This window comes from Elephas maximus, chromosome 23 (genome assembly GCF_024166365.1).
Source record: "Elephas maximus indicus isolate mEleMax1 chromosome 23, mEleMax1 primary haplotype, whole genome shotgun sequence".
NCBI classification, from domain to species: domain Eukaryota; kingdom Metazoa; phylum Chordata; class Mammalia; order Proboscidea; family Elephantidae; genus Elephas; species Elephas maximus.
In genome coordinates this window covers 59,272,475-59,344,348 of record NC_064841.1, presented here as the reverse complement: position 1 = coordinate 59,344,348, position 71,874 = coordinate 59,272,475, and the positions used below count along the sequence as shown (strand labels likewise).

Genomic DNA, 71,874 nt, shown 5'->3' with positions numbered 1-71,874 from the left:
TCTGATGCTGTCATTGCAGCCCAAGAGAGAGCATCATAGCGCTCTCCTAGTGTGGGTGGGAGGTGTTGGGAGAAGAGGAGGGAGGTAGGAGAGCACGCGCGCACAGGCACGCAGGTGCACACACGCATACACGCACTGGGCACCTTCTGGGTTCCTGACACCATGGCATGCCAATGGCCTTAGTAGCCGTCAACTGTGTTTCACCCTTCAGCATGATTTTCACCTCTGCAGAGCAGAACATTTTCTCTTCCAAAACGCATAGCCTTCACTGCACCTGGGCATTACTCAGCAGGGACATGTCCTTAACACTAATTACAATCCATTTTTCCTTTCAGCTATGTTTGTGGTACATTTTGTGTAATACTTTTTCTTTACCTATTTCTGCTACTGTTTTTCCAGTCATTACTAGCACCATTGAAATTCTTCCTTTGTAAAACTAAATAGTCAAATCAAAGAGGAAATTATACTTCGGAAATAGAAGGAAGTCATTCAATGTTCCTCTCTGTAAGAAAGGCAACCATATAATAAATTCCCACCTACTTTAGGAAAATAAAACTGCTGCTATTTTTTTCCCCAAGGAAATGAAGAGTTGTAAAAACTTTATAGGAGCCCTGGTGGCTCAGTGGAAACTCTGGTGGCGTAGTGGTTAAGAGCTATGGCTGCTAACCAAAAGGTCGGCAGTTCAAATCCATCAGGCGCTCCTTGGAAACCCTATGGGGCAGTTCTACTCTGTCGTATAAGGTCGCTATGAGTCTAAATCAACTCGATGGCAAAGGGTTTGGTTTTTGGTTTGGTGGCTCAATGGCTAAGCACTTAGCTGCAAACTGAAAGTGAAGCTGGCAGTCATAAAAGGGTTGTTAAGGGTTATTAACCATCCCATAATAGTTGTTTTTCAGAAAATTCTATTCTTGCTCCATTTTTGTTACAACTTTCACAACACTTCACCATGATTGTTCGAATCCCCAGGTTTCTTCTCTTCTGGCAGAAGGCCAGGGTGCAGGTGCACTGACTCTGAATCTACTAGCTATTTGACCTTCCCAGGGTGGCAATGGCGACCCAGCGCCATTTTTTCTAGGGCTGCATGCAATATTTTTAAAGCCATGCCCAAAAACTCATTCACTAAAATTATACAGACAGCACACGCATCACAAGACTAAAGATCCTCACCTCACTATTCATGTACATGTATGTCACTCCCTATAAAAGAAACAAATCTGCCCTGGTTCAGGGAGCTGGTGGCCTTAGGTCATGAGACCCTGCCTACCTCTCACTTTACAAACTGTGAATAAACTTTTCTGTTCCTCCAACCCTGTATATGACTGACTGCGATTTGTTAGTCTGCTTGACAAAAATCTACTAGTTGATGGTTTCCAAAGGTCAGCAGTTTGAACCAACCTAATGGCTCCTCAGGAGAAAGACATGGTGACCTGCTCCCACAAAGGTTACAGCCTAGAAAACCCTATGAGGAAGTCCTACTCTGTCACATGGGGTAGCTATGAGTCAGAATAAACTTGATGGCACCCAGCAACAACAATAAAAGCTTTACATTAGAGGCTCTTTTGAAGAGCTCATTACCCAATAAGGTGGTGTCTTAGTTTCTAATATTGTTATAACAGAAATACTACAAGTAGATGGCTTTAACAAACAGAAATTTATTCTCTCATAGTCCAGGAGGCTAGAAGTCTGAATTCAGGGTGCCAGCTCCAGCAGAAGCCTTTCTCTCTCCGTCGGCTCTGGGGGAAGGTCCTTGTCATCAATCTTTCCCTGGCCTAGGAGCTTCTCCACAGAGGAACCCCAGGTCTAAAGGACGTGCTCTGCTCCTGGCTCTGCTTTCTGGGTAGTATGAGGTCCCATCCCTCCCACCCCCCACCCTTTCACCCTCCACCCCTTCACCTGTTACTGCAAATCGCAGGTTCGAGCTGCTTGCCACAAAGCCAATACTGAGACAGGAGGAGATAAGCAGTTAAAAAAAAGAGGGCTTTATTGAATACTGGTATTCAAGAGACAGAGGGGGTTAAATTTCTCTCAAATTCTGTCTACTCTAAAGGGTTGATGGGAGAGTTTTATATGGGGAAGATCAGGGTTACCTAATGTTTTGAGCACATAGTCCACAGATGGTCTTATACGTCATAAAACAACTACAAAAAAACTACGTCATAAAACAACTACAAAAAAACTCTTTATTAAACCACAGATATGCATATCAGACATCCGGACTCTAATCAGTATATTTGTAACAGGCTGAAAAACTCACATAAGAATCTCTCTGCTAGTGGAGCTGTTTTGCCAAGTCCACCGTGGCTGAGACAGGGAGCAAGAAAGAACGTTGCAGATTAAAAATGCCAGAGAGCCTTCTTGTCGATTTGCAGGCTGAAGGCAATTTCTCAAGAGAACAAAAAAAGAAGAAAGACTAAGGCCACAGGAGCTGAGAGAACTCCACACCCCTTTGGAAGAGACCGGTGCAGCTGGTGTAATAAAAAAACATTTAGAGATTACTTAGAAAATCATTATGGCGTTAGTCATGTCAAGCTCTCAATCACATATTTTGAATAGGGGGAAACATACTGTAAGGTATTAGGGTGTTTGTTATGTTTTAAGAGTGGAACAGGTTGCTCAGTTATGTTTTGAACAGAGCCTGCACCATTTTCCAAGGACTAGAGATTAATCACAGCTATACTAAAACAAACGAGAAAATATATTCTCTCTAATGTTAAAACACCAAAGAAAATGTATGTTTGCTACTTCACAGCCCCCACTCTTCACCTCCCACTCCCCCACCCTTCCTCTCCCCCGCCCCCCCACTCGTTTCTCTCTTTGTATCTCAAAAGACTGACCTAAAACACACTTAATCTTGTAGATTGAGTCCTGCCTCATTAACATAACTGCCTCTAATCCTGGCTCATTAACATCATAGAAGTAGGATTTACAACACGGAGGAACATAACAACAGATAACAAAATGGTGACCAATCACACTATACTGGGAATCACAACCTAGCCAAGTTGACACATATTTTGGGGGGCCACAATTCAATCCATGACAGGTGGCAACTCAGAACTGGAAACAAGAAATCACTAGTGTCAAGTCATGGTCTCCCAAATTTTAGACCCAAGACAATCAATTCTTTGTGGTCTGAGTGAGAGAACTTGACCTTTCCCACTTCTTCCCCATCTGTTAAATGTGAGTCACTCACTGCTCCTCTTTAGTTTGTCATGAGAAGTTGGGAACTCTTAAAGACAAGGAAATTCTTTGTTGTTGTCGTTAGGTGCTGATGAGTAAATTCCGACTCACAGCACCCCCATGTGACAGAGTAGAACTGCCCCACAGGGTTTCCTAGGCTGTTAGTCTTTACAAAAGCAGATCCCCAGGTCTTTCTTCCGAGAAACCGCTGGGTGGGTTAGAACCTTTCAGTTAGCAGATGAGCACTTAAGCTTTGTACCACCAGGGTTACTAAGCATCTTTTTTATGGCCCTATTCTTAGGGCCGGAAACCCTGGTGGAGTAGTGGCTAAGTGCTATGGCTGCTAACCAAAAGGTTGGCAGTTCGAATCCGCCAGGTGCTCCTTGGCAACTACGGGGCAGTTCTACTCTGTCCTATAGGGTTGCTATGAGTTGGAATCGACTCGACGGCAGTGGGTTTGGGTTTTTTTGGTTTTATTCTTAGGGCCATAATAAGTGTTCAGACATCTTGGGGAAGATTTAGCAAATCAGCCTCATAAATAAAAACCTTACCAACCATCCCTCAGAAGTTTTAGGAATTGAAGCCATTATGATGACTTTTCACATTCTTTTTTTATTCACTATAGTTTTGTTATTCTAGGCGTTTTTAAAATCATAAATAGCAATAAATATCCAATAAAAATTCCTGAATACTGTACTACTATAAAGGAAAGCCACACAAAGCAGGGTTTTTTGTTTGTTTTTGTTTTGTTGTCATTGAAAGCAATGACTAAAGAAGAGTTTCAAAGAAATTTTTCAGAATTCCAGCATCTTTGGGGTAAGTGTATTAATTCTTGGAAACTACTTGAAAGGGCAAAACTCACTGATATTAGAATCCTGACATGTTTGATCTAAAAAAAAAAAAGCCAGTAATTTAAGAGTTGTGTTGTTGTTAGCTGTTATTGAGTTGGCCTCTGACTCATGGCATCCCCTCTGCACTGGAATAAAAGGCTGCCTGGTCCTGAGCCATCCTGTGATTGGATAGGAATCGGATCCTTTGTGATCCATGGTTTTCATTGGCTGATTTTCAGAACTAGATCTCCAGGGTTTTCTTCTTAGTCTTTCTTAGACTGGGGGCTCTGCTGAAACCTGTCAAACATCATAACAACACGCACACCCCCAATAACAGACAGGTGCATTGGCCAGGAATCAAACCCAGGTCTCCTGCAGAGAAGGCAAGAAGTCTACTACTGAGCCACCACTGCCTCTAATTTAAAAGTAACACCTTGAATATCAAACTGTATTGCCAACATTAAATTATTTGAGGAGCCCCTGCCATAGACACTGATCTAGGGCTGAAGAGGCAGTCTGCCCATCAGCCTTACTATCACTGCATGTGGCCTGTTGTCTTGGTGCTGAACCAGACAGTGACACCCGACTCAAACCAGACAGAACTTCATACATGATATTTCATTCTGCCCTTTACTGAATCATAGTGTGCACCGCAAGCTGCCCTTCGACAAAACACAAGTTGTAATCCAATGGGAAAATTACCGATTGGGTAACAGTCCTCAAAGTACTGATTACAGCAGGTGTTGACTATTTCTTGGGTGAATTTAGTTTGCTCACAATGTTTTTCGAACATTGTGAACATTTTGGAACCATTTTCCCAACAGAACAAAAAAAGAAACCCAGTTCTATAATAATACCAAAAACACTACTTCAAAGTTTACAATAACATCTTTGGTTTGAATTCAAAGCAATTCAAAGTCAAAATGTAGCCTCAGCCAGTGTGTTTTCCCATTAAACTGTTTGACATTGTCAAATTAATCTACATTCTAGAAAAAAGGTACCAGTGCTCAAGTCAAGCCAGGGAGGAACGCAGCTCATTTGAAATAACTGACAGACACACATATAGGCTTGAGCGCACCTAGTTTAGATGTAGTAATAGAGTGGCCACGTTAGCACGTTTAGCCCTTTGTGATGGCTTCTTTTTTAATTAACATTGTTTTCTGACTACAAAAGTAATTAGTTCTTTAGAGCAAGGACAAAGAAATGCATACAAACCCAAGGGAGAAAATAACACCATGACCCTAGCACCCAGAGATAAACGCCGTTTACACTCCTGTATTCATCCTTTATCTTTCCTTCTCTGCACATTAATACATGCTTTCTGATAGAAACAGGATCATGGTATTTAGTATACAGTTTCCTATAAAACCTGCCTTTTCTACTTGAGAACTCTTAGGGAACAGTTTCCCACATCATTAAATAATCTGCTATGACATCATTTTAATGGTGTCATCCAAGGTTTTTTTTTTCCCCAAGGTACAACATTTCTTCGTGTATCTAGCAGCGTTCCTAGCGTATATTACTAGCCCTGGTGGCGCAATGGTTAAGCACTCAGCTGATAACCAAGAGGTTAGTGGTTAGCGGTTCAAACCCACCTAGCTCTCCTTGGTAGAAATACCTGACGATCTGCTCCTGTAAAGATTACAGCCTAGAAAACTCTATGGGGCTGTTCTACTCTGTCGCATAGGGTCACTATGAATTGGAATCAACTCAACAGCACCCAACAACAACAGTTGTCATCAAGTTGATTCGGATTCATGGTGACCCCATGTATGCCAGAGTAGAACTGTGCTCCATAAAGTTTTCAATGGCTGATTATTCAGGCTTTTCTTCTGAGTCACCTCTCAGTGGACTCAAACCACCAACCTCCCAATTAGCAGCTAAGCGTGATAACTGTTTGCATGACCCAAGGGCTCCTCATCTGTAATAAACCAAAAAACCCAAACTCATTGCCGTCAAGTCCATTCTGACTCATAACGACCTGATCTATCAGACAGAGTAGAACTGCCCCCATAGGGTTCCAAAGCTGTCATCTTTACGGAAGCAGGCTGCCACATCTTTCTCCCGCAGAGTGGCTGGTGGGGTCAAACCACTGAGAATTTGGTTAGCAGCCGAGCACCTAACCACTGCACCACCAGGGCTCCTTATGTGAACGTATACATATCTCAAAATGTTAAGTTTAAAAACTGTGCTACCTCAGGTACGTTGGCAGAAAGTCTTCAAATGGTTCAGATGAGAGAGGGAGAGTGAGCCTGTCTGTGAGGACCCCAAAAGGGAGATGTTTCCAAGGGACAAATGCTGTGATGTGAGGAGTGGTGAGACCATTCTTGATTTCTTTGACAGCAATGTTTGTTAAAGTGATCATGGGTTTAAATTTTGTTTTAATGTTTAAAACTCCATTGTATCACATAGATGAGCCCAAACGTTCAGCAATTTAAAGCAAAGACCAGAAGGTAAAGGGAGCAGGGAAAGTAAATTAAAGAAAATGGAACAACCAGAGTGGAGATGATAATAATGGTCACCCACTGTGAAGAACGTAGCCAATGTCACTGAACAACTTGTGCAGAAATTGTTGAATGGGAGCCTAAACTGCTACGTAAACCTTCACCGAAAATACAATAAAATATTATTAAAAACTCCACTGTGATGCAGACCAACGTTCACGGTAGCACTATTTACAGTAGCCAAAAGGTGGAAACAACCCCAGTGTCCATCAACAGATGAATGGATAAACAAAATGTGGTATAGATACACACACAGTGGAAATATTCAACCATATCAGCCAAAAAGAGAAATGAGGCCCTGATACATATGCTACAGCAGGGATGAACCTTGAAGTCATTATGCTGAGTGAAGTAAGTCATTCACAAAAGGACAGATATTGTATGATCCCACTTACGTGAAATATATAGACTAAGCAAGTGTAGACAGACCAAAGTCTATGCGTGGTCACCAAAGGTGGGAGGGAGGGGAAAGGGGGCAGATATTGCTTAGTAAGTTTCTGCTAAGGGTGATGGAAAAATGTGGAAATGGATAGTGGCGATGGTCGCACAACATGGAGAATGTAATTAATGTCGCTGAATTGTACGGGAACAAAGGTTGAAATGGCAGTTTTTTGTCATATATATACTCACCACAGTAAAAACAAAAAGCAAAACAACAACAAAAAGTCACTCACCTCGAGAAGGAATCCACGTGAGTGAGTGAGTGATCCTTATGAATATTAGGGCGGGGGCAGAGCTAATAACTCCATTATTCATTGGTTTTCACGTGTGTCAATCCTCTCATTCTGCAAATGGACTTTGAGCTAGAGCTGTCCCTCAGACCAGGAACAGGAACTGAATGGTCCTTGTCAGGGAGGGAAGGAACAAACTAAAACCAAGAACTACGTTTGAAGGGAAAAATAACACTTGCTATATTTAACCCTTTCGTGGACCAATTATCTTCTGCTTTGAATTGTTTCGTTGATACCATGCGTTTTCTTTAAAGGAAGCATGCTGAATCATTGAGTATGTCTGCATTTTTGGTAGGTAGTATGGATCTTTTTTTTTTTTTTTTTGCCCCCTCCCACAAGCCAGTAGGAGTTTGGGGAGGTACATATAAAGCTACCAAATCGATTCTGACTCTTAGCGACCTACCAAGGACAGAGTAGAACTGCCCCTTAGGGTTTCCACAAGCATCTGGTAGGTTTGAACTGCTGACCTTTTGGTTAACAGCTTGAGCTCTTAACCTCTAGGCCGCCAGGGTTTCCACATACAAAGCACCACTAATTATATCCCTGAGCCCTGGTGGCTCAGTGATTAAGAGCTCGGCTGCTAACCAAAAGGTCAGCAGGCAGTTCTACTTTGTCCTATAGGGTTGCTATAAGTATGAGTCAGAATCGACTGGAAGGAACGGTTTTTTTTTTTTTTTTTTTAATTACATCCCAGAGTCCCACTGGGGTCTGCTGGTGCATCTGTGTAACAAAAACTTTCAGAATTTATATTTTTCCTACCAAAAATTCAGGCACTTCATACAATACCCTGTAAAAACAGTAATTTGCGATACAGGCTCTTTTCTTCAGTTTCAGTCATAACGGCCCCTGCCTTGCACTGTCAGTGGTGCCGCGGTTTCCCAATGAACCTTCAGAGGCAGAAAAAGTACTTGGTCCCTAGAGGCACCCAGGAGCATGAAAGGATTATGATAGTACATTATGAATCATGTACTATTATAATTATGTACTATTATGAATTATGCAAAAATCACAAGAAGTAGAGTTTGGGTATTTTTGAGTTTTAAAAAACACAGTGCTGTGGAGTCAATTCCGATTCATAGCAACCCTAGAGGACGGAGTAGAACTGCCCCATAGAGTTTCCAAGGAGTGCCTGGTGGATTCAAACTGCCGAGCCTTTGGTTAGCAGCTGTAGCACTTAACCACAAAGCCACCAGGGTTTCCATTTTTGAATTATGGGGCTTAAACACAATTGCATCAGGCAGTTACAGTGGTATATAAGTTGACAGTTTTGCTTTTCAAAAACATTAGCTTAAGAGTGGCCATCTAAAATACACCTACTGGTCCCTTCACACTCGGAGTAAAGGAGAATGAAGGAAACCAAACACACAAGGAAAATATCAGTCCAAAGGACTACCAGACCTCATGAACTACAGCCTCCACCAGCCTGAGCCTAGAAGAACTAGATAGATGGTGTCTGGCTACCACTACCTACTGTTCTGACAGGGATCATAATAGAGGGTTCTGGACAGAGCAGGAGAAAAATCGTAAAACAAAATTCAAATTCACAAAAAAAAGACCAGACTTACTGATCTGACAGACTGGAGGAACCCCCAAGACTATGGCCCCCAGACACCCTGCTAACTCAGCACCAAAGCCACTCCCAAAGTCCCATCTTTCAGCCAAAGATTAGATAGGCCCATAAAACAAACAATAACACACATGAGGAACGTGCTTCTTAGTTCAATCAAGTATACGAAACCAAATGGGCAACACCCACCCAAAAGTAAAGTCAAGAAGGCAAGATGGGACAGGTAAGCTGGATGAATGGACATGGGAAAACCAGGATATAAAAGAAAGGGGGAGAGTGCTGACACATTGCTGGGATTGCACCAATGTCACAAAGAAATTCATGTATGAATTTTTGAATGAGAAACTAATTTGTGCTGTAAACTTTTACCTAAAACACAATAAAATAAGAAAAGAAGAAGTTAAAAAAAAATAATAATTAGCTGGAGAGGATGCCCCCAGAAGGATATACAAGAAGCTGGTTAAAAGGAATTGACTAAGAGGGAGGGGGTCCAGGTGTCTAGAGAGGCAGAGGTAGGAGAGAGACTCACCTTTTGCTATGTATCATTTGCATATATTTATTATTCAAAAAGAAAATGTTTTTGAAATAAATAGGAGGAGAAGTTATTTGTGCCAGCAAAAAACAACTGTTTCGGAAAGAATTTCAGATTCTCATGGAACCCAGTCTTTCTACAGCATTGAGGCTAGACGAACTCCAGAAACTATTGCCCTGAGGAAATCGTTAAACCTTGAACCAAAACTATCCCCTGAATTCATCTTTGAAACAAATAATAGTTTGGCTAAATTAGAAATGAATGTCTGCATTAAGCAGTATATTATTTAAAAGAATTATCTATATAATTCCTTATATAGATAATTGTGATCAAATTAACAACAGCAACTCGAAAGTATAGATGAGAAGCTTAGGCGGGGCAGTGAGTTTGTGTTAATGATGGTGAATTAGTCTGGAAAACGTTGTTGGGAATGGTGGCACAACTTGAAGAATGTAACCAATGTCACTGAATTGTACATATAGAAATTGTTGAAATGGTGTATGTTTTGCCATGTATATTTTCAGCAAATAAATGAATTTTACAACAACAACAACTGTTGCTAAAGAATGGCTGAAATATAGGGCTGACACGTGATGCCATTGACCACACCCTATGACGTGGTGCTCTGCCTTCCTGGCTTCCATTCCAGTGCACTCTTCAGCTCTCCCTTCACCTCTCAGAGGCCCTTTCTCTGGCCCTGTCATGGGCCTCTGTTCTTTGCCCACCCACTAATTCTCAGGGACCTCCATCCACCTGATTCCATCCTTGGCAGTCCTTCCATTTGTCCTCTGCACACCTCTTTCTGGACAAACTCGTTCACTCCCAAAGGCTGATATCAAATCTCTATCTCCAGCCATTGGTTCTGCTCTAGCTTCAAATGGGCATATCCAAGTGCCTCGGGTCCCTCAGCCCCAAAGGCCTCTCAGACAATATGCCCACCTTTGCATACATCTAAAAACCAAGAGAAGGTCTTTAGGGGCTGCATGGGAAAAAGCTTCTGTTATGGATTGAATTGTGTTCCCCAAAATATATATTGAAATCCTGTCGCCTATACCTGTGGATGGGATGCTGTTTTCTTTGCTATGTTAATGAGGTCACGCCAGAGTAGGTGGGTCCTAAACCTAATCACTTCCGAGTTATAAAAAGAGCAGAATAGACCCAGAGACACACAGAGAGGGATGACAAATGCCCAGGAACACCAAGGAACTCCCAGGGCTACGGGCAAAGAAAGACCCATCCCTAGAGCCAATGTCCTGATTTGGTCTACTAGCCAAATTGAAACTATGAGACAATAAATTTCTGACTTTTAATAGCCACCCACTTGTGGTATTTTTTGTTACAGCAGCACTAGGTAACAGAGACAACGTTCTTCATGTGGGGCTGAGCTGGGACAAGGCTCACGTGACTTGGGAGGCACTCGAACATAGGTTAGAGTCATATGGCGGAGGGGGCTCATATCTGTTGTGCTTATATAGCACCTGGGGCTCTGGTGGTACAGTGGTTAGACATTTGGCTGCTAACCAAAAGGTCAGAAGTTCAAGTCCACCAGGTGTTCCTTAGAAATTCCATGGGGCAGTTCTACTCTGTCCTGTAGGGTCGCTATGAGTCGAAATCGAGTCAAGGACAACGGGTTTGGGTTTGTTTTTTTTTTAATAGCACCTGACACATGTTATTATTATTAGGTGCCATCCAGTCGATTTGGATTCATATCAGCCTCATGTGATGGAGTAGGACTGCCTCGTAGGGTTCCCTAGGCTGTAACCTCTATGGGAGCGGATCCCCAGGTCTTTCTCCCACTGAGCTGCTGGGTAGGCTTGAACCATCAACCTTTTAGTTAGCAGTGGAGTGCTTAACCCTCAAATCATCAGGGCTTCTTGAAACGTATTAGATGCTATAAATATTTGTTGAGAGAAAGAAAGGGAAAGAAGAAGGGAGAGACAGACAGAAAAGGAAAAAAGGAAGAAATGACTTTTACTCAAATCCCAGCTATTTACTAACTGTAGGACCTTGGGCAAATCACTCAGCCTCAACTTGCCTAAGCCTCAACGTTCTCGTCTGTAAAATGAGGCACAGTCTTAGGGCTGCTCTGAGGATGAAAGAAGATAATACGCGGAAAATGCTTAGACAAGGGCCTGACCGTTAGTGAATGCCCCATAAATGCTATTGCTGTCACTATAGGTAGTCCCCAGCTTATGGCATATTGAGTTATGACGAACCACGCTTGCCACCGTCTGGTTTTTTGAGGGGGGGAGGGAGGGTACAACTTATCATGAGTAATACCTACTACATACAATGGTGCAGTGTGTGAAAGGACCATACAGACAACTCTCACTAATTTTCTGACTAGAAATGCCATCCCCATTCCCAGGGATAATTCAGATGATCCAGAACCTTCCACAAGTGCAGTTATTACCACAACTGAACAAATGCCAACATGGTCCATTTTTTTATGGATGTGTGTATTTTTTTAATGTATGTATGAAAATATATCTGTAAGTTTACATGTAATATTTCAAACCCAAAGACAAATAAAGATAGGATTTATAAAGATACTGATAATAAAAGGCAATGGTAGTGAAAACTAAAAAAAAAAAAAAAAAAAATGAAGTATTCAACGCACGTCAGAACTGAGTCGGAGGAACGGAGACCTGTCATAAGTCAGGACTACCTGTGCTGATAAAGGGCACACAGCTGGTGAGGACACTGCGGGAGAGCCTGCCCGTGTACTCCACAAGCTCCTCTCTGCCATGCTCTGTGGAGGACCCTTTGTGTAGCCGAGGCTCCCCCAGCACACCCCCGGTTACCACCCTCCTCTTCAGACACCTGTCCCTGCCACTCGAGAGCCACTAGTGAGTAAGTCCTGTGCTGAAAACAGCCGCCAGACTGTTTCTGTGATGAAACCTCTCCAACAGACCAACAATCTTTGACATAAAAAGAAGGAGCAGGCAGAGCCATCAAGATGTACTCAGCCTGTTCCGAACCTCAAGAAAATCTGTCTGAATCACAGTGCTGGTCAGCAGGGCCTTGAGGCAGCTTGGGAAGAGAGTGTTCTCAGGCACTGCAGTGGACTGCTCAGGAACTCAGCCACCTGCTCTGGTCTGGGCTGACCAGGAGCCCGCGTGTGGGAGTCCTCAGGGGAGGGCCTGGGGCTTGGCCATCAGGTGCCCCAGTTCTACTTCTGGACTCAGAGTGCTCACTCCTTCTCAGAGGCCCAGCTGTGCTCCCTCCTCTCTCCAAGTGGAGAAGGGTGGCAGGTAGAGAACTTCTCAGCTGACAATTGGCCCTGACCAGACAAGGGCCAGTGAGAAGCAGCGTGGGCTAGCCTTTAATAGCACAGAACCTGAAGCCAGACTGCCCCATTTTGAATTCTGAATCGCCTCTTACCAGCTGCACGGCCTTGGGCAAGTCGTTGACCTTCTTGGAACCTCCATCTCCTCTTCTGTAAAATGGGAGTGAGAGTAACAGTACTTGCCTCATAAAGGTGTGAGCTGTGAATATACGTAAAGCACTGGCTTAGAACCATACCTGGCACCTAGTTCTTACTATGTAAATGTTTGCTCCTGGCGTCATATTATGTTACCAAAAAAAAAAAAAACCCCGTTGCCATGGAGACAGAGTAGCACTACCCCGTAGAGTTTCCAAGGAGCGCCTGGTGGATTTGAACTGCTGACCTTTTGGTTAGCAACCGTAGCACTTAACCACTACGCCACAGTGTTTCCATTATGTCACCAGATAAGCCAATTAGGATGGAGTAGCACTGCTTCATAGGGTTTCCAAGGCTGTAATCTTTATGGAAGCAGACTGCCACATCTCTCCCCTGAGGAGCAGCTGGTGGGTTCAAACCACTGACCTTACTGTTAGCTGCCAGGTGCTTTCACCACAGTGCCACCAGGGCTCCTGGGAAAAAGCACACTGCATCCTTCTCATGTGGCAAGGGGACCAAGCCTTCTGAGCCTCAGTTTCCTCAGAAAAATGAAAACAATAACCTCACTCCGCCTAATCCACAGGGTTCTTTTGATGATTGAATCAAAAATCTTGGAACGCTCTAGAATGCTACACAAATGCCAAAGACATTCACCAACATGAAACACCTTTTGCTTCTAGAAAAGGATAGTGCCAGCAGCAAGGCTGATGACTGCAGAGCCCCGCACAGTCTCTCGCCTAAATTGTGCACCCCTGGGGTTTGGCGACGTGTGTGTGTGTGTGTGTGAGAGAGAGAGAGAGTGTGTGAGTGTGTGCGTGCGTCAGTGTGCATGTTGAAGCCATCAGACAAGCCCACGGAGGCAATGGAATGGCAGAGAACATTTAATCTGTAGAGAATGTCAAAGCTGAGTGGGTGGAGCTGGGGAATCATACGTTGTTATTTTCAGTTGAACAAAGGTAGAAGCAAATACGAAAATGTGTAATGAAGACACGTGGCCACTCTTCGGTGTTGAATGGCATAATCCCCAGCTCCTCTCTGTTTCAGAGCAGGGTTTTAGGGGTGAATGTTTGGTTGGGTTCCTTGGAAAGAATTCAGCCACTGCATCCCACTCCACAACTTTTCATTCATTCTTTCACCAAATATTTATTCAACATTTACTATACCCCAGGTCCTATTTTAGTCGCTTAGAACACATCAGTGACTGAATAAAGATTCTACTGGAGGTGACAGACAATAAATAAGTGTGCTCAGTAACCGAACTATGTGGTATGTGGTTGTTGTTAGCTGCTGTCAAGTCAGCCCCCGACTCAGGGTGACCCCGTGCACAGTGGAACGAAATCCTGCCTGGTCCGGTGCCATCGCTATGATTGGTTGCAGATCATCTCCTGCGATGCAGAGGGTTTTCACTGGCTGATTTTCAGAACTGATTGTCAGGCCTTTTTTCCTAGTCTGTCTTAGTCTGGAAGCTCTGCAGAAACGTGTTCAGCATTAGAGCAACATGAAAGCCTCCACTGACAGACAGGTGGTGGCTGTGCTTGAGGTACACTGGCCAGGAATCGAACCTGGGTCTCCCACATGGAAGGTGAGAATTCTACCATTGAACACCAGTGTCCTCTAGATAGTATGTTAAAAAACTGTTGCCATTGAGTCGATTCGAACTCATAGTGACCGTATAGGACAGATTAGAACTGCCCCATAGGGTTTCCAAGGAGCGGCTGGTGGATTCGCACTGCCTACCTCTTGGTAAGCCGCCGTAGCTCTTAATCACTATGCCACCAGGGCTCCATATAGTATATTAGAAGGTAAAAATACTATGGGAAAAATAAATAAATAAAAAGGAAAGCAGAGGCAAGAGGTATAGGAGTGCCAGTTGAGGGAGGCTGTAATAGTAAATAGGGGTTGGAGTAGACCTCATGGTGAAGGTGAAAGTCAAGAGTTAAACCAAGTAGATTTCAGGGAAGAGCGTTCAGCAGAGGGAACAGCGAAAGCAAAGGCCCTGTGGTAGCATTTATTAGTCCCAGAATATTAGCTCATGGAGGGGAGTGTGTCTGGCCCATGCCAGGAACAGCAAGGGGAACTGTGTGGCTGGAGCAGAGAGAGTGAAGAGAAGAGTGGTAGCAGATGAAGTCAGAGCTGTGGCAATGCCAGTTCTGCTCCACAGACGACACCCGGCCTTGGACTTGGAACTTGAGCAGGGCTCAGGCTCTGCACATACAGGCTGCTGAAAGAACAAGTGACGCACACAGTCTCCTCCAGGCCTGGAGCCAAGTGCTATGGGAAAGGATGCTGGCTCTGGGCTCTGAGGTCTTGCCCTTCTAGCTTCAGCTCTGACTTAGACTCACCGGTTATGGAAAAATCAACTTTTCTTTCTCAAACCATAAGCTGAGAGCTGTAACACCTGTGCCATGGGAGGCAAGAAGAGCAGTGGTGGACACTGTGGTTGACTCTCCCACAGCAAGTCCATCCCAGATGATTGGTCTAAGCCAACAGCACACGGAGTCCCTGATATCAGGGGTCAGTGTTAGTGTTCTAATCGTTGGCCCAATCAGACTGAGAGTACTTGTATTCCACAGTGGGGAAAAGGTTTTCACTTTTTCTTGATAGACATGAAGCCCACATAGCCTTGGACAACCATCTTGTGACCAAGAAGAGAACAGCCTTAGAAGGAAGTTGACTCCAGGACAGTAGAAGAAATGGAAGGAAATGGAAGACTTGCTAGTATGTGATATCATAAGTGTTTTTATTATCAAAAGCAGTTGGATTCATGTTTTAAAGACAAATATGCGCTATTTCATGCAAGAAAAGAATCATATATTTAAGAGGTGGAAATAGTTTCGGAGCTCATCTAATCCAACATCTTCATTTTGCCAAAGAGGAAACTAAGGGTCATCCCAGGTCAGTGATTTGTCCATAGAAACTTGGCTACTGAGTGGCTGCACTTCTCTTTCTCGCACTGCGGAACCGCGGCATCAATGACTGGAAGCTGGACTTCTCTGCCCAGCTAGACTGAGCCAGGCCCAACACCCAGCTGGGCACTCTGCCAGCTGCTCAGACTCAGTAAGGAGATGGATTGTCCCACACACCCTAAACCTCCCCAAGACAGTATAGAAAAGTAGTGGTGGACAATCACCTCACCATTATCAGTTGTCAGTTGGCCCCGAAGAATGTACTAGGCACCTGCTGTGAGCCTCCCCTCTAGGAGTGGTAAGGGTATTACAAGGACACGGTCCCTGATCTCCACAGGTGTGCAACTAAGCTTTGGATAGCCCTTTGCAGTTCACAGAGTGCTTTCTCACACGTTACGTCTTACAGATGATGGTCCTGGGACATGGGAAGATGAAATGACTGGTTTCCAGTCTCAAACTATAAATTGAGAATTGTGATGCCTGTGCCATGCAAGGCAGGAAACGCAGTGATGGACACTGTGGTTGACTCCCCACGATGCTTACCTAGTGCATCCTGATAAGCCATGTATTCAACTCTCTACAGTAAAGCATCATTTCTGGAAGGGACTTCCACACCCACTGTTAAGTGCCCAGTGTAATGAGCTCTAGAAACTTGGCAGAATCGAGGACATAACTCAGTGAAGCTTCTCTGGGCCCTCAAAAACAGTATGGCAGCTGGGAAGGGGGCTGGAGGATGGAGGCAGGAGGTGGGCATCGCTGCCAGTGACGCTTACCATGTAAGGTGGGGCTCACTGGGTCTGGGAGCTGGATTTAACCCTTTGCCATGGCCTTGCTGTTCTTAGGCTCTCCCCACTCTTCAGGGAGAACATATACAAACAACCTCCACAGGCAATGCTTCCATTTGAAGGACTATTTACTAACATCAGACTTCTGGTTCCTGAACACACTCGGCGTCAGCAAGACCACTTCCTTGGCTGATTGAAGCAGCAGAGTCAGGGTCAGGTGGTTCTGTGCAGCACGGCTCTGTCCCCAGCTTTCCAGTGGAGGCAGGATAAAGAGATGTAAATTTGAGCCTAACTCTGACAGCCATCACCTGTAGGGCCCTGCTGTGCCCAGCACCCTCACCTCCCTCAGGCTGGTTGTTCTCCAAGACGTCTTGTGCGCTAATATTCTGGGACTCTAATAAATGCAACAAGGGCAATATTGTTTTTGTTGTTGGGTGCCGTTGAGTTGATTCCAACTTATATATAGGGTCGTTACGAGTAGGAATCGACTTGACAGCACTGGGTTTGGGTAACAACCCCATAAGACAGAGTAGAACTACCCCATAGGGTTTTCTAGGGTGTAATCTTGATGGGAGCAGACTGCCAGGTTTTTCTCCCGAGGAACCGCTGCGTGGGTTTGAACCTCGAACCTTTAGGTTAGCAGCCAAGCGCTTAACCATTTGCACCATCAGGTCTCCCTACAAGGGCAATAGATGTAATGAATGTTCCATTCTTTCCTTCATTCATTCACTCTTCCAACAAATATTGACCAAGTACCTACAATGCACCAGGCACTCCAAGCAGAGGGGTGGGTAGAGCAGAGGAGGCTGCTTAGAGGAGGTGGCATTTGTTTGCCCTTGCAGACAGGTTAAGATTTTGATGGGCAAAAGGAGTTCCATGTGGAGGGAACGGCCTGAATAAAGGCAAGGAAACAGGAAAGCGTAACCATGTTGGGGGATGGTGAGTAGATAAGTTCTTGCTGACGTGAGCTAGGTCATGTCAAAGAAGAGTGGGCTGCCAGTCTAGATGCACAGTTAAGAATTCCATTGTGCTTCAAGATGATTCCACCTGGCCATCTGCCCTTCACTTCCGACAGGCATGAAGTCAACCTGAAGAAATCTAGGAGAAGGGGGGAAGAAGATGACTCGTTCTTCCTTCCGGGGAAAGGATGGAGAGAGGAAGAAAGCAGTGAGGATTAAAAGGTGCTTTGCCTATAAACGGCACAAGTATTCTTCTAGGCAGAATGTAGCTCTGATTTGGACCATTCTAGTGGGCGTTTGATTTGCTTGTCAGTGTGGGGAAGATGACTTGTCTGCCTATTTCTGAACATCTAAATCTGTCGCTGGTTGAATAATGGTATTTGTACACCACTCACAGGGTGAGGTTCCTGCTCATGCAAATACTTCTCAAAGCACGGTTGTGGTAGCAGCCAAGGGAAGCTCATGCTGCGGCTTGTAATGGCGGCTGAGGCAGGAGTCAGTGCCCCTTACTAAAGCCCTAAATGCCCCCAATACAGAATCAGAAGGAAACACCTTTGGCTTCTGAAAGTATGCTGGGGTGGGGTGGTGAGGGGAGGGTCCCTCATGGAGGGACTGATTGGATTTGAGGCAGCCAGTCCTAACTGTCCCAATGCAGTTGGACCACTGAAGTAACCAGGAGACAATCTTGTCACCCAAGCACCTCCTTCTTGCTCGTTGATGGGATTCGGGGTTTTCTGTGCATCCAAGAAACAGTAAGGAAGCTTGTAAAATGTAGTTTCCCTGCTAGGGTTGGAGAAAAAGAAACAGGTGTGGTGGGTTTTGTGCTGACGGAAGGAGGGAGACTAGCTCATTAGAAATATCTAGTAAAGCTGTTCAGGTTGGTTGTGGAGAGAATTGGAAATGCTATTTGAACTATATTATTTCAAGGAAAAATCCCTTTGCCAATACATGTTGGGCTTTCAGGGAAGAAATCTGTAAATATCAGAGCTAAATAAAGGAGACTGAAAAGATACGGTAATTAAATATAATACATAGGAGCCATGGTGGCATAGTGGTTAAAAGCTCAGCTGCTAACCAAAAGGTCAGCAGTTCGAATCCAGCAACTGCTCCTTGGAAACCCTAAGGGGTAGTTCTACCCTGTCCTATAGGCCTGTGAGTGGGAATCGACTTGACGGCAACAGGTTTGGTTTTGTTTTCTTTATATATACATACACAGTTACGGATTGAATTATCGCCACTCCACACCCTGCCCAAGTATATTTGGAATCCTAACCCTGTCCCTGTGGATGTAACTGTTTGGGAATAGTGTTTTATTTGTTATGTTGATGAGGCCATGTCAGTGTAGGGTGTATCCTAAACCTAATCACTTCCGAGTTACAAGAAGCAGCCTAGACACAGAGACAAGAAAGCACAAGTGGGAGAAGACAGATGCCACGTGGAGACTGCCAAGGAACTGAGGAACGCACGGGCTACAGAAGCTGAAAGAGGCAAGGGTCTTCCCCTAGAGCAAGTGCCCTGAATTTGAACTTACAGCCTCCTGAACTGTGAGAAAATAAATTCCTGTTCTTCAAAGCCATCCCCTTGTGATATTTCTGTCACCGCAACCCAAGGAAACCAGGACATATATACAAAGAGGGAGTGATGAAATGATCAAGTAAATAGGGCAAAATGGTAGCAATAGGTAAATCTGGTAATAAGTATTGTGGTTGTTAGTTGTTGTAGTGTCGATTCTGACTCATGGAGGCTCCATGGGTGTCAGAGTAAAAGTGCTTCATAGGATTTTCCTGGCTCTAATCTTAATGGAAGTAGATTACCAAGCCTATCTTCCGAGATACCACTGGGTGGGTGCGAACCACCAACCTTTAGCTTAGCAGCCAAGTGTAAACTGTTTGCGACACCTAGGGTAGTGAGTATACAGAGATTGTTTTTACTATTCCTGCAACTTTTCGGTAGCTTTAAATTTTTTCATAAATAAAAGTTAAAGAATACAAATAATAAAAATGTTAGAGCCACAAGGGGCCCTAAAGTCACCTAGTTCAATCCTCTGTTTCTTACAAATAAAGAAATTAAAGCACAGAGAGGCTAGGTGACTTTGCCAAGGTTGCACAGCTACTTAGTTGCAAAAAAGGAACAGGGCTATGTTCTCCTGTTATCTAGGCCAGAGCATTTCCTATCTTACAACACTCCACTGCACCAGAATTCATCTTTTTGGAAACCTTGCTGAAAATTCAATTTTTGGCTGCAGCGTTAGAGTGAATTGATGGTTTTTTTTTTTTTAACCTGGACAAGTTGGACACCCTGGTAGCCCAAACTTCTCCCTTGTATCGGAAAGAAAATAGCCCCTTTCCTTTAATCAGAAACTCTTCCTCCTCAATACATTTTATTTTGTTGTTTTGTTAGTTGCCCTCAAGCTGGCTCTGACTCATGGCAACTCCATTGTCTTAGGCTGGGGTCTCTAGAGCAGCAAAACCGGTAAAGCATATAAATATATGGAGATTTATATCAAGGAAGTGGCTCACTCAATTGCAGAGGCTGGAATATCCCAAGTCTGTGGGTCTGGGTAGAGGCTTTCTCCTGATTCATGTAGCCACAGTGGCTGGTGAACCCAAGATCAGCAGGTCAGGGAGTAGGGTTCCTGCTTTCAGGCAGCAAAGATCGACGAATCCCAAGACCGGCAGGTAAGACCGCAGGTAAGCTGCTAACTCAAATTCCAAGAACCAGAGGCCAGACGAACAGGAGCCAGCTGCAGGACCTAGAAGTAGCAAAAGTCCACAAGCCTTGCCAGAATATCCACTTATATTCAATGCAGACCACATGCCCAGGGAAACTCAGTTTCGAGTGACTGGCTACTTAGAACAGATCCCATCATAGAGATGATCACATAATATCAAATCTCAGCATGGAAGTGATCACATCATATGACTATCAAACCACTGAGATTCATGGCCCAGCCAAGTTGACATACAACCTTAACCATTATACCCGTGTACAACAGAACAAAATGTTGCCTGGTCCTGCACCATCTTCATGATGGTTGGTATGCTGGTGTCCATTGTTGTAGCCACTGTGCATTTTGAGTGCCTTCCAACCTAGGGTGCTCATCTTCCAGCACTGTATGGGACAGTGTTCTGGTGTGATCCATAGGGTTTTCACTGGCTAATTTTTAGAAGTTGATGGCCAAGCCTTTCTTCCTAGTCTGCCTTAGTCCGGAAGCTCTGCTGAAACCTGTCTACCATATGCGTCCCTGCTAATGTTTGAAATACTGGTGGCATAGTTTCCAGCATCATAGCAACAAGCAAGTACCAAGTATGACACATTGACAGGTGGGTGGTAGGCATTTTCTTTACTCCTCTATTTTCCCCTAGTACCAAGGTTAATCCCACTCCTCCTCACACTCACTTTAGAGCTTCTCACAGTGACAGCCTGCATGAGAATCTCCTGAGCAGCTTCCTAGAGACAGACTTGGGGGCCCACTACCCAGAAATCAGTGTTATTAAAATCTTCCCAGGAACACAGACAAATCAATACGAGGACATATGACAAAGCTGTTTGGGAACAAAGCTCCACTTCCTCCTTCAGCTTGCCTGGAAGGGAAAGCTGCCCTCCTCTTCATCACCATCGCCCAAGCTGCGAAGCCCTGGACAGTCTGTCTGTGGGTGGACTCATGGCACAGACTACTAGTTGTCTCCCAGTACTGGTTCACTCTTGCTTAAACAACTACTCATCCGAGTTTTCGCTGGGCCCAGAGCCACCCAGCTGAAGACTACATTTCTCAGTCTCCCTTAATAGCCAGGTGTGGCCAAAGGGTAAACTGAGGATGATGGAATGTGAGCAAAATTCTGTGGTCACCTTTAGGGTCCTGGCCCTAAAGGATAGGGGCCTGCCCTCTCCTTGCCCCTCCTCTCACCTTTTTCCGCTATGCAGAATGTGGATATGGCTGGGAGCCAGCTTGTTGTTGTTGTTAGCATTAGTTGCCGCCGATTCTGGTTCATGGCAACCCCATATGTGCGGAGTAGAACTACTCCATAGGATTTTCAAGGCTGTGAACTTTTGGAAGCAGATCACCAGGCCTACCTTCCAAGGCACCTCTGGATGGATTTGACCCACTAACCTTTCAGCTAGTAGATTAGTACTTAACCATGTGTGCCACACAAGGACTCCTTTTAGACCATGGGAATGAGGACAATGCCTGGGAAGACGGAGTGAGCAGAGAGAAGGAGCCTGGGACCCGGAGAACTCTGAGCAGAGCCACAGTGCCCTGCTGGACGGTGTATATGGGAGAAACAAACTAGTCTCTTTTAAGCCATTTTAGATTCCATATCAGCAAAGCCTACATCCCAACACAGAATTCCAGAACTCAGTGCTGTATCACCTTGTCTTCTACTCTGGGGACACACACCCCACACCCCACATGTCACACAAACACCACACATCGCAGTGCAGTGGAGAGAGCATTGGCTCTGGAGTCAGACAGATTCAGGCTTAAATGTGGTTCTGCCATTTACTACCAGTCTTTACTAACAGACTTTGGGTGTTTACTTAATGAGACAAAAATGACGTGGCGACATAGATGCAAAAATCCTCAACAAAATTCTAGCCAATAGAATTCAACAACATATCAAAAAAACAATTCACCACGACCAAGTGGGATTTATACCAGGTATGCAAGGCTGGTTTAATATTAGAAAAACCATTAATGTAATCCACCACATAAATAAAACAAAAGACAAAAACCACATGATCTTATCAATTGATGCAGAAAAGGCATTTGACGAAGTCCAACACCCATTTATGATAAAAACTCTCACCAAAATAGGAATTGAAGGAAAATTCCTCAACATAATAAAGGGCATCTATGCAAAGCCATCAGCCAACGTCACTCTAAATGGAGAGAGCCTGAAAGTATTTCCCTTGAGAATGGGAACCAGACAAGGATGCCCTTTATCACCGCTCTTATTCAGCATTGTGCTAGAAGTCCTAGCCAGAGCAATTAGGCTAGACAAAGAAATAAAGGACATCCGGATTGGCAAAGAGGAAGTAAAATTATCTCTATTTGCAGATGACATGATCTTATACACAGAAAACCCTAAGGAATCCTCCAGAAAACTACTGAAACTAATAGAAGAGTTTGGCAGAGTCTCAGGTTATAAGATAAACATGCAAAAATCACTTGGATTCCTCTACATCAACAAAAAGAACATCGAAGAGGAAATAACCAAATCAATACCATTCACAGTAGCCCCCAAGAAGATAAAATACTTAGGAATAAATCTTACCAAAGATGTAAAAGACCTATACAAAGAAAACTACAAAGCTCTACTACAAGAAATTCAAAAGGACATACTTAAGTGGAAAAACATACCTTGCTCATGGATAGGAAGACTTAACATAGTAAAAATGTCTATTCTACCAAAAGCCATCTATACATACAATGCACTTCCGATCCAAATTCCAATGCCATTTTCTAAAGTGATAGAGAAACAAATCACCAACTTCATATGGAAGGGAAAGAAGCCTCGGATAAGCAAAGCATTACTGAAAAAGAAGAAAGTCGGAAGCCTCACTCTACCTGATTTCAGAACCTATTATACAGCCACAGTAGTCAAAGCAGCCTGGTACTGGTACAACAGACACATAGACCAGTGGAACAGAATTGAGAACCCAGATATAAATCCATCCACATATGAGCAGCTGATATTTGACAAAGGCCCAGTGTCAGTTAATTGGGGAAAAGATAGTCTTTTTAACAAATGATGCTGGCATAACTGGATATCCATTTGCAAAAAAATGAAACAGGACCCATACCTCACACCAAGCACAAAAACTAACTCCAAGTGGATCAAAGACCTAAACATAAAGACTAAAACGATAAAGATCATGGAAGAAAAAATAGGGACAACCTTAGGAGCCCTAATACAAGGCATAAACAGAATACAAAACATTACCAGAAATGACAAAGAGAAACCAGATAACTGGGAGCTCCTAAAAATCAAACACCTATGCTCATCTAAAGACTTCACCAAAAGAGGAAAAAGACCACCTACAGACTGGGAAAGAATTTTCAGCTATGACATCTCCGACCAGCGCCTGATCTCTAAAATCTATATGATTCTGTCAAAACTCAACCACAAAAAGACAAACAACCCAATCAAGAAGTGGGCAAAGGATATGAACACACACTTCACTAAAGAAGATATTCAGGCAGCTAACAGATACATGAGAAAATGCTCTCGATCATTAGCCATTAGAGAAATGCAAATTAAAACTATGATGAGATTCCATCTCACTCCAGCAAGGCTGGCATTAATCCAAAAAACACAAAATAATAAATGTTGGAGAGGCTGCGGAGAGATTGGAACTCTCATAAACTGCTGGTGGGAATGTAAAATGGTAGAACCACTTTGGAAATCTATCTGGCGTTATGTTAAACAGTTAGAAATAGAACTAACATACAACCCAGAAATCCCACTCCTCGGAATATACCCTAGAGAAATAAGAGCCTTCACACAAACAGATATATGCACACCCATGTTTATTGCAGCTCTGTTTACAACAGCAAAAAGCTGGAAGCAACCAAGGTGTCCATCAACGGATGAATGGTTAAATAAATTGTGGTATATTCACACAATGGAATACTACGCATTGATAAAGAACGGTGACGAATCTGTGAAACATTTCATAACATGGCGGAACGTGGAAGGCATTATGCTGAGCGAAATTAGAGGCAAAAGGACAAATATTGTATAAGACCACTATTATAAGATCTTGTGAAATAGTATAAACTGAGAAGAACACATACTTTTGTGGTTATGAAGGGGGGGGAGGGATGGTGGATGAGGGTTTTTTACTGATTAATTAGTAGATAAGAACTGCTTTAGGTGAAGGGAAGGACAATACTCAATACATGGAAGGTCAGCTCAACTGGACTGGACTGGACCAAAAGCAAAGAAGTTTCCGGGATAAACTGAATACTTCAAAGGTCAGCGGAGCAAGGGCGGGGGTTTCGGGACTATGGCTTAAGGGGACTTCTAAGTGAATTGGCAAAATAATTCTATTATGAAAACATTCTGCATCCCACTTTGAAATGTGGCGTCTGGGGTCTTAAATGCTAACAAGCGGCCATCTAAGATGCATCAATTGGTCTCAACTCACCTGGAGCAAAGGAGAATGAAGAACTCCAAGGTCACACGATAACTAAGAGCCCAAGAGACAGAAAGGGCCACATGAACTAGAGACTTACATCATCCTGAGACCAGAAGAACTAGATGGTGCCCGGCTACAACCGATGACTGCCCTGGCAGGGAGCACAACAGAGAACCCCTGAGGGAGCAGGAGATCAGTGGGATGCAGACCCCAAATTCTCACAAAAAGACCATACTTAATGGTCTGACTGAGACTAGAAGAATCCCGGCGGTCATGGTCCCCAAACCTTCTGTTGGCCCAGGACAGGAACCATTCCCGAAGACAACTCAGCAGACATGAAAGGGACTGGACAGTGGGTAGGAGATAGATGCTGATGAAGAGTGAGCTAATGATATCAGGTGGACACTTGAGACTGTGTTGGCATCTCCTGTCTGGAGGGGGGATGGGAGGATAGAGAGAGAGTTGGAAGCTGGCAAAATTGTCACGAAAGGATAGACTGGAAGGGCTAACTCATTAGAGGGAGAGCAAGTGGGAGAACAGAGCAAGGTGTATATAAACTTATATGTGACAGTCTGACTTGATTTGTAAACATCCACTTGAAGCTCAATAAAAGTTAATTAAAAAAAAAAAAAAAGACTTGGCGGAGGCATCAGACCTCGTCTAACTTCACAAGGGGGAGAGAGAATATTATCATTGTCAACAGCCCAAGGCTGATTCCCACGAGGCAGAGGTCAGACATAAGTCCTCTCTCCAACCTTTTTACCAATTCTGACACCAGCTGTCTGTCTCACGGCACTGTCTACTTCTCTGCTAGGTTAGATAATTCTTTGCAATGGCCACATGGAACTCACAATTCTGGGGTTTATTAGGGAAGTATCAGATTACAATTTAGGATCAGGAACAACTGAGAAATACAGTTCTTCCACCAGAAGAGCCTTTTTCTGCTGTGCCAGCAGGCAGGCCTCTCTCTAGCCCTCGGTCTCTCAGCTCCTTGGCCCGTTGGCCCCTCAGCCCCCTCAGCCCGTCCTCTACCTGCTCCAACAAGTGTTACAAATCTCTTTAGCTCTACCAACAAGTGCCCCATGGGCACCCCACTCTGCCAGTAAGCCTTGGCCAGAAGGCACTCAGCCGTTTCACTCCGTGGGTCATCACACCCACTGTAGCCACCTTGCCCCACGGTCCAGGAAGCCCACCATGCCATTTCTAGATGGTCTGGTTCTGCTGCTGCTGGTTCTCACCATCTTGCACTGTCTTTGGTGTTATAGCTCTTTGTGTCCTGGGTCTAGGAAGTTCTCAGGGTAGGGATCCTGGGTCCAAAGGAAGCGTTCCACTCCTAGCTCTTCTTCTTGGTAGTAGTGGGTCCCTCAACCCATTCACCTCTCTCCTTTTATCTCTTATAAGATAAAAAGCATGACTCAAGTAAAGGCATAACTTGAATAAAGGTGATATGGGTGGTAACAGGGGTAAGAGTGGTGACTTGAGTCACACCCCCTAGTAAGGCAGTGACTCAAGATACATCCCACCCTAATCTTGCCTCATTAACATAACGGACAACTCACTCCCAAATGGGACCAGAATCACAGGCTTAGAAGCTAGGATTTACAACACATCACAAAATGGAGAACAATTGTTTCAGATCACAAAATGGAGGATAACTACATCATTACATAACTGCCAAATTATATCATTATATAACTGCCAAGGTACTGAATATCATGGCCCAGCCAAGTTGACACATAACCTTAATCATCACAGGTTCCATGCACCTTTTTTGCAGAGTTCCATCCAATCACTGTGTGGAGTCACAAAGACTATGACTAGAAGGGCAATGTTATGTGATTCACTGCACCATACTTAATGTCTTAGAACCTCAGTTTCCCCAGCACAGACTTATATTAATTGTTGTCTTTAAAAAAAAAAAAAAAATTTTTTTTTTTTTTTTTTTTTAGCTGCTGTCAAATTGGGCCTGACTCATGGTGACCCCATGTATAACAGAGCGAACACTGCCCGGTCCTGCGTCATCCCCATGATCAGTGCAGATTAGACCTTTCTGACCCATAAGGTTGTCATTGACTGATTTTCAGAAGTAGATCGCCAGGCCTTTCTTCCTAGTCTGTCTTAGTCTAGAAGCTCCACTGAATCTACTCAGTATCATAGCAACACACAAGTTGCCACTGACGGGTGAGTGGTGGCTAAGCAAGAGGTGCATTGGCTGGGATTCGAGCCAGGTCTACCATGTAGAAGGTGAGAGTTCTACCACTGAACCACCAATGTCTCATATATTAATTCTTATTGTTGTCGTTGCGTGCCATTAAGTCAATTCTGACTGACAGCAACCGCATGTGACAGAGTAGAACTACCTCATAGCGTTTTCTAGGCTGTAATTTTTATGGGAGCAGATCTCAAAGTCTTTTCTCCACAGAAGCTGCTGGTAGATTCGAACCACCAAACTTTCGGTTAGCAGTCAAGTGCTAACCCCAGCACCACCAGGGCTCCTTTATATTAATTCTTAGGGGTTAGTATTTAAGGAGTCTCCAGGACACACCTTGGGCCTGGCCTTTGCTATTTATCAATACATGTATGCAGTGGACCTCTGCCATTTTTCCTGGCTACTGAGTCTCCAAACCCCCTTCCAAAGTCTGGGTCAGGGTGGAAAGCGCAATAGAAGCTGAAAATGCCAGATATTTATATTTACTGTCTCAGCCTCCACTGTGGTTCTCCAGCTCTCAGCAGCTCTGTGAGTTACTTGGTAGTCTTTTTTAAAAATTCATTTTTAAACTAATTCAGCCAGAGTCTATTTAGTGCTTGCAAGTGACAGCCTTGACAGATATATGTGCAGTATTCAAGGCCAAATGGTTGATTAGGAGGAAGGCAGCAGCTGCCAGATAACCCAGGAGGGTGCTTACAGTAGGACAATCTGCACAGCAACACAGTACAGTGACTTTCAAATCAGAAAGACCCAGACTTCAAGCTCAGCCGGGCCACTTACTAGCCGAGAGACCATGGAATGTAATTACCTCACTAATCCTCGTTTTCCTCATCTGTCAAATGATGGCAAAGATGAGGATAAGCTACTTAATGGAATTTTTGGAAGGATTACATGAGATAATGCACTTAAAATTCTTACTGGAATACAAGGAACAACAGTGAGTACTCAGTAATCCAGGCAGCTAATTGTTGTTGTTGTTAGTCGTGTTATTATGCCACAAATGATGTGGCCAGCACACAGCCCCCACCACGGCGCCTCAAGCATTGTGGCAGCGCCCGCCTAATTCTTCCCAAATCTCTTTGCTGACATTTCTATTTAAATCCTGAGCTTGTTACTGCTCACCTGCCCTTCCCAGCACACCACACATACACACAAACCACACCACACGCACACATCACAGAGACCACAAACCACACACCACACACACACCACACCACAGCCACGTCACACAAGCACGCACACACATACACAGCACACGCACACACACATACACAGCACACGCACACACACACACACACACACACACACACACAGAGGCAGGCAATTCCTGGAGCCCTCCTGGACCAGATGGAGTTGGGCAGGGAGGCACTTGTGGCTCACACGTGTTGTGCCTTCGTGTGTCTGGCATCTTTTTCCCCTCGGTAGTAAACCATTCACTTGGCAGCCCCACGGATGCCGATGTTTACTCATTTCTCCTCCTCCCCCGGGAGGCACTAAGCTGCAGCCTCCAGGAGAGAATGCCAGTGAATCACTGGGGGCGACCGTGGAGGCTGCTTCTCAGGGTCCTGGCAGAGAGGAGGGCCTTCAGAGGAAAGAACAGGACCAGCAGGAGGGTGTCCCTGGACCTCAGTGACTTAGATAATGTCCTCCACCCCCACTTCCCTGATGACTCTCAGTGGTGACTCAGGGCCAGACCCCATGGTGGGAAGGACTGGCTCTGCCAGGTGGTGCTGAAGAGACCTGAGTGAAGCTGGGTAGATCCACGCACCCCAGCTCACATCTCACAGGCACTCAGCCAGTTGCCGTGGAGCCGATTCTGATTCATGGCTACCCCGCATGTGTCAGAGCAGGGGGTTAGGATTCCAGCTCTATAGCGTTTTCAAGAGCTGCTTTTTCAGAAGTAGATCTCCAGACCTTCCTTTCTAGGCACCTGACCTCTGGGTGGATTCCAATGACCAATCTTTAGGTTAGTAGCCGAGTTCAAACGATTTGTACCACCCAGGGACCTTATGTGTAACACAGATTCTCAATAAATGTGACTTTAAATCATGCAAATCACTATTGTCTTTGTAAAGATAGGAGGAAAATCGAAAGCAATGACACCTATTCTGTTCAAGCGCTCTTTCTCTGGAGAATGTTCACTTTCCAACCAAATGGCTATGTCTGACGGTTAATTCTGTCTCAGTTACCTAGTGCTGCTGTAGCAAGAAATACCACAGCTGGGTGGCTTTAAAGAAGAGAAACTTATTTTCTCACAGTTCAGGGGGCTAGAAGTCCAAATTCAGGGCACCAGCTCTAGGGAAGTCTCTCTGTTGGTTCTGAGGGAAGATGCTTGTCTCTCCCAGCTTCTGCAGCCCCGACGTTCCTCAGTTCCTTGTGGCATCTGTCTTCCCCATATGCTGCTTCTTACAGCTCAGAACGATTATATTAGGTTTAGGACACGCCCTACACAGACATGGCGTCATTAACATAGCAAAGAAACTCCGATTCCCAAACAAAACTACACCCACAGGTATAGGGATTCGGATTCCAGCACATATCTTGGGATGGGGACACAATTCAATCCATAACACTGAGGGAGCCCAGACTATAGATACGTACCTCTGCCCTCAGGGACGATACAGAAATAACTTTATGAACTTCTTAATTTTTTAGTGGTTCACTTCATCAAATATCGTGAAAGATCCTGCTGTGTACCAGGCACTTGAACAGGTACTGAGGCCCCGAAGATGACTTAGGTGTGGTCCCAACCCTAATGGACCTGGTCTTGCGCTGGGGCAGAGGTGCGGGAGGGCATTCAAAAAGGTGGACCCATGGCCACTTCCTGGAGGAGAGGCAAGTGTCTACTGTGTTAGGTTGAAAACCTTCTGCTGGTGCAGTCAAGGTCCCCTGAGTGGCACAAACCACCAGATGCTCGACTATTAGCTGAAAGGTTGGCGGTTCGAACCCACTCAGAGGCTCCTCAGAAGACAGGCCTGGCAATCTGCTTCTGAAAGTTCACAGCCTTGAAAACCCTATGGTTTCTACTCTGTCACACGGGGTCACCATAAGTTGGAATCAACTTGATAGCAACTAACAGCAAAGTGAAGCCAAGTCATCACTTGTGTGACTTAATTCTCCTAGAGCCCTAGCTAATTTCCAGATGTTTGGAAAATATTAGGGTTTTTTTTTTTTAATTTTTTTATCGCATCTGAGTGCCAAAGTAGTTTAAGACTGATTTTAACAAAGTCTTTCAAAGCATTCTACCTTTTGGGGGCAGATCAAATAGTAAGAATAACTTATTGATCACATGGCATATCTTTGCATTTGAAACTTGAATTGGTAGCTTTGTATAACGAGAAGCTGAAATGACAACCTATGCGAGGGACAAATAAAGCTATCTTGACCCAAAGCTCAGGACTAAAGGTCTATTTGCTCTGTTGTTCACACTGCCTTCCACAGCCACTTGTTTTAATTCGGTTCTCCAAGCAGACGGTAATAAACTTTAGGACTTCTGTGGTGCCCTTCTCCCCAACACAAGCCAAACAAATGTGTTTTCCTCTATTATATTGATTTATTTTTCCATTATTCGCGTTTGCGATTCATGAGATGCATGTGAGGTACAGAAGGTTTGCAGGGCATACTGCCCACTTGGATGGCCTCCACTTCTCCAGAGCCACAATAATAGCCATGTTAATTCAATCATCCTGCAAAGCTCCGTGAGGAGAGTTAGCAAGTATGCCCTGACCAGAAGGAAGAGTGGGGCCATGTAAGCCTGCACTTGTAGGACAGACCTCTGATGTAGGCGCGGATGGGGGCGGTTAACAAAGAGGGACGAGGGGAAGCTGGTGTTCCACCTCCCACTTGAGGATGGCAGGAAGTTCTCATACCTTGACAACACCCCAGAGGTAAGGCAAAACTACCAGATGAAAACGTATAGACGCTGTCATCTCCATACCCGCCCAAGTTTTCAATTCTCTGTCCCTGGGGCTCTGGGGCCTCTGTGATGGGGGAAAGGAGGTTGGCTTAGAGCTCGGCTTCCCCCTGGCAGGGCCTCCTCAGCAACCCCATAACACATTGCCGTCAAGTCGATTCCAGCTCACAGCGATGCTCTAGGACAGAGTAGAACTGTCCTATAGGGTTTCCAAGACTGTATTCTTTAAGGAAGCAGACTGCCAAATCTTTCTTCCACAGGGTGGCTGGTGGGTTCAAACCACTGACCTTTAAGTTAGCAGCTGAGCTCTCAACCACTGTGCAACCAGGGCTCCTCCTCAGCACTCAGCCAGGCCCCAATCCACCACCTTTCTGCCCTGCCTCTGATCACTTCATGTTTTACCTCTTCCATCTCCAGGGCTGCTACCCTAGAAGCCTTCCAGATTTCCCCTAAGCACCACGACCCCCGAGAGACCCCACTGCCAATCAGCAGGAGAGCCTGGGAGATCGAGGCAGGAGGTGACCACGTCCCTCTAAGACCACAGAGCTCACGCTGGGCTAGCTCTACGGCCAGGAAGAAAGGGAGCTGCGAAGCTCTGGAAGTCTGTTGTCTGTGATGTTGTGGGCTGAAAAAAGACAGTTAGGAGCGCTTTCTGCTGAGGTCACCTGCCAGGCCCTGCCTGGGCCCCTTTGGAGCTGCCCTGGGACTCCTCTCTCAACCCCCTGTCCACAGAGTGCTCTACTCTGGAGAGCCCCAGGCATGGCCTGTCCTCTTCACTCACCTGGGGCTGGACGGCTGGCTGCCTAGGGACATCTCATATGGCTCTTTAGCTTTAATATCACTATTTAAATTTTTCCCAGGGGATGCTTATCCTCCTCAGCTCTTTGAGGAGAGGGGAGCCCCCTGGCACCCAGTGGCACTCTGGGCACACTGTAGGCATGGCAATGATGATGAATCAGTTATTCTCATGGCCACACTTACAATGTTAAAAAGTATGGCTTGTACCCAAATAGAAGCAGGGCTAGATGATGACAGAAAGAACTTTTGTCCTGAGGGTACACAAAATAGCAAGGAGAATTCAGGCATTTTTAAAAAGATGATGGATTTGAAAATCATGTTTGTCCTTAGTTATTCGGGTACTCCTTTAGACATGAATTCCCTAATTTTCTTAGTCCTGCCTGCAATTTTGCGTTGGCAGACACTCCTCAAATACGGAAAAGAGTGATGTTAGTATAACAGGGCTTGACGGAGGAGTCCTTGCTTGGGAAGGGAATGGTCCACAATTGCCAAAAAAAAAAAAAATTGCCATCGAGTTGAATCTTACTTATGGTGACCCCATGTGTTACAGTAGAACTACCCCATAGGGTTTTCTTGGCCGTAATTTTACGGAAGCAGTTCACCAGATTTTCTTCCATGGTGCTGCTGGTTGGATTCGAAATACCAACCTTTAGGTTAGCAGCCGATTGCAGACCACTTGTGCAATCACCAGAAGCTGCATGTACGTCCATTCTTCTCTGTCCTTCCTAATAAAGAACCTTTAACTACTGTGAACACCTCCTGTCCTTATTCAGCAGACGTGACAAACTGTTTCACTGTAATCTCCCGTTATTGTTGCTTGGCACCAAAAAAAATTATGCATCCTTTCATTTATCCATTACGTATTTACTGAAAACCTACCACTGTATGCGCAAGCACTGGGTTGGAAGTGTGGAACACAAAGGCGTAAAATAACGCAGTCACTGCCCTCGAGGAGGGTGCCTTCCAGAGGGGAAGCTACGTTATATGGTTGGGTTTTAACACAAAGGCTATGGGCACAGAAGATAACTCAGAGAAGGCGTCACAGGGGCTAATGGTAGCATGTGACTTGTGGCTTGGAAGATGATTTAGGGATCCCCTTAGGTGGTGAACATTCAAGAACACTTAAAAACACCCATGACAGAGGGAATAGTTAGTGCCAAGGCAGGGAGGCCCGCTACAGCCTAGTGTGTACTGAGAGAGGAAGGTCACTGTCCTGTCAGCTGTGTGTGACCGTGCACGTATGTGTGTGTGAGTGTGTGTGTTGGCACAAGGGGAGGATAAGTGTCAAGGCTGGAGAGGTGATAAATAATACTGAATGCCATTCCTCATTTATATATTATCTAGGGGACAAGGGGAAACCAGCTGAGTTTTTTCAATCAGAGAAATAAAATGATTGGTTATTGTTGTTGGGTGTCGTTGAGTCAATCCCAACTCATGGTGACTCCATGATACCGCAGAACTGCCCCACAGGGTTTTCTAAGCTGTAACCTTCATGGGAGTAGATCACTAGGTCTTTCTCCCATGGAACGGCTGGGTGGGTTCGAACCACCAATTTTTTGGTTAGCAGCCGAACACTTAACTGTTGTGCCACCAGGGCTCCTTGAAGCAGAGGGAGAAGGATGGTATTCCAGAAGCCAGGAGAGCAGTGACGGGGATTGTCAGAGCCTAGGCAAGAGTTGGAAAGGCGTGCAATGAGGCAGAGGGATGCTTGAAAGAAACAGAAGTGACAAATCTGGCGACCTAGTGAAGGTGGGCATGAGGGGGACAGAAGGGGAAAGGAGGATCTTGAGTAACTGCAGGATGGTAGGATCCACTGACTGGGAAAGGGTTGGGTTGTTTTTTTAACATGGGTAGAGAAGAAATATAAATTTGCTCCAATAAATGTTACTCATGATTTACAACTTTTCAGCATGAGCTCATGTGCCCCTTCCCTTGAAAATGATGTGGTGTTGATTTCACGCAGAAAGCGCCGTAATTAAAGACATCCTGCAGTCTTCCCAGCCCCTCTCCTCCACATACTTTCCTTCCTCCCAGGACGTTCCTGTGCATAAACCCCTCCCTCCCACGAGACACCGAGAGTTCAGACCCGGGGCAAGCTCTGAGCAGTTCTGGGCTCTGGTGCAAGTATGGGTTCTATAAAAAGACATTAAAAAAACAAGGAGCAATGTTGCCATTTTGCCTTTAATGGAAAAGTGGCTAGCAGAGTAAAAAAAAAAAAAAACTCTACCTAACGTTCAGAAATACACATACACATTTGAAAACCCATAATGTCTTTATAAAAATAAACTCTGAGGATGTGATTAAAAGGAGGAGCCCCAGTCTTTCTAGCTGCACAGACGCATCATAAAAAGGCGCCAGGCCTGTGTGCGCCGGGTGAGTTTACCCCAGTGCCGAGGCAGAGGGGGACTTGACTTTGGACGACAGCGCCTGCTTGAAGCGCCTCTTCAGGTCCTGCATGTTGGGGGATCGCGGCCGGGGGATGATGGAGGACCGTCTCCTCTCGCCACCCAGGCTGTGCAGCTTGCTCACTTCTTTACAGAGGTGCTGAAACACATCGCAAACGTCATCGTAGTTCTCACTGGTGGAAATTTCCAGGAACAGGCTGCCCAGCTCATTGGCTAGCTGGAGGCCGTCATGTGTCTGCACCTGCCGGGCATGCAGCAGGTCCCCCTTGTTGCCCACGATGATGACAGGGGCCCTGGAGTCAGGGTGGACCTTCCGGATGTGCTGGTACAGGGGCCGGATGGACTGGTAGCTGTCGTAGTCTGTGATGGAGTAGACCAACAGGAAGCCCTCTGCCCACTGCACATACCTGGACAGAGAGTCCACCACCTGGATGAGGCTGTCTTGCACCTGAAACAGATCAGAAGGAGCCTGGATCAAGGAAGCCCTCAGTGGGGGAGAGCTCCAAATAACCTCAAAGTAACCCTGGAAGAAACTTTTGAAAAAGAAATCACTTAGATACAGCTTTCAGATTCTACCCAGCTTCTGCAGAGGGAGGCTTTTCATCTGGAAAGAACAGGTTCTCAGGCACATTGCTGGCCTAGCTGATTTTATTAGTTGTGACCAATGCATTATTTTTAAATCCCTTTCTTGGCAGGCAGTCTGCAGTGAACTGTGGCTGAGTGCAGAATGAGTTCCATGAGACCTTCCAAACCAGAAGGGCTCGAATTTTAGGGAAACAACTCATAATAAACAAAACTTGGAAAAGAAGCCAAGATAAACATCCATTCCCAAACTCATTAAGATATTTTTAGCATGCTCTTCTTGAGAACAAATCCTCCTTTCTGTTCTTGCCCAAGACCTTCCTTCCCTAGAAGCGACAGCAATTAGTGACCTCTTAAACATGCTGCATTCCTGAATGCTTGCCAGGGAGTTATCTGGGTGCAATGGGGGCTTGAGGGAACAGCCAGTGACAGAAGCGCTTCAGCAGTGTTTGCCTGGGGCACACTCCTTCTCCAGTACCCCCATCTACCCCACCCCACCCCACCTCACCCCATCTACCCCACCCCACCTCACCCCATCCTCACCCCCGTTCATTTCTAATGGCTCAGTGGCCCAGCATTGAAAGAAGTGGTGAGACCCAGCCTACCAGCAATGCCTCCTCCAGGGTTGCAAGGGGACTTTAAGCCTGTCTCCCTACTGAGGTGGCTGCCAGGAGGAAGCTGTCTCTAACCACCCTCCTTGGAAGGTCTCTATCACCCCAAATCCCTGGCCCCACCTGTGCACAATTTCCCTCATGCACATAGATGCACTGCACGTTTGGACATCCTGCTCGTGCATGGAGACCAGGGCAGGCATCCCGGCATCCGACCGTGCTCATCTGCTCTGGATGGTCTGGGTGGGCTCAGCTGTTTGCTGGCAACCCCGCAGCCCTTACCTGAAGGCACCCCGGGGTGTCCTGGATTTGCAGGGATAGCTGATCTCCTTCAACATAGACGAGCCGGGAATACAGCTTGCCTGGAGAATGCAGGAAGGAGAGTTTGCTTTTAAATTCTTGCACTCTAATCAGGGGGAAAAACAACCAACCACAGAACATGCAAGCCATAAACGCAGGAAGAATGAATTGATTCTAACCTGTATTAGGTTCATAATCGCCGATGAATCTCTTGGTCAGGAAGCGCACAATCATTGCTGAAAAGGAAACAGGAAAATCAACTGGAGTTGCAGAACCTACGGCTCTCGCCAGATGGACGGTCAACCCGGGGAATCCGGGGGAGAAGGATGGGTCGAAGACCCATCCTAAGCCTCTGCAGACCACAAGCGCGTCGGTTTCGGCCTCGGCGCCGGCTTTTGTGGTGGGGTATAATAAAATTACACCCGCACCATCCCTTTTCTCAAACAGGTGCTCCTGACCCCAGAAAGAGATGCTCCAAGGAAGCAGCGCCGGGGAGCCAGGAGACGGGATTACTGGGGGGATCTATCGAGCGCGCAAGCTCCCAGGTTCCTCCTCTCTCCGCTTGCCCTCCTCCCTCCTCCAGGCGCTCTGGGTCTCCCAGGAGAAGCCCGCGGCTGGGGGGCCGGGACTGGGGTGTGAAGCCCCCTCGCTCGGTCCCCGGCCCGGCCCCGCGCGCACTCACCGCTCTTGCCCACGCGGCCAGAGCCCAGCACGGCCAGTTTGATATCCTTGGGCAGGTGGCAGTCCGAGGAGGCCTCCGGGATGGGCGCCAGCAGAAAGTTCCCGGACATGCTGGGCAGCCTCATGGAGCGCGGCCGGCGGAGAGCAGGCAGCACCGTGCAGGGCGCGCAGCCGGCGCCGAGCGCTCCCCGACGCGCAGACCCGTCCGGGGCGGGAGAGCCGCCGGCTGCGGCCTCGCCTCCCGAAGGTCCGGCTGGGGAGCAGCGAGCCAGGAAGGAGTCCGTGGAGACCGCGGTTGGCGAAGCCGGCCGGGCTGGTGGCTTTTAAAGGGCTACGCGCGCCGGGAGAGCAGCACCGCCCCGAGCTCCGCCCCTTCCCCGAGCCTGCGGGAGGGGGCGGAGCAGGGCGGAAACGGGAGACCAGGGAGAGGGTCGCCGCGGGCGTGCGCTGCGCTCGCCGCTTGACGCGGTTTGTTCTCTGCCTGCGGCGCGCGGTAGCTTCTCTGCAGAGCGCTCTCGGGAACCCATGGACTGGAGGGGGCGCCGCAGCAGGGACCTGCGCAGCACCGGCGCCCCCGGACCCTGGGAATGTGTCACCGTCCAGAGAACGCACCAGAGACCTGTCGTCCAGGCTCTGCCTGCACAGCGACCCTGCCCAGCCCAGCTGGCCCCTTACTTCGCAGGGGCGAGTCTAGGTCACTAGATCAGAGGGCGAACTGGAGATCGGAGGATGAGAGGAAGAGGAAAAAGTGCAATCAGTCTGACCTTTTGTTTGCAACAAAGCGAAGGACAGGTTCCTGTCGAATGTTTTTATTTTCAAAAACTAGTGAGAAATGACATTAATAGGGAAAAAAAGAGAGAGGAGAAAGGAAACCCTATGTTAACATCAAGCGAAGTTAATGGAGTCACTGTAACCTCGCTGCCGGTACGTGAAGCCCCCTGCGGGCAGTTGTTTTCAGCTCAGCATCAAAATACACCCCCTTCTGTACTGAATTGACTCATGAGTGCACACTCAATGAGCGTTCCCTCCGCTGGCGGCTGGGCTCTGGACTAGCTCTCAATCATTAATACTGCCTTGGGCACTTGACTTCATTATTCAAGTATTTACTTCTAGGCAGGCGGTAGAGCTTAGGGAGGGGGAAGTGGGAAGAGGACACCCTGGTCCTTGAGTTTCACCCTTGAGATTTCATCCTTGTACATTAGAGGGCCTTCATCCATTTGGCCTCCTGTATTCCAGCCTCGTATATTCAGTTGCCTATTAGACATGCTCCACCTTACCTCTTTATCCTTTCTCTAACCCTTTCTCTCTAACTTGTTATCTGTTAACTTTTGCTGCATGACAACAATCACTTATAACTGCTTGAAAGTCTATAGGCTGGTATCCTAATCTAAGCCAGGCTCAGCTGATCTTGGCTGGGCTCTTTCATGCATGTGCCGAGATCTGGCAAGTCCACTGGGCACTGGCTGGTCTAGGATGTCCTTACTCTCTGGCATCTCATGGTCTGGCAGCAGGCTGGCTATCAGCTAAGAGACAGCAGTGGCTGAGTCATCCAGCAGGCTGGCCAGGGCTTGTTATGGTGGCTGAGCAGGGTTCAAAGGGAGTGATGGAAGTGGACAAGGCCTCTTGAGACCTGGCTCAGAAGTGGAGCCCCATCACTTCTGCTGTAGTCTCTTGGCCAAAGCAAGTCACAGGCCCAGCCCAAAATCAAGGGGTAGGGAATGCTCCACCCCATTGTAGAAGGAGCTGCAAAGCCATATTTGAAAGGACTGGGATACAGAGAAGGGTAGAGAATTGGATCCATTTTTGCAGTCTACCACACTTATTACTATGTCTCTATCCACAGTAGTTCAAGCCAGCAACCTGTGTCAACCTGGACTCCAACCTCTGTTACTTCCACATCAATTAAGCACCAAGTTCTATCATTTCTACTCCCTACATTTCTTGGTGCCTCCTCCTCTCCATCCCTCCTGCTCTCATCACTCCTCCACTGGATCTCTAGCACAGCCTTCTGGCATTTCTCCACTCTCTGGGCTGTAGTCATCCTTCAGAAATACAAATCTAGTCATACCTGTCCCTGGCTTGAAATGCTGCTTTTTTTTTTTTTTTCCCTAAAATAAAAGAATGACATACCTACAGAAGAGGGTACAAATCCTAAGTATAGAGTTCAATGAATTTTCCCAAATGGACACACCCATATATCCAGGCACCCAGCTCAAGACACAGAGCATCACCAGGACTTCAGAAGTTCCCTCTAGTCACTGCTCTCCCCCAGAATAAGTACTATGCCAATTTATAACACCATGAATGAGGCTTTGCCTACTTTTGTACTTTATGTAAATGGTATCATATAGCATTGCTACCTATTTCCTCCAGAGGTGCTTTTCAAAGTGCAGTCCTCCAATCACTGGGGTGATATTAAAAAATTGATATTCCTAGGCCTAATCCAGACCCACTGTGTCAAAAATATCTAGAGATGGCCAGAAATCTGGGGGAAAAAAAGGTCCCCAGTTTGAGTACTGTGATAGCAAGGTACACAAGGTCCAGCATAAGCTACCTTATCAGTCTCTTCTCTCCATTCTTCCCTCCTGGCCAACATACCCAACACTGCAGCGTATTCCTCCAAGCCTCTGGGTCCTTATGTGATTTGCTCCTATACCACTGCAAGAAAATATTTGTAGACATACTCGTTTTATTACACCGATGGGGCAGGGGGTGAACTCATCCAAATTACTATCACTCACAAATAATCTTTTAAAATTTTGCTGTGTATTTTTCCATGCGAATGACGCAGTTCGAGTTGTCACACTGTTTTAGAAATGTCTGACTTTTCCCCATTGAATTGTGAGCTCCTGAACTTTCAGTTTCCTGTCAGGTGTACAAAGAGCTTGGAAGTCATCACTTCCATCCTCACAACAATAAAGAAACTGAAGAACTAAAAACCAACAAGTCTTCTTAGATTCGTCGAGAATTGAGGTCATGGAGCAAACCACCCTGAAAACTGGACATACAGACAGATACAGAGAATCACAGCATACCAGGAACAGCCATCCTAGCTGGACCCAACATCAGGTAGGAACTCTTAAAAAATAATTGACTAATTGCTGGAGACTGAGCATGACTAGCTTGAGAGATAAAAAGGAGGCCCAGCCTTATGAGGACCCCATACTTTCATGAGTTGTACCTCCAGTAGCCCTACCAGCTTCTCACTGTGAAGATCAGAGAAAACTCCACTCCTCTTTCCAGCAAGCAAAGGGGAAAAGTAACTCTTCTGAAACATACCTAGAGCACTCTGTTCTCCTTACCCCCCATTCCCGCCAAGGGAAACTATTTTACCAGAACGTAACTGATGTGGGGGAAGGGAAATACCCAACTTCAGCCCCTGTCTTACCTAAAGGTTAAAAAAAATAATAAAAGAAAGCTGAGAAGCACTCGTGAAGGTCCAGCAGCACAACTTGCTTAAAGACTCAGAGTAATGATAGGATCCTTGCTTAAAGACTCAGAGTAATGATAGGATCATGGAATGTTTCCCCTCCTCCCACATGTTACATCACATCAATAGGACTTCTGTATATTGATGGGGAATGGGAGGGGGTACAGCTGAAGAGAGCTGCAATGCTCAGACCCTATTTAAGGAGTCATTAGAGAAACCCAAAGAAAACAGAGGATACAAAATCAAGGACACAGGAAATTTTAGCCTCTTACACTTACTGCTACAGCAAACAGCAGACAAATCCTAACTCCTAGCCAGATACACATAAAGCCTCACATCAAAGGCCTGCTTAACTCAGTTGCTCTTACCTGCTTAACTCAGTTCCTCTTACCTAACACACCATGCCCAGCTTTCAACAAAAATTACAAGGCATGTAAAAACGCTAAAAAGCACACTCTTAAAAGACAGAGCAAGCATCAGAACCAGGCAGATATGGCAGAGATTTTGGAATGATCACACCAGGAATTTAAAATAACTATATGCTAAGGGCTCTAATAGGAAAAAGTGGACAACATGCAAGAAGAGATGAGTAATGTGGGCAGAAAGACAGAAACTCTTGGGAAAAAAAAAATACTAGAAACCAATAATACTGTAGCAGAAATTAAGAATTGTTCATGGGCTTATTAGACTGAACAAGCCTGAGGAGAGAATGAGTTTGAAGATATGTCAACAGAAACTTCCCAAACTGAAAAGCAAAGAATAATGGGCGGGGGGGGGGGGGGGCGGAATATTCAAGAACTGTGGGACAACTGAAAAAGGTGTAACAGACACATAATGGAAGTACCAAAGGAAAAGAAACAGAAGAAATATTTGAAGTAATAATGGCTGAGATTTTTCCAAAATTACTGACAGACACTAAGCCACAGATCCAGGAAACTCAGAGAACACAAAGGAGGACAAACACCAAAAAATCTACACCTAGGCTTATTGTATTCAAAATGCAGATAACCAAAGACAAAGAGAAAATCTTCAAAGAAGCCCCCCCCACAAAAATATATATATATATATATATATATATACCTATAGAACAAGGATAAGAATTAAAACAGACTCTTTCCAGAAACCATTCAAGCAAGAAGAGAGTGGAGTGAAATATTTAAAGTGTTGAAAGAAATAAAAGCCCAGCCTTGAATTCTGTGTCCAGTGAAATTATCCTTCAAAGGTGAGGAATACTTTCACAGACAAACAAAACTTGAAGGAATTTATCTCAAGTAGACCTGCCCTGCAAGAAATGTTTAAAAACTCTTCAGTGAGAAGGAAAATGATACAGGTCAGAGACTTGGATCTGTATAAAGAAATGAGGTGCAGTGAATTACTTAATATGGCCCTTCTAGCCATAGTCTTTGTAACTCCCACCAAATGACTGGGTGGGGCTATACAAATGAGGTGCTTATGGCCTACCAAGGGGATTGGATAGCTTGCTAATAATGTAAATAAGGTGCATAGCACCTTGTGGAGATGGAACCATGCAGATAAGGTGTGTGGAACCCTAACAAGGGGATTGGTCAGTTTTGCCATCCCACTAGGCTTAAATGGAGACACAGTGAGAGAGATAGGGGAGCTGAAACACAGAAGACAGAGAGAGGTAGCAGAACTAGTACAGAGAGAAAGAGCTGCAACACTGGAGGGAGCAGTGAGAAGCAGCACAGAGAAACAGAGGCAGCAGAACCAGAAGACTGGCTGAAGACCAGCAAGAGATGGTGCAGTGGGTTTCCCAGACCACAGAGCAAGAAAGTTGAGTGACTGCAGGCAGGAGGCTTGCTGACAGAGTAGGGTGCTTCCAGGCACTTGGAAGAGCTAGGTTTGCTGACCCACAGAGTTAGAACTGAGCGCCTTCAGGCCACGGCTTACTGGCAGAGCAAGGTGCCTCTGGGCACTTATCAGTAGAGCTAAAAAAGCTTTTAACACTTGGCTGAGCAGGGCAGAGACCAGGCTGAGGGCCAGAGAGATCTGCCTGCAGCATGGCTGAGAAGAGGCTGTCCTGATGGAAGAACTGTATCCTAAGCATTCCTGAACCTGAACTGTAACCTGTTACTTTCCTAATAAGCCCCATAAGTATGAGTATGGTCTGTGAGTTTGCAACAAATTATGAAACCCAGCAGAGAAGTAGAAGGTACTGTGGGAGGGATGGTTGGTGCCAGATTTGGTAAAAAGGTTGGAGAGAGGAGGTATGTCTGACCTTTGCCTCAGAGGAATCAGTCTTGGGCTGTTGATGTTGATTCTCTTTCCCTCTTGAAAAGTTAGAGCAAGTCAGACACCTCCATGCCATTTTTACAAGAAAGGAAGAGCAGTCAAGAGGAATAAGTGAAGGTAAAATAAAATCTCATTTTTCTTATTTAAACAGATAAGTTTGTTTAAAGTAGCAATAGCAACTATAAAGTGGGTGATTATGGATAAATGAAATGTACAACAGTGTTATGGCTTGAATTGTGTCCCATCGAAATGCGTATCAACTTGGCTAGGCCATGATTCTCTGTATTGTGTGCTTGTGCGCCATTATGTGATCTGAGTAATTATTCTATGTGTTGTAAATCCTAACCTCTATGATGTTAATGAGGCAGGACACAATCTACAGGATTAGGTTGCATCTTGAATCAATCCCTTCTGAGATATAAAAGAGAGAAGTAAGCAAGAGAGGGACCTCATTACCACCAAGGAAGAAGAGCCAGGAGTGGAGCAAATATTTTCGACCCAGGGTTCCTCACTGAGAAGCACCTAGGCCAGGGAAGATTGATGAAAGGACCTTCCCCCAGAGCCTACAGAGAGAGAAAGCCTTCCCCTGGAGCTGGAACCCTGAATTTGGACTTTTACCCTCCTAGACTGTGACAGAATAAATTTCTCTTTGTTAAAGCTATCCACTTGTGGTACTTGTTATAGCGGCACTAGATAACTAAGACAAACTGCAGTGTTATAAAGGATGAGAAGGAGGAACTGGGAATATTCTAAGATACGTGTAACTACTCATGAAGTTGCATACTGTTATCTGAAAGCAGATGTAGATTAGTTCTAAATGTATACTGCAAACTCCAGGGGAACCACTAACAATTTTTTTTTAAGAAGTATAATTGATAGTTTGAGAGGAGAGAAAATGGACTCATATAAAAGGCAAAAAAAAAAAAAATGGATGGCAAAAAAGAAAACAAAGCTCAAGGGCAACAAATAGAAAACAGTTACAAATGTGGCAGATCTAATCCAGCTGTATCAATAAACCCTGGTGGCCTAGTAGTTAAGAGGTAAGGCTGCTAACCAGAAGGTCAGCAGTTCGAAGCCACCAGGCGCTCCTTGGAAACTCTATGGGGCAGTTCTACTCTGTCCTATAGGGTAACTATGAGTCAGAATTGACTTGACAGCAACAAGTTTTTTGGGTTTTTTTTTTTTAATCAATAACAACTTTAAATGTGATATGAGTGATCTAAATACACTAATTAAAAGACAAACTATCAGAGTGGTTAAAAAAAACAAGACTCAACTATATGTTATCTACAAGGCCCACTCTAAAGACTCAGGTTAAAAGTAAAGGAATGGGGATAGATGTACCATCCTAACAGTAATCAAAAGTATTTGGAGAGGCAATATTAATGTCAAATGAAGCAGTTTTCAGAGCAAGGAAAATTATCAGGGATAAAGAGGTTACATCACATAATGATAAAACGGTCACTTCTCCAAGAAACAATCCTGAATGCGTATATACCTAATAACAGAATGTCAAAAATACGTGAGGCAAAAATGGATAGAACTCCAAGGAGAAACAGAGAATCTCACTGTTATAGCTGGCGACTTCAACACCCTGCTACCAGTAATTGACAGATTCAGAAGGCACAAAATCAGCCAGGACACAGCTGAATTAAACAGCACCATCAATCAACTGAGCCTAACTGACATTTGTAACAACAGAATACCCATTCTGCTCAAGCACACATGGAACATTCACCAAGAGAGACCACATTCTGGGCCATAAAACATACCCTAAAATTTTTTAAAAGGATAGAAAACAGACAGAGTGTGCTCTCAGACTATATTATGGATTGAATTATGTCCCCCCAAAATGTGTATCAACTTGGCTAGGCCATGATTCCCAGTATTGTGTGATTGTCAACTGATCTTTGGCAAAGGAAGAAAAGCAATTCAATAGAGAAATTATCATTTTTTCAACAAATAGTGCTGGAACAACTGGACATCCACATTTAAAAAAAAATGAATCTAGACAATGAATCACAGGCCTAAATCTTAAATGCTCAACTATAAAACTTCTAGAAGGTAACATAAGAGAAAATCTAGGCGATCTTGGGTTTGACAATGAGTTTTTAGATACAACACCAAAAACACGACCCATGAAAGAAAAACTTGGTAGGTTGGCCTTCATTAAAATTTAAAACTTCTGCTCTGTGAAAGACACTGTTAAGAGACTGAAAAAACAAGTCAAAGACAAGGATAAAATATTTGTAAAACACACATCTGATAAAGGACTTATATTCAAGATATACAAAGAACTCTTCAAACTTCACAACAGCAACACAAACGATCCAATTTAAAACGGGCAAAAGATCTAAACAGACACCTTACCAAAGGAGATATATAGATGGCAAATCCGCATATGGAAAGATGCTCAACATCATAAGCCATTAAGGAATTGCAAATTAAAACAACAATGAAATACCACTACACACTCCTATTGGAACGGCTAAAATCCAAACACTGACAACAACAAAAGCTGACGAGGACAAGGAGTAACAGGAACTCTCACTCATTGCTGGTCAGAATGCAAAATGGTACAGCCACTTTGGACGGCAGCCTGGTAGTTTCTTACAAAGCTAAATATAGGCAGGCTTACCATCTGATCCACTTATAGGTATATACCCAAATAAGTTGAAAAGTTATGTCTACACGAAAACCTGTACACAAATGTTTATAGCAACTTTATACATAATTGCCAAAAACTGGAAGCAACCAAGATGTCCTTCAGTATGTGAAGGATAAGCGAACTGTGGTGCATCGTACAATGGAATATAATTCAGAGATAAAAAGAAATGAGCTATCAGGCTACAAAAAGACACAGACAAAACTTAAATGCATATTGCTAAATCAAAGAGGCCAGTCTAAAAAAGTTACATACTCATATAGTTCCAACTATTTAAGATTCTGAAAAAGGCAAAGCTATAGAGACAGTAAAAAGATCAGCAGTTTCTAGGAGTTCAAGAAGAGAGGAGGGATGAATAGGTGAACAAGCATAGGGTATGTTAAAGTGTACAAGACAAAGCATGAACCCTAATTTACACTATGGACTTTACTTATTAATAAGACTATCAATTGCAACAAATGTGCCACAGTAATGCAAGACGTTACTAACAGGAGAACCTGTATGCAGGGGAGAAAGGGGGCATATAGGAACTCTCTGTACTTTCTGCACAATTTTTCTATAAACCTGTAATTGCTCTAAAAAAATTAAGCATACCTTTAAAAAGACCCCAAAATATGCTAATACGTATGACGTATGAAAAATTGTGAGTTCCTGAAGGGACCATGCTTTACTTATCTTGGTATCTCCGGTTCCCGGTACAGCCCCTGGCTCATAATTAGTACGTAAAAAGTATTTCTCACAAAATGAATTGGAGGGAGCAATGAGTTTTTAGATACAACACCAAAAACATGACCCATAAAAGAAAATTTTAATAAGTTGGACTTCATTAAAATTAAAAACTTTCACTCTGTGAAAGACATTGTTGAGACTGAAAAAACAAGCCACTGACAGGGATAAAATATTTTCAAAACACACGTCTGATAAAGGGCTTGCATACAAGATAAACAACTCTTCAAACTCCACAAGAACACAAACAATCCAATTTAAAATGTGCTAAAAATTTGGACACTGGAAACAGAATCAGTTATGAAGCTGTTGAAGCAATGTGTGAGGGGTAAAGTGTTGAAGGCCCAACAAATGAAGGGACTGTGGGAAATGAACCGGTACACGGGGTCCATTTTTGCCATCTACCACACTAATTATTATGCCTCCATCCACCCCGTAGTTCAAGCCTGTGTCAGCCTTGACTCCTGTTATCAACTTTGACTCCAACCACACTTACCTCCATTTCAGTTAATCGCCAAGTTCTATCATCTCTACTCCCTAAACTTCTTGGCATCTTCTTTTCCATCCCTTCTGTTCTCATCAGTTCTCAGTGAATAATCCTGAGGTGGACTAGGAATAGATGGTGACTCAGTTTACCTGTTAACTCTCTTGAAGAAGCTTTCTTTGAGCACCATTGCTGCCACCAACCTCTATGTCCCAGTTACTCTCAGGACATGGTTGGCAGTGCTGATCTCGACCATCATTACTTACTGCTATTTGTTTCCTATCTGTTTCCGTGAGGGAGGGATGCTTCTTGTCTCTAGTACCTAGCACATAGTGTTACCTGGGACATACAAGGCCCTTAATGTTTGTTCAGTGATTGACTTTCTGAATGGTGTCTTCACTGTATATACTGGAAAGGAGAAAAGTCATGTGTGTGACCATTGTCCCAATAGCTTGGTTTTGAGAACAAATTATTTTTAGGAGAAAACGTCCTGAGATGAACTGCCATGTTTCAGTTGGACTGACTTGTCTGTTCACAAGGTAATCCCCTTCAATTTAACTGGGAAGACTTGAAGCAGGGCATCTCCTTCTCTGACAGGAGAGAAGGCCCATAAAGACAATCACTGTCTACCGATCAACTGTGAATCTATTAGGTTCCAGAGACTGTTGAGCAGTTCAGTGATGGGGTCTGGGTTAACGTTTCTCAGATTCTCTTGGCCTCCTGGATACCACGTAGCTTCTGCAGCACCAAACGTCAAGTCTTTGCCCAAACAGGATGGGATTTTTTTTTTTTTTAATTGTCCTCTAGTTTACAGTATAAGGTTCTCATTAAACAATAATATTGTTTTGTGACACAGTTTGCCAACCCTGTGATATGTCAACACTCTCCCCTTCTTGACCTTGGGTTCACCATTTCCATTCATCCAGCTTTTTCTTGCCTTATCTTTGCCCCTGGGCTGGTGTGCCCATTTAGTCTCCTATACGTGGTTGAGCTACGAGTATTGTTTTATGGGCCTGTCTAATCTTTGGCTAAAGGGTGAACCTCAGAAGTGACTTCAGTCTGAGTTAAAATGGTGTCCAAGGGCCATACTCTCAGCATTTCTCCAGTCTCTGTCAGACCAGTAAGTCTGGTCTTTTTCTGTCAGAATTTTGTTCCACATTTATGTCCAGCTCAGTCTCGGACCCTCTATTGTGATCCCTTCTCAGAGCAATAGGTGGTGATAGCCTGGCACCATCCAGTTGAGCTGGACTCAATCTGGTAGAGGTTGTGGTAGTTGTGGTCCATTAGCCCTTTGGACTAATCTTCCCCTTGTGTCTATGGTTTTCTTCATTCTCCCTTGCTCCAGACAGGGTGGAACCAGTGGAGTATCCTAGATGGCCACTCACAAGCTTTTAAGACCTGAGACACTACTCACTAAAGTAGGTGTAGAACATTTTCTTTATAAACTATATTATGCCAATTAAGCTAGATGTCCCCCAAGAACATGGTGAAGGGAAGGGTTCCTGTCTCTTTTTATTATGAAATAAAATAATTCTCAAAAGAACCTGGAAGACTTATTGGTGAAAACTGGGAAGCTGGGCAAGAGGTTATCCAAGTCTCTAGCAAAGAGGGCTGGGACTGCCATTAGACCATCATGATTCCTCCCCTGGGGCTGGACACACTGCTGCCTCATTCACTATCAAGAAATAGAAGAGGGAATGACTGTTGGGCAGTTCCTAATGGGATCTGCCATAAATATCCTTCACTTTCCTGAAGTTAAAATGCAAAACTTTCAAGGCAAAAGACAGCTTTCCTGGTTGAATCCTGAGCTTATCTCTTCACCTTATTTCCTGTTTTAAATTCTCTGTCAGGAAAAAGATAATTTTTGTTTAAGGTCACCCAGTAAAGAAGATTCTTAAGACTGTTCTCTGCCCAGTGATAATTATGTTCCATTTTGCATTTACATTGCACCTTTGCTCAAAAGAGCTCAAAATGTTATTCCATTCTCCTTGGAAAGGCTCATTGCAATTACAAATACACAAAATAATCCATGACCTTTTCATGCAGACAATAAGCTACTGAACTGGGGAATTATAAATAGTCTGCCTAAATTGTAGCTGTTTGTGTTCCGCTATTTCATTTTGGATTTCTTTGTGTCCAGAGTTATGTAAAATTGTGGTGCAACCAATGTAACAGGCATGCTGAAGTGGTTTTAAAAAGATAATAGAAGTATGTAGGCAGATACACAAATCTGTGGGTGTTTAGAATGACTTGAAGGGCAGAATTTGGTAATACGCAAATACCAGACTTAGTAATTTATTAACCCTTCACCAACCAAATAAGCTTGAATTCCAGCCCTCAGGCAAAATTTTGCCAAGGGTCCTTGTTATTGACTAATTGTTCCCACCTAATCCTAACCCCTCTGTGGATGTGATCCTGTTTGGAAAGAGGGTTTTGTTACGTTAATTAGACCATACCCAAGTAGGGTGGTCCTAAACCTCAACAGTTGAGTTATAAAAACAGGAGATTAGACACAGAGACAAGCAAACACTGGAGAAGACAGCCACCACGTGAGGATCGTCTACCAGGAACATCAAGGTACACCCAAGACTACCTACAAGGAAGGTATCACGGCCAAGGCTGACTTAGACTTCTAGCCTCCAGAACTGAGAGAAAATAAACTTCTTTAAAGTCTCCCGCTTATGTTTGTGTTACAGCAGCACTAGGAAGCTAAGACAGTCCTCCTGTAGTAGCGAACGTCCCCATCACTACCACCCTTACCCAAAAGCAACTGCCTTTACTGTATACCTTAAATCCTTTTTAGCTTACTGGAGCCTCAGACTATCTTTGAAGTACTCTCTCCCCAGAGTAGAGATCATGCTTCACCCCTCTACTAGCTCCCTACTTTATTTCAATTTAAGACAAAATTATTGAAAATCTATTTTCTGCAAGGCTCTAAGTGCTGGAACAGAACACAAAGAACAGCAGCGGTATCAAACATTTACAGAGTGTCTCAAGTGGCAGGCACATGCTGATGACTGGGAGGACAACAAAGTATAAGACATTCCTGCATGTCTTCGGACATCTCCCCATCCAGTGGTAAAATTCAATGACCATTTATAAGTGACTGTTGAGTTTACTGGTCAAGATGGCCTTAACAGGGCCCTTAGCATGATGAACAACTTCAGACAGTCTTCTTTCTGACTACCTCTTGACCCTCTCACCCTGGTCCTTACAGAATTCAGCTGGCCCTAACAATAAACTCAGGAATAAATCAATGTGTCTGACACAAGGCACTCTGCTCCACCTGCCCATTAATGTCCTCCAGTACTTTTCCACTAGCTCACCTTAGCCCTGAAATCCCTACCACCCTTTGTTTCAGCAAGGTTCACACTTGGTTGTGGTCTCTCCGTTACTGTCATAGCCTTGAACAGTCATCCTTGGCTGTTTAGCATTGTCTAGAGCAATTTTCTTTGACAATACCAAAAAAATGTCTTAAACATCTTGTTACTTAGTCCTGTGATTAGTATCTGTTTTACCATTTCATAGATAAAATTGGTAAAAATACTGAGGTCCAGATAAATTCAGTAACTTATCAAAGAGCCATTCAGTAGTGGAGACCCCAACCCCTCCGATTTCAAATCTTGGCCACTTCCCACCAGTGAGCAGAGTAGGATGGGCAACCTGACATGTAAATAGAAGGACAAAGCAGGTTAAGTTGTAAGCTGCAACAACGCTGCAACCAGAGAATAAAATCTAACTGGAGGTATCCCTGGGTGACACAGTGGTTAAGAGCTATGGCTGCTAACCTAAAAAGTTGGCAGTTTGAATCCACCAGGCGCTCCATGGAAACCCTACAGCAGCAGTTTTACTCTGTCCTACAGGGTCGCTATGAGTCAGAATTCACTCAATGGCAACACGTTTTGTTGTTTTTTGGAGGTATCAGGGAAAGCCACAGGGAGAAATACACTCATCTCCAAGCACCGGTATTTGATAGGGAGAGTAACAAGGGGAGGTTGGCATACCGAGTTGAGGAAATAGCATGAGCCAAAACATGAAGGTAGAAGTATATGGCAAGTTTGGGTAACTATGAGCAGCTTCAAAATGAGAAGGATGTGGTGTGTGACCAAAAAGGCTAATGACCAGACTGTAGATGGCAACGAATGCCATGCTAAGGAATTTATTTTGGAAGCTACGGGAAGCCACTGAACTGCTTTTGAGGGCAAACCATTGCTGTCAAGTGGATTCTGACTTGTAGTGACCCTATAGGACAGAGTAGAACTGCCCCGTAGAGTTTCCAAGGCTGTAATCTTTACAGAAGCAGACTGCCACATTTTTCTCCCAGAGTGACTGGTGGGTTCAAACCGCTGACCTTCAGCCGACAGCTTAACCACTGTGTCACCAGGGCACCACTGAGGACGGTAAAAATAGAAAAAAAAAATAGAAAAAAAAAAATTTTTTTTTTTTTTAGAACCTACTAAATGCAGGGGCATACAAAGAACAGGATATAGTGCCTTGTCTCAATTATCTTAAAACTTAGTCATCTCCCATGTGCAATTTATCTAGTTGGAACTTCCCCTCCTCATTCATGAGAAGGAAAAAGTTCAATCGCCATCTTTACTTGAGCTAAGCCATCATCTCATTCTATGCACAGTAGAGTATCCCATCACATTTCCTCTCCAATCCAAATGATTTCCATAAATCCTTATCTTGCTGGAAGTGTCTGCACATTTTCTCTGCACCTCTCCCATTAGGGGATTTGCAAAATGGCCTGTCAATCTGCTCTTCACCACACTCTTGCTCTTTGAAAAGAATCAATACAGAACCTCAGGCTGCTTATTCGCTCTGTATACATTTTCCATCTCAGCAGTTACAGCTGCAGATGCCGCTTCCGTTATTATTCATAACCTAGCTACTTGTCGAACAGATTCTGTGAAGGTTTCTTCCGGAGGGGGGAGGGGAGTTGAGGATGAAGCAACAAATGATAAACATTCATATTCCAAATGAATAGAACTCAGCTTTAAATTCTCCCATGCTCAAAAAAGAAACATACCTTGCTTACATTTTTAGCAATTTTTATTGCTAAATTTTAGCAACTGCTTATATATTTTTATATTTTAGCATTTCCTTCCACCCAAGTAGAGGAAATGCTAATACTATACTAATTGGAATATGGAAGCACCATGAATCTGGGTTTTGGGGGGCCACAATATTTGAAGGAAAATTTCAAGAAAGTGATATATTTTATCCAACCGTTGGAATTGGGCTCAACTGAATAAAAACAGAAGGCCTTAGAACATACCTGGCTAGATTAGCAACCAGAATTACAAGTTAAAAGGGCCACACAGCTTCATTTGAGAATTTATTAACTCAAAACAGGGTAGAATGTTTTAGAATTAGAATGTTTTTATTCATTTTCATCAATAAGTGTGATAAAAAATAGCATTGTATACTGAGGGATTAATTTGTAAGTTCACAGTCTGTCATGGTTGCTCACTAAAATGGCCTACATTTCAGGGCAGTCATATAATTTTACCAGCCTACTCAAAGCTCAGAGATTTCAACTGAATTCATCTCTCCACTAACATTAGCTTACAAGTTGATCTGTATAGTACTCGCAGTACACCTAAACGGAGACGCCAGAGTTGGACATACACAACTGGACCTTCAGAGAAACGAAGCACTGAAATCTGAGTATAAAAAAATGCCTACACACAGGAATGGCTTCCAACCAGTGATTCTCAAACTTGAGCAAGCATCTCAATTACTCCAAGGGCATGTTAAAACGGAACACTGGGCCTCAACCCCAGAATTTGATTCAGTACAGCTGGAGGCTTCCATCATTTATTCATTTTTAACAAATTCCCAGATGATGCTGAGAACCACTGGTTTAGATCACTCAAGAAACACCTTATGCATAAGCGAGCCAGATGCAGAACATCAAGTAGGAGCCAGAATGGGGGGGAGGGGCGGGCGGCAGCGGGTAGATGAACCTGGGCTAAGTACCATGGCAGAAGCCTCTGGAAAGAAAAAAAAAAAAAAGCCAAATATTAGGGACACAGAAACTAAATTCAAAGGTCTCTGAATTTCTTAGTTTCCAAGTTTGTTAGTTTCATCAGTGGTGGCAACAGAAGCCAGGTTTGCAGTGGGAAACTAGGAGCTTTAGCTATTAAGAGGAGGAAGGCAGGGGAAGCAGGGTTGGTTACTTTGTTGGTTTTGGCAAGTGTGTAGGCTGAAGGCAAGGAAACCAGCGGAAAGGGTCAAAGACAAAAAACCAGGAATAACCAGTAAAACAAGATGAGAACACAAACAAGAGCACTGTATCAACTTGCCCCTCTTTTCCTTTTACACCTCTTGGCACCTTATTTTGTTAGAACTCCTACACTGTCTTATAACCTTAAGGAACAGGGATTTATAGTTTGTCTCCTTCCCTCGTAGTTGGTTGCCATCACATTGGCCACAGACTCATGACAATCTCACGTACAAGAGAATAAACATGTTGCCTGGTCTTGCGCCATGCACCAATGACCAAATATAGGGCTGTTTTGAGTTTCTACTGGCTGATTTTCAAAAGCTGACCACTAGGCCTTCTTCCTAGTCTTAGTCTGGAGGCTCTGTTGAAACCTGCTCTGCATCAATAGCAACATGCAAGCCTCCAAGGGAGCTGGTAGCTGCACATGAGGTTCACTGGCTGGGAACTGAACCAGATCTCTTGAATGGACGGCTTCTACTGCTGAACCAATGCCCCCTCCACAGTAGTTACCAGTAAATATAACTTGAAACGTGGTTTGAATACTCAAATATGCTATAAGCATAGCACTTTATATGCTTCCCCACATTTATAAATGACATACACTTCCAGTAAGTACCCTTTAATTCTCCATGGCAACAACAGTACTTAATGTATACCAGTACCCTAATAACCATCCCACTTAATTACAGAAAACTGAAGGCCACTAATAGTTACTTTTAATCTACCCAGAGCACTTACCAAATAAGAATACATTAATAATTAGCGTTTTGTCAAACTGAGTCTAACAGGAGGGGGAGAGCACTCTTATTAACATAATTAGGAACACAATGGAAAAAGTATCATCTGAGATGGGAGCATCAAAAGAGGTTATGGTGAGCCTGTGCAGAATCTCAGTTAAAACAGACTGGGGCATGATCAAGGATTATGGGTAGAACAAGGAGTTGAGAAATGGATTTGATTCATGATAAGAGGCAGGGAGTGAATGGTTTCAAGGACATAGGCTAGGGCTCGGTAACAATCAATCTTAAAATTAGGTAAACGTGCACGCGATTGGAGAAAAGTTTCCATTTCAAATACTGAAGGAGGCTAGAACAGGATATGCTCAATTCCCTTTTGGACACTCTGAATTTGAGATACCTTTCTGTCACATCCAGGTGCAAGTATCAACTGAACAACCTCAATGTGCTACAACCATACAAAGTAGTGCACTGTTCCCATTAATCAACGAGGAATTAAACACTAGTGATTAAGACCCAATCATGGTGCCAGACTATTTGAATTTTTAACACGTACCACCTGCAACTCTGGACAAGTTACTCAACCGTTGTCTGTTTCCTTTTATGTAAACAGGCAAAATAGTACTTCAGGAGCCCCGGTGGCACCATGCTAACTGGAAGGTTGGTGGTTCAAACTAGTGAGCTATTGCTTCTATAAAGATTAGTCAAGAAAACTCTATGGGGCAGTTCTACTGTGTCTTATGGGGTTGCTGAGTCAGAATCGACTCAACAGCACCCAACAACGTAACAGTACCTTTTCCCAAACTTTTGGTGTAATGTAAAATGCTTAGAATGTCACATGGTTTATATGAATTGCTTTATAAATATTTGCCCTTGGTAAAACACATTCTAGTTTCAAATTACCATAAGCACTATTCTCTGAACTGATTCATGAAAGGTCCGTGCAATCTGGAACTAGTATAACTCACAAATAACGGGACACTTTATATATACAATCTATTTTTAAGTAATAGGCTTTAAAGGCAAGATCCTGATCCTTAAAATCCAACTACTGATGATACAATCATGAGTAATAAACATTCCCTGAGCTTAACTGTAATGCAACAGGTAATCTGCCATTCATCTTTGCAAATTCTTGTTTTTTTCACAGTGATTTAGAGGAATCATGTCAAATTAATATATCTTATAAATAACATTCAGCAGTTTCCTAAGGTCTAATCGAGTTATATTCCTTGTTAAACAATAAACCACCTTGTATTTTTCATCAAGGACTAAATTCTAATAGAAAAGGCACTTACTACTCAGCAAATTAGGAAACAAAGAGTGCTTTAAATACTACAAAATCAGAGACCTAGCATTTTGGCATTGCAGGCATCTTTATTGTACATCTGTTAGGCCATGAATTCATAGGGAATAGGTTCCAGCAGCTCAGGCTCCTTTCCGTTGGTTCTCACAAAGTGTGCCTCTCGGGGTGGAGCAGGCTAAAAAAAAAAAAAAGAACAATCACATAAAGTAGTGTAACACAGCTGTAAAATGCTCTCAAAACCAATGAAACATATACTCAATTCTTAAATCTTTAAAAAAAAAAAAAAAGCATCGCTGAGCAACAAGTTCAATGTCCCCCCAAAACTAATCCCAAAAAAGCCCCTGTCGAACACTCACCTGGCGTTTCAGTTGAACCCAGGTACCTTTCTCTTTGGCTTCCTTCTTTTTCTGATCATTTTCCTTCACGCGTTTCAAGAAACTATCTCGGCTCTTAGAGTGCTTAATGTGCTCAACACGCACATTAATTCTCTTCGCAAGAATCTTGCCCCTGGAAAGAGCAAAAATTCTTATAAATGTTTCATCTTAAAAATACAACCTCCAGTGGGATGCAGACCCCAAATTCTCGTAAAAAGACCAGACTTAATGGTCTGAGACCAGAAGGACCCCAGAGGTCATGGTCCCCAGACCGTCCGTTAGCCCAGGATAGGAGCCATTCCCAAAGCCAACTCTTCAGACAGGGATTGGGCTGAACTATGGGATAGAAAATGATACTGGTGAAGAGTGAGCTTCTTGGATCAATTAAACACATGAGACTATGTGGGCAGCTCCTGTCTGGAAGGGAGATGAGGGGGCAAAGGGGGTCAGAAGCTGGCTGAAAGGACACGAAAACAGGGAGTGGATGGAAGGAGTGTGCTGTCCCATTAGGGGGAAAGCAACTAGGAGTATATAGCAAGGTGTATATAAATTTTTGTATGACAAACTGACTCGATTTGTAAATTTTCACTTGAAGCAAAATAAAAATATATATACACATATAAAAAACCCAAATTTAGAAAACATTTTTGGCAGTTCCACTTATTAAATAAACCATTAAACCTTTTTATTAATTTTACTGGAAGAAGACTTGAGGCAAACATCCACTCTTAAGCTCTCTTCTACTGAGGACAGACCCCGAAATACAAAGGAATTTAACCAAAACCAGATGACTCAAACTTACTTCTTAAACTGCTTTTTATACTCTGAAAACTAGAACTGTTTAAAACCAAATTGCATAAGCGGTAAAACCTTCTAGTAAGTCTATTTCAACTTGTTTCCTCTGACAGGATACAAGACAAACACCTAGTTTGCCTGAGTTTTAAAAGGATATTTCCTTTACCCCACTTGAATGACCAATAAAGACATAAGTCCAATTGGCAAAGTGAAAAGCGGGTATGAGGGAATATTAATTAACCACAAAGAACTATGACATTACATACTTAACTTGTTTGTTCACAATAATGCCAACAGCATGCTGGGTAACATTGTAGACTCTCCCAGTTTTGCCATGGTAACATTTGTGGGGCATTCCTTTTTGAACAGTGCCCGTTCCCTGTGAGAAAGAGAAAAATGTTATACCACCAGTTTCTCCTTCCTTTCCACCCTGGACTTTCAAGTAACCAAGATATTCTAAGACTTTTTTTCCCTTTTTAAATGACAACTCAAGAGCTTTCAGAGCCGGTGAAATGTGTTTTTCACATTGCTTCAAAGCAATCAAAAAGACAATCATCATCAAGCTCTAGAGTGCCAGGGAATGTAAATACCGGTCACAAAAGAGCAGAGTTCACCTGCATTTTTACAATCATAATCTCCATCTTCAACAATAATTAAAGTCTGCACTATTCCTTTTTTTTAGATTAAATCCAGCTTTAGTGTTATAGTCCCAATTTTATTATTTACCTTGATGTCTACAATATCACCCTTCTTGTAGATTCGCATGTATGTGGCCAAAGGAACAACGCCTGCAAAATATTTTGTTAGTCACTATCAAGACAAAGAAAAGCCCAGAGTTTTTTTTTTTTTAAAAATACAGTTTTGACAGGTAAATTTTAAACTTCTGCTAGTGGAAAATTTATAAGTAAAATCAATCAACTAAATCACAAATTCTCTTCAAACCAAAGTTTAATCATGTGCCAATATTTAGTTAAGAAACTACTATACAAAAGTCATGCCTTTATTACAAAGTAAGTTAGGTAGATGCTGGTTATGTGATACCATTTTTTAAGAATGCGTTGTACAAGTCATGCTAATAAAATAAAAACGTATGCCACATTTTCTCTCAAGGAGGGCAAACCTTACCATGTTTTCTAAAAGGCCTAGAGAACATATAGCGGGTGCCTCTTCTCTTTCCCTTTGTGTTCGTCATTTTGGCGAATTACTGAAACCAGAAAGTACAAGAAATTTAAATAAACCTCAAAATTAAGATTTGCTCTTCTATACAAAAAGCCTGTAATTTCAGATGGTTGCATTTTATCAGTTAATGTTAGATTAAACTATTAGGGAACAATCTAAAAAGCTGGATCACCAGGCATTATTTCTTTAAAAGGGCAAAAATTTTCATTTTGTCTTTTAAAAAGATCAAGTAAGGTCTTTGCCAAAAATGCTTAAGTTCTTAGCATTAAAATATATTTACTCATGTTTCCATTCCTTCCTTTCTACTAGAAAAGTTATCACCCTCTAATATTGAATATGCCATGGACTGCCAGAAGAATGAACAGGTCTGTCTTGGAAGAAGTAATGCCAGAATGCTCCTTAGGAGCAAGGACAGCGAGACCTCATCTCACAAACTTTGGACATGTTACCAAGAGGGACCAGTCACTGGAGAAGGACATCATGCATACAGAAGGGGGCAAAAAAGAGGAAGACTCTCACCAAGACGGACTGACAAAGTGGCTACAACAACGGGCTCAACATAAGAGCTGTGAGGCTGGCGCGGGACTGGGTACTGTTTCGTTCTGTCGTACATACGAGTAGCATGAGTTGTTAACAGACTCGACGACACCTAACAACAAGGCTGGGACTATTTCATCCATTTATGAAAGCAGGCAAGAAAACTAACAGTTTTCCAGAGGAGGATACAGGCTTGTAAACATTAACTGATTTATGTAAGTTAAACTCCTAAGTAGCGAAACGGGAAACTAGAACCCAAACCAGTACAATTTCCCTATTAGAACATAAAAATACAAGAGGGCCTCTTCCACACTGTATCTGTAGAGCCCAGGCTAGTGTATCAAGGGCACTGGAGTCACAAAAATGATAATTCCTACTTACAGGGCATGACAAAACTCGGCCTTCCAATTTTCACATGCTGTATCAAACCCCTTTACTCAGCCACCTCATTTTGTGATACCTAACTCACCTCATACTTCCAATTACTTGATAACTTACTTACGAGGAAACGTACACAGGATAGGAGGGGAAAGAACAGGCTGTATAACCACTGCCTCCAATTTGACACAGGCTCTGCCACTTACTTGCAGGGCAGAGCCCATCTTTAACCCTCATCCTCACCGAAAAGCATGAAGAATCGAACTTTTCACTTTGTTCCCCAAGGGCTGAAGTGCCATTTCTAGCAGTAACTTGCACCACAAGACAAAATGAGTGAAGCTTATTCAATGACAGTGTCACATCAACTGGCCTCTTAATTTAAAACTCCTTGATCTTGAAAAATGACTCTACCAAAACACCTTTTCCATATAGATTGTGTGACAATGAGACAGAAGACTACTACACCCAAAACATAGCTCAATGCATCCTTTACTTGAAAAACAAAAAGGTAACGAAGTGCGTGCCAAGTGCCTTCTTCTAATTCTCAGAAACTCTTCTTTATAAACGAGCAAATATCCTCTGTGATTTAAGTCACTGTGGAATCAAAAAGCGGCAGAAATAGGTCTGACTCCGGAGTCCACGCTCCTTCCACGGGATCCAACTTCCCTTAAGAAATCCATCCTACGTCGCGACTTAATACACGTAATACCGGATTTTTCGAAACAATACTTAACGTTCAAGTTACCAATGTTCTACTGCAACCTCCAGTCTGAAAACCAGTAACCTGAGAAAAGATGTTCAACTCTACTAGCTAGCTGTTAATACCCACAAGAGACACAAAAAGATGCAAATCTGCAAATTGTGAGGTTAGCAAGTAACTTTTCCCCTACATTTCTAAATCAGACACCCAGGAATCCCTTCACTCAACACATTTAAAAAAAAACACTCAAACCGGCTGCTGTGGAGTCGATTCCTACTCCTAGCAACCCTACAGGACAGAGAACTGCTCCATAGGGTTTTCAAGGCTGTAATCTTTACAGGAAGCAGATCGCCACATGTTTGTCCCGTGCAGCGCGCGGCTACCTTTCCGTTAGCAGCCAAGGACTTAACCACGACGGCCCGAAACAGTACCTCCTCGGTGCATTTGCTGGTGTGGCTACCCAAAAATTCTTTCCCATTGTTTGCGGTCCGGGGTCAAAACGAAAAACACTCAGAAATCATTTCATGCATTAACGGTGAAGGTCTGGGACTCATTACACAGATCGACACAGTGGGCACCCACCGCTATCTCCAACCAGGAGCCCAGGCTTCCACACACGCCTAAATTTCAGTGGAGACTAAAACGGACATTGAGTCAAAACCCGTCCATACTCTCCCGAAGTCCCTGCCCGACAGGTTTACGTTTTAGAACAGAGACAAAACTGCTGCACTGAATGGGATTCAGAAGCCATCGTGCCATGCGGCAAGAGACTGAGAGATTCCGGGATTCCAGGACTGAATCCCTGAGTACACAGGAGACGAAGTCCTTTCCAAACTGACTCGAATCACCTCTCCACAGTCACTCGGCCTCGTCTTATTTCCCAAGACTGTCCCTCTACAGGGCTGCAGCATGGCAGTCCGGTCCTCAGTTCCTGGCCCGGGCCCGGGGCCCGCTGCTCCCAGAACGGGAGCTGGCTCCACCTGCCCACCCAGTAGGCCCCAGACAGACTAGACAGTCTCTTAGGAGTCCCGGTGCACGGCCTCCGCGGTACCACGCCTGGGGCTCAAGGCTGTAGAACCCGGAGCACCGGGAGCCACCCGGGAGCCCTACCTGCAAGATGGCGGCTCTGGCCGAAAGGAAGGAGGCGGGGCCGCGGCGCGAGACTTACAAGGGCCGGCGGGCTGCCCGCGGCGCTGCCTACATGAAACCCCAGCCCAAAGCTACTCTTTCCTGGGGAAGGGGATCGTTCCCGAGAACAAGAAAGGTCTGTGAGGATAGTTCTCCTTTCTTCCGAAAACGACATAATCAGCCAACGGTAGCTGACACTGGATCTTGTCAGACAGCCCGGAAAGGGGCCTTCAAGAGCATCAACAGGACGCGACCCCGAGCGTCGTGCCGTCCACCTGTGCGTCAGAGCCGACGCCGGAAGCAGGCTTGCGTCTGCGACGTTGGGCGAGAGGGAGAACATGAGCCTTTGGGCTCTGAGACTTTAAAAGTGCGCCTAACGTTTGTTTGCAAAAATGCTAACGTGAGTGCGGAAGTTAAGCCAAAATGAAGCAAGACTATTATCCAGTTTGTAAACCCTTTCAAGTATTCTTTCCTACGCGTCTATGCGTGTAAATTGTTACAACAGATTGGGCAAAATCTAGTCAATTGAAGGTTTCAAATACTAAGTCCCCGCATTCCACTCCTAAATTTATGCCATAAAGAAACTTTAACATGCGGGCAGGGATGTACATAGCAGCACTATGGGTAGAAGCAAAAAATTAAAAATGGCTCTAAAGTGAATCAAAAAATACATTATGGAATATTTATACAATGGAATATTATATGCTAGTAAAACAAGCTTGAACTCAGATGTATTATGATGAGGCCAAAAGAGCAAGTTGTAGAATACACTGAGGGGTCTCCCTCACCCTTGGTGGCCCTCTACTCCGCCAAACATGATGTCTTCCTCCTGTGATTGCTCCCTGCTGATGACCTGTCCAAAGCGAGTGAGCTGGGCAGTGTTGTGTTGTGATCTGTAATGTTTCCATGGACAAGTTTTCAGGAGTAGGTTGCCAGACCTTTCTTCCTAGTCTGTGTTAGTCTGGAAGCTCCACTGAAACTTGTCCACTATAGGTGACCCTGCTGGTATTTGAAATATCGCCGGTGTAGCTTCCAGCATCATCATAGCAACATGCAAGCCATCACACTACTGACAGGTGGTGAAATACATATAATAGATATATAATGCAATAATTTATATATCTAGTACTTTTAAACATGTAAAACAACATTATGTATACACATGTAATGAAAGTAGTTCAGCGATACAAGGGCATGAAAATCACCAAATTTAAAATAGTGATTATGTCTGATTGAAAAAAAAAAAAAAAAAAAAACCTGTTGCCGTCCAGTTGATTCCTACTCATAGTAACCCTATATGACGGAGTAGAGCTGCCCCATAGAGCTTCCAAGGAGCACTGATGGATTCAAACTCTCGACCTTTAGGTTAGCAACTGTAGCACTTTAACCACTGTACCATCAGGGCTTCCACAATTTCTGATAGAGAGGGAATTAGATAGAAAGAAGGATATATGGGAAGCCTTAACTGTTTGGCCATTATTTATTACGCTGGTTATTGGTCATATACCCTAACCCAGTTTCCCCTATTATTAATGTCTTACATTAGTGTGGTACATTTGTTACCATTAATGAATCCATATTGATACACTGTTGTTCACTAAAGCCTATAGTTTATTCTGATTTCCTTATTTTTTACCTAATGTCCTTTTTCTGATCCAGGATCCCACGCAGACACCACATTTCATTTTGTCTTCATGTCTCCTTAGACTCCTTTTTGCTGTGGCAGTTTCTCAGACTTCCCTTGTTTTTGATGTCCGCGACGGTTTTGAGGAGTATTGGTCAGGTATTTTGTAGGATGGCCCACTATTGGAATCTGTCTGATGTTTTTCTCATAACTGTATGTATTATTTTTATAATGCATTTTTAGAAATTGGCTAAACGACATAAAAATCTTAACTTACCTGGTTACATATAAATAATTGTTTTTTTATTTTTGTATTTCTTGAACTCACTCCTCTAGTGTGTCTGAAAGTTGTAATTTCTAGAAACTGCATCAGCTCCAGAATTTTGAATTTATACATCCCCCTCTGTGACCAGAGGAGCCCTGGAGCACAGTGGTTAAGCACTTGGCTGCTAACCAGAAAGTCGGTTGTTCAAACCCACCAGTGGCTCTGTGGGAGAAAGATGGGTGGCAGTCTGCTTCCATAAAGATTTACAGCATTGGAAATCTTGTGGGGCAGTTCTACTGTCGTATAGGGTCCCTGTGAGTCAGAATCCATTCGATGGCAATGGAGTTTTTGGTTTTCTGTGAGTAGTCTCTGGCCCTTATGCTCACTTGCTGAGGAACCTAAGGATGAATAAATACTCAGTCATCGCTGATTCCTTCCATACATTGACTTCTCAACCTTCACTGTAGCCATTACCCTTCCTTGGCTTCTATATTTTTCCTTAACCAGCTTAGTTTTTGGTAGTTTATCTTCCAGTTACCTCAAGCCACTCTTCCTTTCACATCACTGCTCTAGCAAATACACAGTCTTGAAAAAATGCAACCACCTACCTTTTTGGTGACACTTCCCCCACAGTTGAGTATTGTTAAAGATAATCTTGCAAACAGGCAAACTGGTGTGACTATAAATCACAAACTAGTCATCCTTGGGCTATATTTTACAGATAGACATGTGTTTTCTCCAGTCGACAGTGTTTTTTAAATTAAGATATATTACATAAAAATCAGAGGGCAGTGATGGTTTAGTGGTAGAATTCTAGCCTTCCAAGTTGGAAGCCTGGGTTCAACTCTCAGCCAACGCGTCTCACGTGCAGCCACCACCCATCCGTTGATGGAGGCTTGCATGTTGCTATAATGTGGAACAGGTTCAGTGGAGCTTCCAGACTAAGACAGACGAGGAAGAAAGGCACGGTGATCTACTTCAGAAAATCAGCCAGTGAAAACCCTATGCATCCCAACAGTCTGATCTACAACTGATCATGGGATTGGCACAGGACAGAGTGGTGTTTTGTTCCATTGGGCATGGGGTTGCTATGAGTCAGGGGTCAAGTCAACAACAGCTAACAAAAAGACATAAAAATTAAGATTTCTTGAAAAAATTAGATCTTTAGATGGGACGTCATATCCTTGAGTTCCCTTTAAATGGGTATGTGTCCTTGCATTCCATATCCACTCTGCCTGCTTCAGTTATTTATCTGCCTCGTGCCCGTAGGCATTTGAATTTTTAACCGTTGCCATGAACTCATGGTCAACAATTCTCAAATGGGCACTCAGTACTGCTACTGCATCCCCACTGAAGTTCCAGGGAAAGTTTGTTTACTCAGTCTCTTCAAAGAATATTTCACATGCTTGGCTTCTTTCTTTTCTCCTATTCTCCAGTCTCTCATTCCTTCTCTTCACCTTTCTTTTGGCTGATGATTGCTTCATTTTTCATCATTGTACAAACATGATCTGATCTTTCTACCTAAAGCCCACAGTCCTTTCATTTCTGGCCCTACTAGACCTAATTTCTAGCTACTGCCCAATATTTTCATTCTGTTTTTGTGAAACATTTAAAAGAATCGTATGAAATTACTGTTTTTGTAGTCACTCAATGCCCATGGAAACAGCAGTCAAGAAATCAATGTATTGCGTTGCACAAATCTGCTGCAAAAAACCTCTGCAAAGATGTCACTTTGATGACAAATGTGCACCTGACCTAAGCCATGGTCTTTTCGGTCACCTCATATGCATGCAAAAGCTGGGCCATGAAAAAGGAAGACTGAAGAATTGATGCATTTGAATTATGGTGTTGGCAAAGAATATTGAATAAACCATGGACTGCCAGAAGAGTGAACAAATCTGCCTTGGAGGAAGTACAGCTAGTACACTCATTAGAAGCGAGGATGGCGAGACTTTGTCTTGCTTACTTTGGACATGTTATCAGGAAGGACGAATCCCTGGAGAAGGACATTGTGATTGATAAGATTGTGTGTCAACTTGGCTGGGCCATGATTCTCATCGGTTTGGCAGTTATGATGTAGTTTGGCAGTGGAATAATGATGTGATCGCCTCTATGATGAGATTTGATGTAATGCGATCACTTCCATGATGGGATCTACTGTGAGTAGCCAATCATTTGGGGGAGTTTCCTTAGGGGTGCGGCCTACGTCCAATATAGGTGGACTTTCAGGCAAGGCTCATGGGCTTTTGGTCACTCTGGACCCAGCAGCTGGCTCCTGTTCCTTTGGCCTCCAGTTTTTGAGACTTGAGCTAGCAGCTTACCTGGCGTCTTGCCTACCAATCTTGGGATTCATCGGTCTTTGTAGCCTGTGAGTCAGAACCCTGCTGTCTGATTTGCCAATGTTGAGTTCACCAGCCCCTGCAGCTATGTAAATCAGGAGAAGCCTCAAGCCTGACCCATGAACTTGGGACATTCCAGCCTCTACAACCTGGTGAGCTATTTCCTTGATATAAATCTCTCTCTCTCTGTATATATATATATATATTCATACACTTTACTGGTTTTGCTTCTCTGGGAACCCAGCCTAAGACAGACATCCCACTTGGTAAATTAGAGAGTCAGCAAAAAAAAAAGGACCCTCACAAGATGGATTAACACGGTGGCTGTAACGACGGGCTCAAACATAGCAACAATTGTGAGGGTGGCTAAGGATGGGGCAGTGTTTTTTTCTGTTGTAAATGGGGGTTGCTTTGAGTTGGAGCTGACTGGACAGTACCCAACAACATAACAACAGTCAAAAATAGTCAGATGTCAGCAATTTCATATGGTTTAATCTAAAACATGAACACTGTCATCTCTTCCTCATCTCCCATTCTATTTTTAATTCACTCTAATCTGTCTTCTGCCACAATCACACCACTGAAACTGCTCTTGTCAAGGCCATCAACTGCTTCCATGTTGCCAAACCCAAAAGACATTCCCAGTTCTTGCCTTTCTGGATCTCTCAGGAGCATTGGACTCTGTTGGCCACTCCTTCCTCCTTGAAACACTACCTTTCTGATCGTGCCACAGTCTATTTTGCTGTTTTTTCCCCTCTTTTACCAGCCCTGGTTGCTCAACGGTTAAGTGCTTGGCTGCTAACTAAGAGGTTGACGGTTCAAACCCACCTAGCCCCCCATAGGAGAAAAATCTGGTGATCTGTTTTGATGAAGATTACAGCCAAGAAAACCCTATGAGGCAGTTCTACTCTGTCACATGGGGTCACTAAGAGTCAAAATTGACTCCATGGCACCCAACAACCATACCTGTCCTCTAAATAATAGACTTCATTGGGACTTGGAGCTAGGTGCCCTGCTCCTGTCTTTGTATACTCTCTTCCTAGGTAATTCCGTTACTCCCATAATTTTAAATCCCCTCTCCATTCTGCTCTTTACCAGATGTATTTCTTTAATTCAAGCCTCTCCTCTACACTTCTGTTCAACCTGACATCTATTCATAGATACCCTTTAGCATTTCAAAGTTAACATGTCCAAAGTAAAACTTTTGGTTTCCACTGTGAAACCTGTTTCATTTTTAGTATTTTCCATGTCAATAAATGGCATAAACCAGAAACTTAGGTTTCATCTTTAAGTTCTGCCTTACTCCTCCATATCCAACCTATCAGCAAGTTTTTTTCCCAGTGCCGTTTGCAAAATATCTCCCCAGTTGGTCTACTTCTTTCCGTCTCTATGGCCACAACTACTGGGAACTCTTACCTGAATTACAGAAATGGCCCCATTATGCTCATTGTTTTCATTCTTGCTCCTACTCCACCCATCTTCTACATAGTAGCCAGAGTCATCTTTTTAATGTAAACTGATCATATCACACCCTTGTTTAAATCCCTCCAAAGGCTTCCACTGATTTTAGAATAAAATCTAAACTACTTGTCTTGGTTTATAAGGTCTGCATAAAGTAGTTCCTGCCATCTCTCCAGTTCTTTCCAGCCTCAGGGTCTTCATGCATACTGTTCCCTCTGCCCTTCGAATGGCCCATTCTTTCGCTTCTTTCTCATCTGCGACTTCCTGAAAGAAGCTTCCTAAATAAAAGAAGTGAGGCCTGAGAGATTAAAAAATGAGTGGGAATCAGATCAGGAAGATTCAAATTTCTTGTGGAAACAATATAGTGTGTGCAGATAAGTACAAGCAATATGATATTGCTGGTGTAAGACCAGAACGGTAAGAAATAAAGCTGAAAAGGTAGATTGTGAAGCTTCTAATCATGACAATTAAGAATGCTGAACCCATCTCTATTGACAGCTGAGAATCAATGACAGGTTTTAACAAGAGGATGGTGACGATGGTAATGAGGTGATAATGAGGTGATAGCTAATATTTATACCATATCAGTTACCTTCAAGTCAGTTTCTGACTCGTGACAACCCCATGTGTGTCAGAATAGGACTGTGCTCCATAGGGTTTTCAATGGCTGATTTTTCAGAAGTAGATTGCCAGGACTTTCTACCAAGGTGCTTCTGGATTGATTTGACTCTCCAGCCTTTCAGTTATCAGCCGAGTGCATTAAGCATTTGTACCACCCAGGGCCTCCAGTTAATATTAAAAAAATATTGCCGTCGAGTTGCAACCCTATAGGACAGAATTGAACTGCCCCATAGAGTTTCCAAGGCTGTAGTCTTTACGGAAGCAGACTGCTACATATTTCTCCAGCGTAGTAGCTGGTGGGTTCAAACCATCAACCTTTTGGTTAGCAGTTGAGCACGTAACCACTGCGCCACCAGGGCTCCTCAGTTAATGTTCTGAGGGCTTATCCTATGTGCCGCCAAGAACTTTACAAATACCTCATTTAGCCCTCACAACAATCCTATGAGGTAACTGATTTACCTGGTCCTATACCTTTTTTTTTTTATATCTCTAGAGGAAACCCTGGTGGCGTAGTGGTTAAGTGCTATAGCTGCTAACCAAGAGGTTGGCAGTTCTAATCCACCAGGCACTCCTTGGATAACTGTATTGGGCAGTTCTACTCTGCTTCAACTCGCCATGAGTTGAAATCGACTCTATGGCAGTGGGTTTTTTTTGGTTACGCCTTTAGAAGATTCTACAGTGCAAAAAGTGGTTGTTTTTCAGTTTTCTCCATTCTTGGTTTGGGATTCAGCTTTCCCAAGTCACTGGACACTTGTCTGCTTTCTAGTCTTCAAAATTTTGCTACTGTTGTCTCGTGTTCTCCTTATGCTTGTGATTTGAGTATTTAGACACACACACACACACACATATCTTTACCCTGGTGTTTGTGAGTTTCAGGAAACCATATTAGATGAGGGTATTCAATCCACCACATTAACCTGGAAGCGGCTAGGGATGAATTATTGAGAATCACCATACCTACTAACCAGGTTAATCCATTGATTGTTCTTGCTGAACTGGCTATTGAAGGGGCTCCAATGCTACCTGAGGAGTTGGGTTGTGAAGTGAGCCTTGGTGCTCCAACGCTACCTGAGGAGTTGGGTTGTGAAGTGAGCCTTGGTGCTCCAAAGCTACCTGAGGAGTTGGGTTGTGAAGGGAGCCTTGTTGTTTTTTGGCTACCTAGATTTATTCTCCCTCTTTGTTATGGACTGAATTGTGTCCTCCAAAAATATGTGTTGTAAATCCTAACCCTTATACTTGTGGAGGTAATCATATTTGGGAATAGGCTTTTCTTTGTGATTTTAATGAGGTCATATCCATGTAGGGTGTGTCTTAAGCCAATCATCTTTGACTATAAAACACACAGATTGGGCACAGAGAATCTAGCAGAGATGGGGGAAGATAGATGCCATGTCACATGAAGATCGCCAAGGAATCGAGGAACAGAAGCTGAAAAGAGACAAGGACCTTCCCCAGAGTCCATAGAAAGAGCCTTCCCCTAGAGCTGACATCCTGAATTTGGACTTCTAGCCTCCTCAACTGTGAAAAAAAAAGAAATTTATGCTTGCTAAAGCCACCCCCTTGTGGTATTTCTGTTACAGAGCACTAGATTACTAAGACGCTCCGTAATAGCTACCACATTTATTTTGGGTGTATTAACTCCTTATCTCATGTGTATATTCTTCTTAGGAGGGTAATTGCCACCTATTTCAAAACCAAAGAGACCTACTCTCCCTCTCCCTGCTCCAGTACAACCATGGGACAGTCTCGAGCCTAGACTCGGCAAACTGAATGGTCTAGGTTTCATCGTTAAATTCTGGAATGAATGATGTAGGGACAGAAGGAATGGTTGGAGGTTGGTGGTTGTGGCAGGGTCATGCTTACCAGACTTTTCTAGAAAGTTCCCTGGGACTCTTTTCCAGTCAACCCCCTCCCCCATCAGAATCATCCAATATTCTGATTTCTATCACTGTAGGTTAGTTTTAAGGAGCCCTAGTGGTGTGGTGTGGTGGTTAAAGCGCTTGGCTGCTAACTGAAAGGTCAACAGTTTGAACCCCCCAGCTGCTCTTCCGGAGAAAGACCTGGTGATCTACTTCTGTGTTAGAAACCCTCTAAGGCAGTTCTGCTCTGTCACCTGGAATCGCTATGAGTCCGAATCGACTCAACAGCAGCGGGTTTGGTTTTAGGTTTAGATTGCTTTTGCCTATCCTTGAATTTCATATAACTGGCACTATACAGTAAGGACCAATCCCTAGAGAAGGACATCGTGCTTGGTAAAGTAGAGGGCCAACGAAAATGAGGAAGACCTTCAACAAGATGGACTGACACAGTGGCAGCAACAGTGGGTTCAAATATAGCAATGATTGTAAGGATGGCACAGGTCCAAACGACATTTCATTTTGTTACACATAAGAACACTATGAGCTGGAGACAGCTGGATGGCACCTAACAACAGCAACGTACAGTGTGTACTCTTCTCTGTCTAACTTCTTTTATTCAGCTTAATGTTTTTGAGATTCAGTTATGTTGGTATGTGTATCAGTAGTTCTATTGTTTTGTATTGCTAAGTAGTATTCCACTGTGTGAACATAACACAATTTCTTTATCCTGTCTCCCTTTGATGGAAATTTGGATTGTTTACAATTTTTGCTAATATGAATAAAGCTGCCACAGTATTTTTGTGGCCCTGTTCTCATATCTTTTGTGTAAATACCTAGGAATAGAATTTCTGGCTCATAAGGTTATGAAAGTTCATAAGAAATGGCCAAATTGTTTTCCAAAGCAAACCCCAACTTTATTTATTTAACATTTTCCTCTGAAGAGGATAAGGCATTTATTTTTATCACGGGCTTTTAAAAAGGTTTGCATCACTCACTAGTGCCATTGTACAGACCTGGAAACTAAAGTGATTTATTTCCTGAGTCTCTAAAGGTCAATTTTTCTCCAGTTTGAGATCACTAATGTAAAGAGACCAAGAAAAGCATTGGAACTTAAAAAGAAATGTGAAGTAAATTAAATGCAGGCAGTAAGAAAACTCAAAATACATCCAATATTTATTAGCATCTAGATTAAATCAGGTACCAACTATATTAAACGTTGGGGCTATAAAAATAAACAGAACATGATCCTTGCCCTCATGGAGCCCACAGAGAGCCTGGTGCTAGAGAAGTTGAGTATATCGCTGTATTGTGAGTGCAACAACACAGGACACTGAGTAGGGGTGGGTGGGTACTCCGTGGGAAGCCAGTGCACTGCAATCAGAGGAAAAGGGTGGGGAGAGAGAAGAAGCTCTGGGCAAAAAAAGAAGCTTCACAGAGGAGGTTTAACTTGATGAAAGAGTAACCCTCCGACCAGAGAACAAGAGCAAGGGCATTTCAGGCAGGGGGAACAGCTTGTGTAAAGGCATAAAGATGGAGAACAACTTAAAACATACGGAGAAAGGAAGTCATCCACTAGGCTTAGAAAAGAAGGTCAACCAGCGAACAGGAATGTGACTTATTAAAATGAAGCCAATCTATAATTTTGCACTCGGCTCGAGTAAAGTAAAACAAAACCCACAGAACCCACAACTCTTGGTAAAGCTAAATTCACATCTCCATATTTCTATTTTTGTGTTTTCTCCTGTGAAGAGGTTTTAAGAAAGCATATGCCTTATTTGGTTTTGTTTTTTTCTGAAGATATTGGCAACTTTATGCCAGGAGGCAGATCTTCCAAGAAAGAAGGAGACATGGCTCTGTCCTTCATGTGGGAGGCTGCAATTGGGCACCTAGTCGGTCTCTCACCTCTCATACGTGATTTGGCTTGAACTGGTAGACGGACAGCAAGACAGTATCAAATAAGAACTGATTAGGAGCTTCTAGTGTGGAAAGTATAAAATGAGAATTCTTGTCTCCAGGAAAATGTCACCGTAATGACAGATAGCTAAAGTAACAAGGGGCAGAAATACGATGAATAATTGAAAAACATATCATGAAGACTAATTACGTGAAACATATTAATCTTTTTTTCCATCAGAGTTTTCATTCCTGATCATGAGGAGGAGCAGAGCGAACAAAATTAAATCTTTTTTTAAATCAAGCAGAAGGAGCCGTGGTGGTGCAATGGTTAAGCCCTTAGCTACTAACCAAAAGGTTGGTGGTTTGAACCCACCAGCTGCTCTGAGGGAGAAATATGTGGCAGTCTGCTTCCATAAAGATATACAGCCTTGGAAACCCTATGGGGTTTGAGTTTTTAATCAAGCAAGGCAAAGATAGCCCTCTTCCTGAGTTGATTCTCTACCTGAAAATGTGAGGCACAAACCAGCTTGTAGCCCTGTGATTTGACATCCATATTGAATCCCAGCCCTCCAGCATAGGTTCCCATTGTCCACATCCATGTTTGTTCCCAGATCCTCTTTCTTCTTCAACTGTCCTAGGCTGTAAGGTCAATGCAACCTGCAGAAGGCCCAAATCAAATACACTGAAACCTGTGAGAGCCAGAACTCGGTGGGACTGCCTTGTTTTTCCAGGTCTTACAAGTTTCCCACCTCTATTAAGAATCCCATTTCATAAGCACCCAGTGAGTTTTCCTTTTCTGATGGGTTTCTACTTTCAAAGATTCCAACTTTCAGAGATTTACTGAGTCTGAACTGTTCAGACGGGAAATGTCTCGAAGTGATGACAGTCGGGGAAACCACTGCCGTGGTTTGTGGAGGTCAAGTTAGTGTTTCGGCAATAAAGCACAGTTTGGAAGTATGTAAACAGATGATGTAGGTCTTAGTTTGCTAGTGCTGTTGTAATAGAAATACCACAAGTGGGTGGCTTTAACAAACAAATTTATTTTCTCATAGTTTAGAGTCTGGAAATCTGAATTCAGGGCCCTGGCTCCAGTGGAAAGCTCTCTGTCTGCTCTGGGGGAAATCCTCATCTCAGCTTCTCCAATGTTCTCGGTATTCCTTGGCATCCTCCAACTGGCGTCTGTCTTCTCTGTTTTTGTTTGTTTAACTCTATGTCTAATCTGCTCCTTTTATATCTCAAAAGTGATTGGCTTAAAGCAGACCCTACACTGATATGGCCTTATTAACATAACAAAGAAAACCCAGTTCCCAAATGGGCTTACATCGCAGGTAGAAAAACCAAAACCAAACCCATGGCCATTGTCGATTCCTCATAGTGACTCTAGAGAACAGAGTCGATCTGCCCTATAGGGTTTCTGAGGCTGTAATTTTGTGGGGGCAGATCTCCAGGTCTTTCTCCCGTGGAGCCTCTGGGTGTGTTTGAATGGTCAATCTTTTGGTTCATAGCAGAGAGTTTAACCATTGTGCCACCAGGGTTTCTTTTCATAATAATATTAAGACATTATTTGCCCTTTTCACTGCATTGGCATTTCTCTGAAGGTGTAAAAGGAATGGTGAGAAAAACAGCCTAGTGCCTTGGCAGGAATCAAGGCAGGGCCAGGAAACTGTAGAAGTAAAGAAAGAAGAGCAAAACACCAGTTCACTTAAGAATACACTTGATGAGGGGTGGTACAAATTAATGTATTTTTTTTCTTTTATTTATTTTTTAAAATTTATTTATTGTTCTTTAGGTGAAAGTTTACAAATCAAGTCAGTCTCTCGTACAAAAAGTTATACACACCTTGCTATGTGTTCCTGGCTGCTCTCCTCTTAATAAGACAGCACATTTGTCCCCTCTACCCTGTGTTCCCCATGTCCATTCAACCAGCCCGTCCCCCTCTGTCTTCTCATCTTGCCACCAGACAGGAGTTGCCTACATAGTCTCCTGTGTCTACTTGAGCCACGAAGTTCACGCCTCACCAGCATTATTATCTATCTTATAGTCCAGGCCAATCCCTGTCTGTAGAGTTGGCTTCAGGAATGGTTCCAATCTTGGGCTATCAAAGCGTCCCTCCAGTCACAGTTAGATCATTAAGCCTGGTCTTTTTTTTGAGAATTTAAAATCTGCATCCCACTGAAATTAATACTTTTTAATCTGCACTCTTAAGTACACATCTTTTTAATATATATTGTGTGCCCAAATAAGGAGCCCGGGTGGCACAGTGATTAAATGCTTGGCTGCTGACTGAAAGGTCGGAGGTTCAAAACCTCCAGCTGCCCCAAAGGAGAAAGATGTGGCAGTCTGCTTCCGTAAAGATTACAGCCTTGGAAGCTCTATGGGGCAACTCTGCTCTGTTAAATGGGGTTACTGTGAGTCGGAATAGACTCCAGGGCAATCAATGTGACCAAATGGGAAGTATGCATTAAACGGTTTTGGGCCACATACAAGTACTACGGTTGTCTGCAGGAAAGGCGCTTTTGCTATTGTTTGAGTTGAGGTCTGAACTACCCACCATTTTATTTCACTGAACACTATTTTTGTTTGAAAGAATGACAGACAGACAAACTCTGGTTATTCAGACTTGGGTATTTGGAAATCATTTAGGGAACAATGAACCAAATGAACTTGAAACTTCGAAGAAAACAATAAGCAGTATTTGTTGCCAATTAAAAAGTTGAGCTTTCAAGTGACAATTAGAATTTTAGCAAACTTGTATCCACTACCTTGAGCTTGGCAGCTTCCCAAAACTTGGAAGCTTTTCTGATGAGATCGGTGGCGATATGAAC

General features: G+C 43.7%; 2 protein-coding genes and 2 non-coding genes across 4 annotated transcripts; all 4 read right to left on the bottom strand.

The window, feature by feature from the left end:
- Positions 1-33,666: 33,666 nt before the first annotated feature.
- RASL11A (RAS like family 11 member A) lies at positions 33,667-36,372 on the bottom strand. Its single transcript, XM_049867888.1, has 4 exons — positions 36,062-36,372; positions 35,559-35,615; positions 35,362-35,441; positions 33,667-34,334 (listed from the first exon to the last, which is right to left on the bottom strand). Exons 1-4 carry the CDS (start codon positions 36,183-36,185, stop codon positions 33,861-33,863), a joined length of 735 nt encoding a protein of 244 aa, XP_049723845.1. The 5' UTR covers positions 36,186-36,372; the 3' UTR covers positions 33,667-33,860.
- Positions 36,373-51,425: 15,053 nt separating this feature from the next.
- Positions 51,426-59,003, bottom strand: RPL21 (ribosomal protein L21). The gene is made up of 7 exons (XM_049867890.1): positions 58,967-59,003; positions 56,188-56,266; positions 55,789-55,850; positions 55,329-55,441; positions 54,250-54,400; positions 53,939-54,068; positions 51,426-51,617 (listed from the first exon to the last, which is right to left on the bottom strand). The coding sequence occupies exons 2-6, from the start codon at positions 56,252-56,254 to the stop codon at positions 53,979-53,981; spliced, it is 483 nt and encodes a 160-aa protein (XP_049723847.1). The 5' UTR covers positions 56,255-56,266; positions 58,967-59,003; the 3' UTR covers positions 51,426-51,617; positions 53,939-53,978.
- On the bottom strand, positions 55,158-55,284 carry LOC126066643 (small nucleolar RNA SNORA27). The gene has a single exon (XR_007515221.1). It is a non-coding gene; the product is annotated as a small nucleolar RNA SNORA27 (small nucleolar RNA).
- LOC126066641 (small nucleolar RNA SNORD102) lies at positions 55,556-55,627 on the bottom strand. The gene has a single exon (XR_007515219.1). It is a non-coding gene; the product is annotated as a small nucleolar RNA SNORD102 (small nucleolar RNA).
- Positions 59,004-71,874: the final 12,871 nt, after the last annotated feature.

Coding starts and splice junctions, on each gene's coding strand:
- RASL11A (XM_049867888.1), bottom strand. CDS start 36,185: ATGAGGCTGCCCAGCATGTCCGGGAACTTTCTGCTGGCGCCCATCCCG. Junction 35,616..36,061: donor TGGCCGCGTGGGCAAGAGCG/GTGAGTGCGCGC, acceptor TTTCCTTTTCAG/CAATGATTGTGCGCTTCCTG. Junction 34,335..35,361: donor ACACCCCGGGGTGCCTTCAG/GTAAGGGCTGCG, acceptor GATCTGTTTCAG/GTGCAAGACAGCCTCATCCA.
- RPL21 (XM_049867890.1), bottom strand. CDS start 56,254: ATGACGAACACAAAGGGAAAGAGAAGAGGCACCCGCTATATGTTCTCT. Junction 55,851..56,187: donor TAGGCCTTTTAGAAAACATG/GTAAGGTTTGCC, acceptor AATATTTTGCAG/GCGTTGTTCCTTTGGCCACA. Junction 55,442..55,788: donor GTGATATTGTAGACATCAAG/GTAAATAATAAA, acceptor TCTTTCTCACAG/GGAACGGGCACTGTTCAAAA.